This window comes from Theobroma cacao, chromosome 9 (assembly GCF_000208745.1).
Source record: "Theobroma cacao cultivar B97-61/B2 chromosome 9, Criollo_cocoa_genome_V2, whole genome shotgun sequence".
NCBI lineage: Eukaryota > Viridiplantae > Streptophyta > Magnoliopsida > Malvales > Malvaceae > Theobroma > Theobroma cacao.
In genome coordinates, this window is record NC_030858.1 from 7,292,820 (window position 1) to 7,362,250 (window position 69,431).

The 69,431-nt window shown below is 32.6% G+C and overlaps 6 protein-coding genes across 8 annotated transcripts; 4 read left to right on the top strand and 2 right to left on the bottom strand.

The window, feature by feature from the left end:
• LOC18588816 lies at positions 23,874 to 31,058 on the top strand. 2 transcript variants are annotated; one of them, XM_018126422.1, is made up of 10 exons: positions 23,874 to 24,219; positions 24,297 to 24,364; positions 24,452 to 24,513; positions 24,623 to 24,772; positions 25,137 to 25,313; positions 26,368 to 26,583; positions 27,181 to 28,892; positions 29,491 to 29,547; positions 29,644 to 29,713; positions 30,169 to 31,058. In XM_018126422.1, exons 1-10 carry the CDS (start codon positions 24,014 to 24,016, stop codon positions 30,853 to 30,855), a joined length of 3,405 nt encoding a protein of 1,134 aa, XP_017981911.1. In that variant the 5' UTR covers positions 23,874 to 24,013; the 3' UTR covers positions 30,856 to 31,058. The 2 variants fall into 2 exon arrangements, with proteins under 2 accessions (XP_017981911.1, XP_007013545.2); XM_007013483.2 differs by having other exon boundaries at positions 26,371 to 26,583.
• Positions 32,035 to 40,939, top strand: LOC18588817 (CCR4-NOT transcription complex subunit 10). Of its 2 annotated transcripts, XM_007013484.2 has the most exons (7): positions 32,035 to 32,243; positions 32,509 to 32,722; positions 34,958 to 35,044; positions 35,759 to 35,941; positions 36,037 to 36,123; positions 36,206 to 36,277; positions 38,562 to 40,939. In XM_007013484.2, exons 2-7 carry the CDS (start codon positions 32,534 to 32,536, stop codon positions 40,497 to 40,499), a joined length of 2,556 nt encoding a protein of 851 aa, XP_007013546.2. In that variant the 5' UTR covers positions 32,035 to 32,243; positions 32,509 to 32,533; the 3' UTR covers positions 40,500 to 40,939. The 2 variants fall into 2 exon arrangements, with proteins under 2 accessions (XP_007013546.2, XP_017983507.1); XM_018128018.1 differs by lacking the exon at positions 32,035 to 32,243 and having other exon boundaries at positions 32,254 to 32,722.
• Positions 43,653 to 45,159, bottom strand: LOC18588819 (36.4 kDa proline-rich protein). Its single transcript, XM_018128103.1, has 2 exons — positions 44,455 to 45,159; positions 43,653 to 43,884 (listed from the first exon to the last, which is right to left on the bottom strand). Exon 1 carries the CDS (start codon positions 45,104 to 45,106, stop codon positions 44,465 to 44,467), a length of 642 nt encoding a protein of 213 aa, XP_017983592.1. The 5' UTR covers positions 45,107 to 45,159; the 3' UTR covers positions 43,653 to 43,884; positions 44,455 to 44,464.
• On the top strand, positions 53,798 to 55,298 carry LOC18588821 (vesicle-associated membrane protein 711). The gene is made up of 4 exons (XM_018128102.1): positions 53,798 to 54,235; positions 54,431 to 54,621; positions 54,735 to 54,898; positions 55,002 to 55,298. Exons 1-4 carry the CDS (start codon positions 54,016 to 54,018, stop codon positions 55,093 to 55,095), a joined length of 669 nt encoding a protein of 222 aa, XP_017983591.1. The 5' UTR covers positions 53,798 to 54,015; the 3' UTR covers positions 55,096 to 55,298.
• On the bottom strand, positions 57,813 to 59,855 carry LOC18507160 (ankyrin repeat-containing protein At5g02620). The gene is made up of 2 exons (XM_007099539.2): positions 59,242 to 59,855; positions 57,813 to 58,829 (listed from the first exon to the last, which is right to left on the bottom strand). Exons 1-2 carry the CDS (start codon positions 59,833 to 59,835, stop codon positions 57,924 to 57,926), a joined length of 1,500 nt encoding a protein of 499 aa, XP_007099601.2. The 5' UTR covers positions 59,836 to 59,855; the 3' UTR covers positions 57,813 to 57,923.
• On the top strand, positions 64,627 to 67,161 carry LOC108663403. Its single transcript, XM_018127124.1, has 2 exons — positions 64,627 to 65,152; positions 66,982 to 67,161. Exons 1-2 carry the CDS (start codon positions 64,707 to 64,709, stop codon positions 67,034 to 67,036), a joined length of 501 nt encoding a protein of 166 aa, XP_017982613.1. The 5' UTR covers positions 64,627 to 64,706; the 3' UTR covers positions 67,037 to 67,161.

The following is a 69,431-nucleotide window of genomic DNA, read 5'->3' on the forward strand; positions in this document are numbered from 1 at the left end:
TTTCAAAAAATTAATTGTGAAATTTTTATTAAATACTTATATATCTATGTGCAATTATGCATTTCAATTGCATATAATTTTTGTTCTTTAACATTTGTGTGAATTGTAAAAGATTTTTGGTTCAATCAAGTTTAGAACACTACATTGCTTAAAATTAACAGAAGTTGTTCTTTTGTGTTGGCAATGGTCTTTCGTACTATATTTCTATTTATTCTTTTTTATTCGTTTATATGTTTTGCTTTACGTAATTTTGGCAATCACAATTTATATCATTTATTATTATTTTCATTATAGGTTTTTTTAATAAAAAATAAAATTATTGAGATTTTTTAATTTTTTTCGTCATACAATTATTTCTGCTTTTTACATTTTTTGTAAACTAAACAGGTGGTCGATTGTGCAAAGTTTAAAGATCTTCGTAACAGTGAGTTTGTAGGACCAGTTGGTGTGTATAGTCAATCTTTTCTTATCAAATCTTATCTATTTAATTTGTTTATTATATTTATCTATTTTGCTTAGCAAACCATCTGTACTGATTTTTTATGTCAATTTTTTTTTAAAATAAATAATGGTCAACAACATTAATTGTTCAATTTTTTTATTTTTACTCATTATTTTAGAATTTTTTTCCTTCTAATTATATGTGCAATTGATTCTCAAAAAATGTATGCCTTTTTTTTTCAAATATATATAGTTCGTTTTTTCATGAAATAGTTATTTATTTAATATGACTCGCTTCATTTACGTATTGCAACTATTATTGCATTATTTGTAGATTTAATTATGAAAATGATAGTGCCAACATTAATAATATATGTATACAAAAAAATTTTTAGCATCACTTAGATGTTTATCATTCTAAAAATGGAAGAAAAAATTTTGATCTAAAATTCCTATATGCTAATTTATCAATGTCTAAAATATACAACTCATATATGCTAATATATCAATGTCTAAAATATAAATATGATTTATCACAAGTTTTTTTTTATATTTGTAGAAATTCACATAAGATTGAATTTCATCTTTGCTTATCTATTACTTTTAAATGTACAAATTTTTTACATTGAATTTATGCAATCTTGAACTTTTTTCAATATTTTCTGTTTTCTTATTATAAAAATGATAATAAAATATTTTTGTATTTTTTTATTGTTAGATATTACATTACTGATATAGTGTTTTCTCACATGTTTGTCTAATATATACATGTTATTTTGTTCTACAGTGTTTTGCAGTTTTTCTCAGTGAATATCACATCAACCAGCAATTAAGCACTGTAAAGCTTTCAACCTTACTTCACCTTTTCATTTTTGCATCCTTTTTTGTTCTTGCTCCCTTTATTTGTTTTTTGACCTAGGTTGTATCGTTTTTGTTTATGTTATTAACGTTTTAAGTTTTCTGTTAAATCTTTCTTTCGTAGTAATAATTTTGTCTTTATGAATAAAAATAAGCGTAGTAAACAAAATAGATCTAACAGGATCAAATTATTGAAAGCTAAAAGATTAAGCAAGATAAGGAATTATGTCAGTTCTAATCCTGTTATATCTGAAGGTAACGGTTACTCATTCCAGATGGAAGGAGAATTTCCTCCTCGACATAACAACATGAATAATGTTCCCTTAACCCAATGTATCTATGTGCTTATAGGAGGACATGTAATTCTCCATTCTACTACAAATGCTCATGGAGAATTGCAAACAATTCGAGTTGAACCTTTTACAGCTATTGCTATGACTAGTTCAACAAATACTTCTTACAGAAAGAGAAAATTTAATTGCGCATCTTCTCTTTCATCTACCTCGAGTTATTTTTCCCAACAAAATCCTTTAGTTATAACTGACGATTTGTGTCGAACCCATCAGCCTTCTGATTTTGCATTTTCTGCTCCTGGGTCATTAAAGGTCATTGATGCCGATCTTAATGGTATATTTATCTTTCTTAGAATCCCTCTACACTATACTAGCATCATTTTTTTCCTTTTTTCCATAACATGTAAAACCATACAAACAATTTGTGATTGAATTTTTCTTTAACCAAAATTATGAAGGTCACATAGAAAACGCTGATTATCGATCCAATAACCATACATCATGTCTTCCATTATCATCTGAAAAAATCGCTTCTACACATTTACGTAAGTTAAACAATGTTAATAGAAATGTACCCACTTATTTAAAACGTTGTGTCAATATTATCATTAACTAATACTTATTATTGTTTTTAATTAATTTATTAGGGAATTGCTTCACAACTTCTTGCTTCGGAGGACCTGATTATCTTTGTCGTTTTTGCTCTGCTCATATGTGGTATGAAGAAAGAACTAACATATAAAAAAGAACTAGAAATCTGACTTTTAGTCTTTGTTGTCAAGAAGGAATCATTAAAATACCTCTGTTTAAACAAACACCTTCTTGCTTAGATCAATTGCTTAGTAACGATATAAATCAAACAATAATGAAATTTAAAAATAATATAAGAATGTATAATAGTATATTTCAATTTACATCATTAGGAGGTAAAATAGATAACTCAATCAACAATAGGTCAGGCCTTTACACTTTTAAAATTAATGGACAACTTCATCATAGAATAGGTTCTCTTCTTCCTAGAATTGGTCAAAAACCAAAATTTGCTCAGCTATAGGTCAGTTAAAATCCTCCTACGCAAGTATACGTATCGAATATATAGTATATTAGCAAGCAGGGTATCGATCCCACAGGGAATTGATCAAAAACTTTACTAATTACTAAAATTAGAACAATTCAATCTTATCCAAACAATCAAAATTTATTAATTAACTAAAATTAAAACTAACAAGAAAAATCAAAGTAAATAACTTGAGAAAATATCAAATCAAACAAGCCTAGGATCATAATATCCCTCACATTTCATTTAAATCTTACCTCTCTTACTTAAATTATTTCAATGGGTTGAATTGCTAACCTAGAGTCCTAAATTATTTATAAGGGTCTCCCGACTCAACCTATAAAAATATCTATTTTAACCAAAACACTATATCCCTATGTAATTTAAAATTAAAACAGACTCATTAAGTTCAGGCTCTAATCTGGCTACATACGGCCTATAGGTATATCCCTATCTTATACGCAAATCAATTAATTTGATCATATGTTATCCCAATTTTAGTATACTATAAACTCCCTTTCTCAAGTTTGTTTAGGTTCCTAGATCAATTTAATTGGTGGTCAGGCAATTAAAAAGCGTTAAGAACAAATTGGAATGAACAATTCAAATCCCATTAAAGATAAGTAAGAAAGAGATTAAAAATTTAGACTACATGTGGTTCAATTGCAATCTTAGAAAAAGAAATTTAGCTACTCATAATTGTAAAATAAAATAATATTGAATAAATTTCAACCATTGAAAGTATCAAGAAAGATAAAAGCTAAGGAATAAAACAAAACAATATTTGCCGTCTTGATTTACAAGTTTCAGCCTCAACTTGTAACTTCTTGAATCTCTCAAAAGTTGTCCCCACTAATGTTGTTAAAACAGATCTATTTATACTAATAAATTTAACCTAAAGTTTCTTAAGCTGACCTAGGGTTTAATTGGGCTTAAAGGTGTAATAAGAGGCCCAAAAATCAATTATCAGTATTTACAAATTTTCATCCCTACACAGTACATCTAGCCATTTTCGACGCGATTTTCTCTATGTTCGAAGCAGAACTGGGCAAAGTAATCGTCATGAAAGTTGTAGCTCTGTCTCTTAGCTTTCCAATGGTCGAAGAATCGCATCATTTAAAGTTCTGTAGCTCGAGATATGGCCAAAATACAAAAACATACGCAAGCAGATTCTAGGTCTTTCAACACCTTACTTTTCAAAATTAAGCTAATCACTTTTAATCTTACAAAAAATATAAAACCTAATAAATAATAACTAAAATAAAAGGAATAACATAAAATTAAAATAATTCACTAAAAATTAACCTAATCATAAAAATAACTAAAAATAATTAAATTATAATTGAAAATTGAAGACTTAGCTAATATTTAATAACAAAATTAGAATAAAATAATTCTATAAAATAGAATTATCACTATATGTTTACGATACTGAAAATGAAATCTCAAATAGACTAGACATTTTCTCTAATGATGAGAATAACAAATCTATTGATAGATCTATAGTAGAAGGTCTATTAAAAATGCTTGATGAAAATAATCAGATTGTTAAAATTTTTAAGATGGCTAGAGATAGACTGACAATATCATATTCAACACCTCTTCGATTAAGACTTCTAGAATCCCGTAATAATTTTAAACAAAACTATCAATTACCAACTGCCTGTGAAATTGCTGGGTTAATAGTTTGTGATTTAGGAGAATGTGATGGCCATCAAAATATAATAGTTGATTATATCAATGAAGGACTTAAACAAATAAGTGAACTACATCCTTTTTTTATGGCCATGTAATACCCTCTTCTTTTCCCTTATGGCGAAGATGGGTTTCCACTTACTATAAATTATGTTCATTCACCAATAAGAAAAAAACCAAAACTTCAAAAAGTAACTATGCAAGAATATTATGTCTATATAATTCAGCAACGATCTATTGTTAAAAATACATTGTTAAGAGGTGATAGGCTTTTTCAATAATTTATAGTTGACACATTTACAGCTGTAGAAGAGGAAAGATTATTATATATACGAAATAATAAAAAAAAATTAAGATCAGAATTGTATAATGGCTTAAAAGACACATTTGCAAGAGGTGATAACAATGCAACCACTATAAGAAACGTATAGTATTACCTGCAAGTTACAGTGGAAGCCCACGATATTTATTACAAAATTATCAAGATGCAATGGCAATGTGTAGGTATTATGGTTGTCTGAACCTGTTCATCACATTCACATGTAATACTAAATGGAAAGAAATTCAAGATGCATTAAGTTTGATTCCACATCAAAGACCGGAAGATAGACCTGATATAACTACGAGAGTCTTTAAAATCAAACTATACTATTTAATGGAAGACCTAATGAAGAATAAACACTTTGGCCGCGCTACAGCCGATATGTCAATTAAACAAAACAAATATTTATTATTTTAAATGAAACAATAAAATCATACTTTTCATGGATTAATACAAAAGTTTTCATCCTATATGATTCAGTGACTTACACCATTGAGTTCAAAAAACGAGGATAACCACATGTCCATATTCTTCTTTGGCTGCATCATGATGACATATTCTCATCCTTAAAAGAAATAGATAAAATGATATTAGCCGAACTACCAAACAAAGACGTTGATCCAATAGCATATCAAGCTATAGTAGATTTTATGGTCCATGGACCATGTGGCCCATCACAACCAAACTCTCCATGCATGACCAAAGGCCACTGTTCCAAATACTTTCCAAAAAATTTCCAAACAAGCATTATTATTAATAAAGATGGTTTCCCAATATATCGGAGAAGAAATATACCTTATAATACAATTATAAAAAATGGTATTGAATTAGATAATAAATATGTAGTACCTCATAATGTTGATCTGGTAGTCAAATATCAAGCTCACATTAATGTTGAAATTTGTGGTCAATCTAGAGCCATTAAATACTTATTCAAATACATCAATAAAGGACCATACCGAGCACGAGTTATCCTAGAAAATTCAAACTCAAACATTGATCAAAATGAACAACAAACGTCTATTCAAATAGATGAAATAAAAACATATTTAGATTGTAGATATTTATCAACATACGAAGCATGCTGGAGACTCTTTGCTTTTTCAATACACCATCGAAAACCAACAATTCAAAGATTAGCCATACATTTACCAGAACAACAAAACATTTACTTTCATGATAATGAAAATTTATCTAGAGTTTTGCATAGGTCAGATATCAATAAAACGACCTTTACTGAATGGATGGTTGCAAATCAAAATGATCAAAATGGTAGACAATTACTTTATGCTGACTATCCTACTGAATATGTTTGGCATCAACAAGCAACAAAATGGAAGAAAAGGGAAAAAGGAAGATGTATAGGTAGAAAAAACTATGTACATCCAGCAGTAGGAGAATTGTATTTCCTACGAATGTTATTGAATGTAGTAAAAGGAGCAACTAGCTATGAATATATCAGAACAATTGATGGCATTACTTATCAAACCTTCCAAGAAACATGTAATGTGCTTGGATTACTAGGAAATGATCAAGAATGGCATGATACATTAATTCAAGCTTCACAATGGGCTTCGAGTCAACAATTAAGATAATTGTTTGTAACCATTGTCATGTTCTGCCAAGTTGTAAATCCATTAGCACTTTGGAAAAGTAATTGGAGATTATTTTCAGAAGATATTGAACATAGATTAAAACACGCATTTGGATCAATACAATATACAATTCCAAATAATGATTTAAAAAATTATGTTTTAATAGCTTTTGAAGACCTATTCAACAAAAATGGTAGCTCTTTATCTGAATTTAAATTACCTATGCCTAATCAACAAAATCTTTACCATGAAGAAAATAGGTTGATACATGAAGAAATTAACTATAACTTGATAGATCTCCAACAACTACACCTAAAATTGCTTTCAAACTTAAACCTCGAACAAATGCAAATTTATCAATGTGTTAAACATTCAATAGACAATGAAGAAGGACAAATGATCTTTGTATATGGACATGGAGGAACAAGCAAGACTTATTTATGGAATGCAATTATATCTGGAATAAGATCAACTGAAAAAATTGTTTTGGCTGTTACGTCATCTGGTATTGCATCATTATTATTGCCAAGTGGCAGAACAGCTCACTCAAGGTTTAAAATACCTCTCAATATCAATGAGTACTCAATGTGTCAAATAAAAAAAAGAACACAACTTGCTAGGTTAGTTCAAGCATGTAGCTTAATACTGTGGGATGAAGCACCTATGGTACATAGATATTGCTTTTAAGCTTTAGACAAAACTTTAAGAGATTTACTTGATAGTGATTCAAGTCAAGTACTAAACAAACCTTTTGAAGGAAAAACTATTCTATTAGGAGGTGATTTTAGACAAATTCTTCCTGTTGTTGAGTCTGAAAACAAAACAGATATTATTAACACTACAATAAATCAATCACCATTATGGCACAAATGCAAGATTTTTCATCTTAAAACTAACATGAGACTATTAAAGGATAAACTTGACGAGGAATTCAAGAAAGAAATTGAAGGGTTTGCACAAGGGTTGCTAAATCTTGGTGATAGGAATTTAGAATCTTTGGCCATGGAAAATGATGGTGACTCAAATTATATAGCATTACCAATGGATTTATTAGTTCCACTTATGAATGACCCTGTTCAAGACATGATCTTCGTTGTTTATGATAAATTTGATAAATACTATGCAAACCCTGAATATCTCAGACAAAGAGCTATAGTCACTCCTTATAATGAAACAGTTGACATAATAAATGCACATGCACTTGATTTGATACCAGGAATGACAAAAACATACTTTAGTAGTGACTCAATTTCACAAGCCAACGATCAAATATCATATCATCAACTACTCTATCTAACAGAATTTGTAAACTCTCTTAAATTTCCTGGAATGCTAGATCATCTACTTCATTTAAAAGTCAGAGCTATTATCATGTTATTAAGGAATATTGACCAAAATTTTGGTTTGTGCAATGGTACTAGACTCATTATCACACAATTAGCTCAAAATGTCATAGAAGCAAAAACCATTTCCAATTTTGAAAGAAACAAAAAAAATTTTATATCGCGAATACTCCTAATCATGAAAAATCATAAATGACCATTCATTTTTACAAGAAAACAATTCCCAGTGAGGTTATGTTATGGTATGACTATTAACAAAAGTCAAGGCCAAACCCTAGAAAAAATTGGTTTGTATTTACCTAAACCTGCTTTCACTCATGGTTAACTATATATTACTCTTTCTATAGTTACATCTCGAAAAGGATTGCGAATTTTAGTCACTGATGAGAATGGTCAATCAATTGCTCAAACAAAAAATATAGTATACAAGGAAATATTTGATAATTTGCATTAAGGTTTGGATCAATATCTTCTAACTGTTACATTTATTTGTTCAATATTATTTTGTTATTTAAATTTCATCAAAATTTATTCAAAATTACATATTGTTCCATACTACCTCTCTTTTTTTTTTCGAGAGGGGGGAGGACACTTATTACACAATGCCTGTTTTGTTCCAACCATCATTTGTTATATGTATTTGAACCCATATTATTCCATAAAGATCTATTTCTCCAACTTATTCTATTTTTGACTTCTGTCTTATAATTACTTTAATTCGTGCTTTTTTACCAATTGAACATATAGTATAACATAAACATTTTACTCTTAAATATCTATTTAATTTAAACTGCATATCCTATTTGCTATAAATACAGGATAACAATGGCAGATCAATTTCTATCTGACCTACGATCTTTTCAACCAACTACATCAGTCAAAGGAAGGATTGTTCGTCTATGGGAATCAATTGATCCAAATCGTCCGAACACACTCCTCAGCCTTGATTTCCTAGCAACTGATTCGCAGGTACACACTTTTTTTAATAATTAAACAACATTTTTCTTTCAATATTAGATACCATTCTCTAAGTATTAAACTAAACCCTGTATTAAATACATACATATATATATATATATATATATATATATATATATATATATATATATANTTATATATATATATATATATAACACCATATCCTAACAGAGTTTCCTTTGAAATATTTTACAAATAGTTTGGCCATTTCTCAATAACGAAAGAGTATTTAACAATTGTATAAACAACAATCAAATTGATATTGCTTTGTAATTATTACTTTTAATTAAATCAAAAGTTAACAAAAAATATTTAATTCTTTCATTCTCTACTTTTATAAAATATCAAGGTTATTTGGTGCCAACTAAATACCTAATCCAAAATATTAATAACTATAATTTCAAGTTATCATGTGCTCCAATTTTTCCTTAAACACTTGACCCTGTCATACTACAACACTAAACTTATTATATAAAAATCTTGACGATATTCTTTTCCATTATTATTTACTATTACAATGATAGGAGAATGTAAATGATTACCATTTAAACTTTGTACTTTCTTTATATTATAAACAAGCCAGAATGTAGCCTGGTTGGTTAGTAGACAAGTTATGATGGATTCCTATTCCTTTGTATGGACTCATACAATTTTTCGATGCCATACATATTTTTAAATCTTTCAACCTATATTAATTTAAATTGATTTATATTTTCATTTGGTAGGCAGAATTTTGAAATATTAACAAAACACTAATTTTTTTGTATTTAAATATTAACAAAACATAGATTTTTGTTTCATTTCAAAATTTACATACTTAATATGTCAAGATAATAGAAGTTTGCTTCTATCTTTGTATGCTTGACTATTGAAAAATATTTTTAATATTAAAACTGCATTTTGCATTCTTGGAGTTATAAATTGGTAATAACATTTTTAATTCTTCATTCAACAGAGAAATGCATTACATTTTATGGTGAGAACCCCGGACGTGCCACAATTTCGACCTCAATTGAAAGAAAGATCTTTATATCGAATCAACAAGTTTCAAACAAGTGATAAAAAGTCCAATTTTAATGCGATTTCTTCAAATATAATTAGGATCTTTAAAAGAAACACCCAAATCCAAGAGCTTCATGAAGATTTGGCCTCATTCCCTTCATCATATTTTACTTTTGCATCATTTAATCAGCTGAATGCAAGGATCCGATATGATGCTATCTTGACAGGTACGGTTAACTCAATTATTTCCTAAATTGCTAAAGCATAATTTCTACAACATTTTTCATTATTAACATTATAATTAGTCACTAACCCCAATTAAAATGATGTTTAAAAACCTCACAGATTTTATTGAGGCTTTAAAATCGATGACCAATATTGTAAAGGTCCGCTTGCATAACAAAACATGTGACATTAAAAAAAGTGACCTTTACATTGAAGTTCTCAGGTAAAAAGAAAAAGTCATGAACGCATTTGATATTATGGGTAAATAAATTTCGACATCAAATCTTATACTTGGTATTTTTTTATACAGTGGCGACAATTTAAAAGTTGTTTTATACGTTGACAAAGCTGAAGAGATCAATGAAGACCACTTTCTTGATGAAGTGATCACTTCTGTTATTGTCTTGGTCGCAACAACCGTGAAGAAATACATGAGTAAGAATATTATTTACTGTTGGTTATATTATTTAATATTTGTGATGTTTTTTTATAACTCTTTACTACTCTTACAGACACCCTTTACCTTGCATCTTGTTCGGCCACTAAGATATATATTGATCCAAATATACCTAAAACTGCAGCATTTAAACAAAGGTAATATCAATATTATAACTATAAATGGCAATTCAAATATAAAACATTAGCTCACAAATCTTTTAACTCACAGATATCAAGAAAAACCATTTAGTGTACAAATCAGAAACATGGAAATGGACTCACATCCACAAACTAGAAACAATAGCAACATTAAGGAATCAACCATTGCAGCCAATAATGCAGTTGGCCTAACCAAAACCCAGGTAAAAGCAAACTTGAACAAACATTTTTCAAAAAAAATTCTTAAACTCAAATATACTAACAATAAATGTATATTGTAGAACATCAAATACAAGATACGTGAAACAATTACTGATATTGATTGCAGCAATGGATGGTTTTACAATTCATGTAACGAATGTGGGTTAGTCTTACGATTTTGTGCTGGAAAGTACTAGTGCACTCAACATGATAAAAAGACACTGCTGCCAATGTAAGTAAATAATGAACCTCATACATTCTTATTTATCTTTATTTCATAAATTCAATGCTTTCTTAAATTCTTTTTATAATATCATATTGAGGAAAAAAAATTTTTGTGGATATGTGGTAATCTAGCTCAAATGGAGCAAACATTCACATACTCTTAGCATTCAAAATCTTAACATTTTCATCATTTCTTTTGTTCTAGAATATGGATGTTTATGATCAAATATTTTTTTTCTGACATTTTAAAAATCACTGCTAAATCTACTTCAGTTTTCTTCATGCAGTCAAAATCTTCATTTTTGTCTTCTTAATAATTAATTAAAACAAATAAATATACATGAACACAAGTTTATGTGTTTTTATATTAATTTTATAAACATGTTTATAATTTATTATGTTAGTATTTTAAACATTTTAAAATTATTATTATACAATATATGTCTTTCAAGTATTAATACCTTTCGACTTTATTACCAACTCCTTATTTTCATTTGTAAAAGACTAAAATTCAATTTTGCAGATATTCCATACAACTGATTATGCAAGATAGCACTGGACAAATGGGATTGGTAGCGTTTGGTAAAGTGACAGAGAAGTTAGTTGGAGCGAGTATCACAAAACTTGTAACACTCAATACTATCCATCGCATGACATTACTTGGACCTGTCAAGGCCTTGATCAACCAAACAAGGATATTCTTAATAGGTCTGACGTTAAAAACAGTTAAAACAGGAATTTTAAATTACAAACTGTTCAATTGTGATGTGATAGCAAACCCAGAACCTCCCACTTTAACTTCTACAAGCATTGTTGCATCCTCAACACCTCCATTAACAATTGAACAACCAGAGAAGCAGCTCTTCCCATCACCAATCAGCACACAAGTGGTCAGAGAACTTTTCCCGAAAAACACTCCTTAGGAAGGTGCTGCCACCAGCCAAGGAAAAGAATCACCTCAGAAAAAAATACAAAACCAGGTTAGAATTACAATACAATAAACTTAATTTTATTTATTTGTTCTTCATCTTATTGTTATTACGTTATTTTCTTCTTTTTTCATATAGTTCGAACTACAAGCATGAGATAAAAATAATGCATTTTCAAATATATCTATATTCATTTCAATGTTCAACATTTTTAAAATTCACACACATTTCTAGCACTTTTGATAAACGATTAATAGCTAAGGTATCAACATTGAAGTTTTAAATAAATTAGATTGTTTCGCACATTTTGAAAGTTACAAAAAAACAAAAAGTCTTTTTTATGGATGATAAAATTCTATATTAATGGATGTTAAAATTTGCCTCTTTTAATTGTTCGTACATACACTTTATCAATGCTTGATGTAAGCTGTGTATTACTCATAGAATTTTAACGTTTTTTGCTTTAGTTCATGAATTGTTGAGATAAAATTTCAAACAATAGATGATATTCCTTAATTGTTCTGACATTGTTTGCAAACAGGGCACACATCGAACCAAAACCTTGATGAAAACGCAGCATTACTGAAACTTTTTGTTTGTCTATAGTTACTATTGAATCTTAACATCTAATTGCTAGCTACGTATGAAGATGTCTCATTCTTTTGTTCGAGGTAGCATGTAATATTACACACTATAACTATATCTTTTTCGTATATGCTTCGAATGCTGGCTGAATATCAAAACACTACTTTACCCAACTACATATATTTTGTAACAATAATAATGACATATTTTGTTAAACTTTGCAGAAGCCTTATCCTAATATCTACTTACAGCCACTATTTTTTGTACCTAACCTAACGATGATGGTGTAAAATTATAATTTGTTGTAATATTACTCTATGTTTTGTGCTCATATCTATATATCTATGCATTGTATTATGACCCTAGATTATAATATTCCAAAACTTTCTATTACTGACTATAACATTTTGTATACGTAATTTTTAATACATAAACTTGCTTTTGTCCTCACCTACAAAAATTTAATAAAATTAAAAATATCATAAACACAATTATTACAATATGTATTATTATATTCGTATGCAACATACGGATACATTTCTATATTTAGTCACGTTTTCATTCTCATAAGCTATAATGTAGAAAGTTGTGACTTTTATAACATACTTAAAAGGAAGCTTGAGGCTTCTAGACTTAACCACGTGGAGGGCAGAGATAGTGAAAAAGAAAAGATGTTGAAGCAAAGAGAGAGAAAGAAATGAGTACAAATGAGTCAAACTGAACCACGTGAAGGGCAAATAGAGAGAAAGAGAAAAGATGTTGAAGCAAAAGAGAGGGGATGCAAAAAGGACCGTATGTTGCATATGGGTAATATTCTAGTTTTATAAATAATTATATAAGAATTTCAATGAAAAATTAAAATTAGTGATATTTTTGTAGATTATTTAAAGAAATTAAAATGAAGTTATTTATTTATAAGAAAGTTTTATTTAATCTACAAAAATGAAGTTATTTGAAATAATTTAGAAATAATAGTATCTACCTTATTTTTAATATTGTCATTTTTGTAGATTTAATAATAAATCTGTGTTTGTCTATAATGCAGGGAAAATAGAAAATGAAACAATGAAAGATATCTTGAAAAGTAATGTTTATAATAAAATATATCAAAATTTGAATGAGAGGAAACATAAAAAATAATACTAGCATCAAGGCATCATATATAACCATATATCTGATTTTGCGCTACATATATAATCTTGCACAATAATTAAGAACGGTACACTATAAACCACAAGTTTATCCAAAAATGAACAAATCCAACCAATTATGTTAATTAACTTCATTAAATTGATAATGTTAAGATATTTTTGACTTGAAAATTATGGCTTATTTTTTCTTCATCGATCAACTTTTCCTCCTATTCTACATTATGAGAATTATTTGTTTCAATATAGAATTTTTCTTTTTCAATATTGAAATTTTCTTTTTCGAACCACTTTTCCACACCATCTACCCTTCGAGTATTATAACATTCAAACCATGTTTTCATTTTTTCCCTTTGGGCATCATTAACATCTTCTAACCACTTTTCATCATAACAATAAGTTTTATAGTGAATTCTGTATAAATATTAATATAAATTCGATCTTATAATCTTGTAATAAAGAAGAAAGGATAAGTCAGTGATCTGCGTAATAAAAATAGAAAATGAATGGTCACTGTAGGTGAAGCACCAAAGAATAAGCAAGGGAAAATGAAACAAAAGGGAAAGAAAATATGATTACAAAAAATTTCAAACTTATAACAAAGAAAAAAAAGAAGATAATTGTAAAAACTACTACAAAATGATTTGTAATAGAATTTAGGGATTGAACTATCCCAAAAATAATATAAAATGGAATAGTGAACCAAATTATAAAAACAGTACTTACCAAGAATTTATAAATAGAAGTAAATAACACTGATCATCAACTTTTTGAATATAATACCTTTAGCATTGATGATAAACATTTGGTGATAAGTCTGTAAAAATTAAAAGACCATAACATAGATAACATAGAATTTAAGCTCAAAATAAAAAAGTGTTCTTCTAATAACAAACACTCAAGCTTTGAAAATTTTATTCGAAAATACAAAACAAAAAGAGCTTACCTTCACAATGGATATTGTGATCAAAATGCAAAAGTAGATCATGGAACAAACTTTAATTTGGGGTTTAGAAGCTAAAAAATTAAAAGGGATTTATCTCAAAAAGAGAGAATCATAATATAAAGCTTTAAAAAGGCATAAAAATGAGTTTTTTTTCTTTTTTTTCTCCTTTGGCTTCATCAATTCAAAATACGAAGGACCAAAGCCCTTTAGTTTTAAAACTGAGAAGCTTGGAAAAAACCCCAATAGTGCACCATAATATAACAAATGGCAATATAAAAAGAAAAAAAGCCTTTTTCTCTTTCTCTTCCTTTCTTTCTCTTTCTACACCCATCCATGTCAATGTATATGTCATGCACGCTCATCGCTTTAACTTAGCACAACCATTTTCAGAATTCTAAAGTTAAAAAATTGGGTAAGGTTAGTCATGCATGCAAAATTAGAACTAATAAAAGAAAATTTAAAGAAGTCAAAAAAGAAGACCTTAAGTCCATCAATAAAAATAAACCATTGAGGATGCATTCCTTAAAAGTAGATCTCAGCACTATGTCATCATACTTTTCATCTATGGCTTTTGACTGCTTTTATTTTTGTTTCAAAATGATCAAAAAAGATAATAAGTGGTTTGTGTTTCTTGGGTACTCACCTTCTAAAACCCAAGTAATATGTCAAAGGACAAAATTGTCGAGTACATCAATGAGAGGGGAGGGAAGATCAAGAAAAGTGAAGAAAAAAGGAGCGGATTAGGTATTCCTGTCAGTGGTCAAGAAAGCGAGAGCAAAGGCCCTAAGTAGATGGTACGCTTCGCCTCGCTTCTTACGCCGAAAAGCTCCATTCCGATAGACGCTCAACCGATTGACTGAGGTAAGATTTCAGTAAAAAACTGACTTCCGTGATTACCCCACTAGTCACCTCAAACCGGACGAAAGATAGGCAGTGTCTAATCGGGCGGAAAGGGATTGATCTCGTTCTACCCCCACCTCTATCGCTTTCACTCCCAGCCCTGCTCGGCTTCGCTTACAGGTGCTGATCCTTAGCCAGTGCTGCTCTTAGGTATAGATATGTTATCGGATTGATCTGCTGCTGTTTTGTCCTTTGGTTCTAATCAAAAAACCAGGGCTTACGTGCGGGAGTAGGATTCGCTTTCCAAGAGGGGTGACCCTGATCCCCCTATTCAACAACAGAGATGGGATTTGTTTGATTCGAATGAGGTTTTCCCATCCCTTCGGTCAGTGACTCTTGCCTTTAGTAGGAATAGCCATGCTATGGTCAGTTTTGAACGAGAGGAACTTCTTGTATGGGTAGAGACAACTCTTGCACAAGATTTTTACCATAATTCGAAACGGGAGGTAATTTCTTGCCAGATCGTAACTCCATCTGGTTGACTTGGGCTATTTTTGAAGAAATCTGAACCATTTGGCATGATAAGACTAGACTCTACGGCTTCGGGCTTTGCTTGCCTTTTCTAATAAAAAATTTCGGCTCGGCCCGAGAAAGCGCTGGCAACAACAAAAAGGAAGGGGTCCATGTAACTGCTGCACCTGCCCCTTTTCTTAATCAATGGGGCAGCAGGTTCGGCATCTATTAGAAAAGAGAGAATCCACTTCAGATAACCATGCCTCTGCTAGGCAGCGTGTGGAATGGCCAAGAGCAGACATTTTTGGATATATAATCCAAGTCGAGAGTGGAGTTACGGGAACAGCCGTCTGATGGAAAACAACTTTCATGTTTGGTTTAGAGAGCACTTTTTTCGTTGAGAATTCCTCGTTCCCTTTCGTGTGAATTGTAAAATAATGTTCAAGAAGTTTCTAGAGAACAACAGAAGAGAAAGAGGAAAATAAAAAGAAAAATGATCAGGTAAAAAAGAGAAAAAAGAGAACGAAAGCTCCTAGAGAAATGAGTAGAGCAAAACCCCAAAAACACCCCTGAATTTTAAAAAAAATTTGAAAACGCCCATACCTTTTATCCAAATTATCAAACTATATCGGGTTCATGTCTAAAAGCTCAAAATACCCTCCAAACATGTTAAAATACCAAGGACAAATGTCATGTATAGAGGGAATATATAGGTAAGATTCATTATACTTAGATAAGAAAAATTAATGAATTTCCATTTTTTTTAAAGTTAAGGTCTAGTTAAGGGTGTTTATAAACATTGATCAAGGTTAATTATTATGTAACTTTAAGAAACATTTTTCCATTTAACACATTGTTTTGATTCAATTTAAATAGACATTATATATTAAGTATAAGGATAAGTATTTGATACATTGACAACATATGATTTCATTATACTGTTCAATCACTGTAAAATGTTGAAAGTGCAAATATATGCCGTATAAACCAATAGATTGGTTGTAAATATACATTCTGTTATTTTAACATTTGATTTTAATATAAGGTTTTCTTTATCTTTATGTTTGTAATTATTATTATTATTATTATTATTATTATTATTAACTAATAAGATAAAATCCATGGAATAAGATATGTTTTACAAAGGGAATTATAAAGTGTTACAATTGTGAGATTCTTATAGGATCAAAACATTATTTCCAAAATGTCCATAGTCAATACTTTATCAATATTGGACATTAAGCACACGGTCATATTCTTCATTGTTGAAGTGAGGGAACGATCTCATTGAATACAGTATAAGGATACTTGAACTATCATGTGAATACTTGTTAATAAAAAGGATAAAGTACAGAGGGCCAAATAAAATAGAGAACAAACAAGAAATTGAAAGAAAACATAACAAAATATATAATGACTGAATAACCTTTGTATTAAATAGTACAAAATCGAAGACTGGATGAAGATCACTAATTGTGTTAATTAAAAACAAAAAGCTTAACTTTATTTATAGAAGAGAATCAAGTCTGCTTCCTAATTTTGTGCTAAAATTGTGGCTTCATAAATTATAGGAATATGTTACTTTGACTCCCACTTTATTAGGATTCTATTAACAGAAAATTTTGACTTAATCTTCAACAATTCTCCCACTTGAAGACACGATTCCATCACTTGAAATTGAACAACGAACTACTTCAAGACCCAAAGAATTCTTGAACCGATTAAACTTTTTTCTTGTCACAAACCTGGTAACATGTTTGCAAGGTTCAAGTCTATGTGAATTTTCTTCAAGATAATCTTGCCATCTTCAACCACATTTTGAACAAAGTGATAATAAACATCAATGTGCTTCATACATGAGTGGAAAGTTAGGTTTTTAGCCAAATGAATAGCACTTTGACTATCACTATTAACACAAATAACATCTTATTATCTCATCATCAATTCCTTAAGAAGCCTTTGTACCCATATAACTTCCTTGCAAGCATGTGTTATTGCCATGAATTCTACCTCCGTTGTTAAAAATGCTACACTTGATTGTAGTTTTAATTTCTAGCTGATTGCACCTTCTGACATGGTAAAAATATAGTTATAGTAGGCCTCCTTCTATCTTTATCACCAACAAAATTTGCATTAACAAAACTAATGCATTGCTGCTTCATGTGTTTGAAACATAATGACACATTCTGAGTGCCTCCTAGATATCTAAGGATTCACTTGACAACCATCCAATGATCACGATAAAGATTTGTTTTATACTTACTAACTACTCCCATTGCTTGTGAAACGTCTAATCTTGTACATACCATGGAAAACATAAAGCAAACTACTGTTGACGAATATGTTACTCGAGACATTGTTGCCCCACTTCAATGTTGGGAAATAATTTTGAAGACAATTTATTATGAATAAGAAATGAGGTACTGATTGGTTTTACATTTTGCATATTGAAGCACGACAAAATTCTTTCTATATAACCCTTTAGACATAACTAGATCTTTTTGACCTTTCTTTCTCAAGTATCTTCATCCCAAGATTCTAATTCATAGCTCCCAAATCTTTCATTTCGAATTTCCCAACCAATTGAGCTTTTAGTGTAGGCATTTGTTCCAAACTATTTCCTACAATAATCATATCATCCACATATAATAACAAGGTACAAAAGCATCCATTACCTCAATTACAAATGTAAGCACAATGGTCAGCCTCACATCTTCTAAAACACAAGCTCATAATGAAGGAATCAGATTGCTTATATCAACACCTAGGCGTCTGCTTGAGATTGTAAAGCGATTTGTTTAGCTGACAAACAAGATTTCTCTTACTTTCTTCAATAAAGCCTTCCGGTTGTGTCATATAGATTTCTTCATTAAAGTCACCATGTAATAAAGCTATTTTTACATCTAATTGTTCTCACTCAAAGTCATAAGTAGCAACAAGAGCTAAAACAACTCTAATTGTAGTTAAACAACAACTAGAGAAAATACCTCATCAAAATCAATATCGGGTTTTTAAGTATACCTTTTTACCATAAGCCTAGCCTTATGTCTTTCCACATTCCCATTTGAATCTTTTTTCAGCTTGTAAATCCATCAATAGCTAATAGCCTTTCGACCTCAAGTAATTAAATAAGGTCCCAATACTCGTTCTTATGCAAGGACCTTTTCTCCTCCTCCAGGGCAAATCTTTATTTGTCTGAACAAATGGAGTCACAAGCCTTTTTATAGGATGTAGGCTCGTGTTCTTCTACTAATGCAACATTAGTATTGACACAATTAATTTGAGGCTTTGAAGGTGTGATATAGTCATCGTACCTAGTTGGAGGCTTAATTGTCTTTCGAAAATGTGTTGGCATTTCATGAAGATCTACAAGAAAAGGCTCTTCAATGGACAATTCTGACTCAAGTTCACTTTAAGACATTTTCTCTTAAACAGTGTCATCAACATTTGCTTCCTGCTCAATTATAATTTTCCTTGCTTCTTGCTTTTCAATTGTGCCTTGAAAAGTATTTTCATTAAAAGTAGCATCTCTACTAAAAATGATCTTGCGAGTAGTACGATCCTACAAGCTGTACCCCACCTTATTGGTCTCATAGCCAAGAAAAATGCATCTTTTCGAATTTTTATCAATTTTAGTTCTCTGTTCCTTTGGAACCCAAACATAAGCATCACATCCAAACATATGTAAGAAAGAATAATTTGCAAGTTTTCATGTCCAAACTTCTTCTAGAGTTTTCGAATTAAGAGACACTATAGGAGAACAAGTAATTAAGTAAAAAGTAATACTTATAGTTTCTACTTAGAATTCTTTCCCTAACTTTACAGTGCTCATCATACATCTAGCACGTTCTAAGAGAGTGTGATTCATCCTTTTTACAACATTGTTTTGCTGTGGTGTTCCTGGCACTTAATTTTCTTTTAATACCATGTTTATTGCAAAAAACATCAAACTCGTTTGAGCAAAATTCTCTTCCATTATCAATTTAGAGATATTTAATTTTCAAAACTTTTGATTCTTTACTAGTGCTTTGAACATCTTAAATTTCTCAAAAACATTTGAATTTTTTTTTGAGCATAAAGATCCATACCTTGTAGGAAAAATTGTAAATAAAAGTCCCAAAGTAGGAATATCCACCAATAAAAATAGCAAGTACTTCACAGGTGTTAGCATGGATTAAACTAAGAAAATTTTGACTTTTTTTGTAGATAAAGAGAAAACCAATCTATGTTGCTTTCCATATATATAATCTTTACAAAACTTGTAGAAGGAGATTTGAAACCAAGAAGAAGCTTTCAGTTTGTAAGTACCTGAAGTCCATAATCACTCATGTGCCTCAATTGCTTATGTCAAATCATGAAGAGGTCTGACTTGTCCTCAACAATAGCAGCTTTTCCAACTAAGGTTTTACCAATCAATTTGTATAGATTGCCCTTCAATTCTTTTTTGGCTATCACCATGATGCCTTGCATCACCTTCAAATGACAATTTTCCCTAACGAATTTCATACTAAGCTTGTTAAACATCCATAGGGATAGAAAGCTTTTTTCAAGGTAGGTACATGTTGAACATCATAAATGGTACAAATACATCCATCAAATATCTTGATTCTCATCTCTCCAACTCCCACTACTTGATTGTCCCCGTTGTCACCCATGCAAACAATGCCACCCTCATATGGTTTATAAGAGTGAAACCATTCGTTGTGTGGAGTCATGAAAAGATTGTCCAGAATAAAAAATCCATTGATTTAGGGCTTTTGTTTTTTTTTTATGTTCTTACTAATGCATATCCATATTCTGTTATTGAAATTTCTTCTACTATGTTACTATGAGAATTACCTGTCCCAAGATTCTCACTTCTCCAATGTTTGTAATCTTTTTTTACATGCCTTGACTTTCTCAAATTCTAACACTTTGTCAATTTCTTTTTGCTCTTAGACTTAGATCTTGATTTTTCTTTGTCACCAAAATTTCTTTTAGTGGATTTATAGCTCATTTCCTTTGTTAGTAGTGATGCTATAATAGAATCCACATCAAGAACCTTTACATGGCTTAGATTCATAATCAATAAGAATCAAGCATAAAACAAAGTAGGATACTTGCCTTCTCTTCATCATCAATTTTAACATCAAGGGCCTGAAGCTTCTGGCCAGTGAATTGAACTAGTTAAGTTGTTCTTATAAAAAATCTCCATCTCTCATCTTCAAATTATATAATTGACGCCCTAGGAAGATTTTGTTCATAAAAAACTTACCTTCATAAATGCTTTTGAGCTTGTCCAACAGTCTCTTTATGGATGTCTTTGTCTTTATATTGAACAAAACATTATCCTCCACAGCAATTGCAAATTTGCCAAGGCCATTTTGTCATTTTCATCAAATTGCTTGTCGATCATGCCTTTAGGTTTGTCTTCCTTTGTCAAGAGAGCAGCATCATAACCATCTTTCAGAAGTACTGCATGTATCTTTAATTTCCATGGTGCAAAATTTGTTCCATCAAAACATGAAATCCCAAATTTTGTTCTAGACTTCCTTGCCATCTTGATCAGCATGAACAAGAAAACCTCCTGAAACCTTGCTCTGATACCAAATTTATAAAAAGGATCAAGTACAGAGGGTCAAATAAAATAGAGAATAAACATGAAATTGAAAGAAAACAAAAAAATATATAAGGAATGAATGATCTCTGTATTAAATAATTAAGAAATAGAACAAAATTGAATGGTGGATGAAGATAAGTAATTATGATAATCAAAAACAAAAAACTCGACTTTATTTATAGAGGAGAGTTAAGTCTATTTCCTAATTTATGCTAAAATCGTGGCTTTATAAATTATAAAAATTTGTAACTTTGACTCTCACTTTATTAAGACTCTACTAACAGGAAATTTTGACTCAATCTTCAACACTTTTTACATTGATAAGTTCATTGAACATGTCCCATAGTCAATCTCCTGTACTTTTCTTCTTTCAAGTTGATCATGCTTTGCTTAACCAGAGATTACTTAAAAATTGTTCATTTTCCAAATAAGCCCTTAAGGTCTGGCTTTAATTACCTTATAAATGGTTGCATGCTTATAACTTGCCTCTATAGAATTCGATACAACAATGGGGCTAAGATTTTGCGTTTGGTGGGATGATACTAGAAATTCAATGTTTGACAAAAAATCAAATTGTGTGTTAAGTACAAAATAAAGGCATTTTTAATTAACTATTGTATACTAAGATTAGGTATCTTTAGTTGAACTCGATGGTCTTTCATAGAGTTGAAAGAATCTATCACTGAATCAAAATCAAAACCACAAATGATTTTTTTCAATGAGAATGATCAATGAATTTTTTAGAAAATCATCTAACATTCTATTACGTGTCTCGTTTTTAACGAGTTTAATAGCAAAAAATACACGCTTTAATATTACAGTGGAAATTAATAGAGTTAAGACAAGCGGAATCAATTTGTCAACAAGTAAACTTTTGATATTTTCATCTTCTTGAATACTTGACATAGTTCATAAAGTGTAGATATATTTTTCAAGAGATTATAAAAGAATGTCAAGCTTGAATAGATCTAATTGGTAGTTTAAATGCATTTTATTGTACTTTATAATGTCATCAAGGTAATATTTATTTGCAAGGTTACAAATAATTTCAATATCAAAAGATTCGAAATTACTCTAAAGGTCTAATGATATGCCAAGAGTGAACAACTCCACTTCAATCTGGTTAAATATGAAATAAGAGTGAGACAATTGCAGCTAGAAACAAGTTAACTCCACAATGTTGCTCAAATGTGGCATGTGATAAAATTATTGTAAAGGCCAAATTATAAACTTCTAAAAAATTAAAAGTAAGTTATAAAAATTTTAAAATTTTTGTAGAGGAAAAATTATAAAATTCTAAAAAAATAAAAATATGTTATAAAAATTTTAAATTTTTGTAAAGGTAAAATTATAAAATTCTAAAAAAAATAAATGTATGTTATAAAAATTTTAAAATTTTTGTAAAGAGAAATTATTAAATTTTAAAAAATANTAATGTATGTTATAAAATTTAAATTTTTGTAAAAGTAAAATTATAAAATTTTAAAAAAGTAAAGGTATGTTTTAAAATTTTGGAGGGTGGAGGCCCTTACTAGCCCCCTTTCCCCTCCACCTCTAATTTGGTACCTATAATACCCAATGTTTCAAGGTGCCATGATTTTGTCTTTGATTTTATTTTTTTACCAAGGTTTCAACGTTATTTATTTCTTCTTTGTGGGCAACAAATTCAATTTGTAATTTGAAGTTATTGCTTGATTGAAGTATTTGTTTATTTTCTTTTTTGCTTGAATTTCAATTTGAAACCCTTTTACTCGCTAATTATAACATAATAATCATCTATAGATATTTTATCCAGATAATATACCATATACAGAAAAATCATTAATCTTTCATAACATCACCCCGTTAGAATTTTTTTTTTGTAAATATTATAAGTCATCATCATTTTACAAAATATTCAACTCATCTATCAAATTACTCAAGAAAATATCTATGTATTGATTCGGAGTAATCATTCGTAAAATGACTATATTAAGAAAAAATGAATAGCTGCTTCATACACATTTACTAGCCAAACATAATAAAGTTTTACAACTGGTCTAAGAGGACTGAAGCCATCTGCTTATAAATCGAGTCTCATATTTCGGTATTCCATTGTAAAAGATTGATGAGTCTGAAGTGCTACCATACTCAAATAGTTGTAGTCCTTATAGATTTTTCCTTTGTTGTTTCTATTGCTTCAATTTATTTTTATTTTCGACTTACATTAGAAATTATTAATTAATTATTGTTGGTTGTTTTTCTTTGACAATGTTCTATTTTCTGGTAAGAGAAATCGAGAAGGATGAGTTTTTAGAACAAAGACTGTGATATGGAACATGCTCTATTGCATCAAATTGTCTCATGCTACTGGATTATAATAGCAAGGTCAATTGCATTGCTTAATATAAAACATTTGCAAAACTTTTTATTTGCAACTAATTTTATTAAGATTGTTTTTTTTTTTTAAAGAACAGTGTAATTTATTTTGGGAATTCAAATTCACATCCGAGCCAAACAGTCCCTTAGGCAGCCGCGCGAACTGATTGGCGCGAAAAGTAAAGCGAACGCAAGAGCCCCAACTTGGTAACATTTAGGGTTTTTCATCTCCTTCGATTTCAGAATCGAAAATAGTTTCGACAATGTCGAATGTCACCGACCAGACGGAAGAAATCAAAACTTTAATATCATCAAATTCCAAAACAAACAAATCGTTCGGTTACTCAACTCTCTTACACTTCCAAGAACAGTCCAGTGACAGTCCTCCTTCAATCCAAGCCCTAGCTCAATGTTCTCGCTGCCTTATCCCTTTAATCGTCGCTGATATCCACGATGAAGATGAAGAAATGTAAATTTTCATCGCAAGTTTTTGTTTAATTTGAAAAAAAAAATTGATTTTGTATTTTTTTGTTTGGTTGATTGCAGAGCTGCTCAAGCTTTGAAGTGTTTGGGATTTATGATCTATCATTCTTCCCTTGTTGCTACAATTCCAGGTGATTTTTTTATTTATTTTTCAAGCAAGATTTGCAAAATGTTACCGTAATTTATTGTTGATTTATTTTGTTGCCTTGGTTTTGTAGCTGAAGATGCTAAGCTGGTTTTAGAGTCGGTGGCTAAACTCATTTCTGTCACAAAAATGAAGGTAAATATTTTACTATCATAGTACAATAGTAGGGTTCCTTTTTTTTTTCTATAATTCTTTTCACTTTCTTTTTTTCATAAATTTTAAGTTGTTCATCTCTTAATTGCAGTCCCTTTGCAATTTAGGCGTGTGGTGTATATCAATTCAACAATTTGATGTCGCAGTTTTAGCTGCCTGCTTCAATACATTGTTGAGGGCAGTTGTTCATGCCCTTGATAATCCTATTGGCTCATTGTCAACAACATTTGAGGCCATGCAGGTATAGTTATTTGTTTGGACGTTTCATTGTCATGTTTGGGTGTCCAATTGTCCATCAAGGAATCACTGCAGCGGTCTTTGTATTTACATTGATTCATTAGCAAAGTTGATTAAAAGATTCATTTACGTATTTATTCTTCCAACAACATCCTGGATTTGTTGGTAACCTCTCCTTCATAGAATGTGTTAAAAAGGTCTACATGGGAAAAGGTGAGGGGCCATGCATGCTGTTTGAGTTCTAATTTTGAATTCAATTTATTATGGCAAATTTGTGGTCTCTTGAGCTTTAAAATTTGAGTTGTATTACAGTAGGACTTTGACTGCCTTGTCATATGTACTAAACTCTTCAATGCTAACTGTGTTAGGCTGTGACAAAGTTAACTGCCCAATTGAGTGAAATGATGAGAGAATCATCACACCTATGGGCACCTTTAATTTATAGAAGATTCCTCTGCTGTGATAAGAGAGAGCGGGATATGTCTGAGAGGTGTTTTTTGAAGATTAGGTCCACAATATTTCCTCCTCCAATAAATCTTTCCAAGGTACTTCTAACTGGCATTTGTTCTCGCCATTTTTTTATTGCACTCTTTCCTTTCATGTTCCCTGTTTATTAAAAGAGGTGCATGTGACATGCTATACATATTGACATGACAGAGGTTAGACTAATTGCATGCTTTAGTTGTTTATTATTTTAAAGAGACATATCACTAGCTTGCGATAATACATTAAAGCTCAAGATGTTATTCCAAATTAAATTCCTTTAAAGTTATTACCAGCAGTATTTGTTAGAGTGGGAATGCAGTTTGTGTTTTGGAAGGCCTTCTGACCAATTATTGACAGTCTTCTTTACCACCATCCATTCTCTATTTACCACAGTAAATATGTGGAGTGTGCTTTTGTGATAAAAAGTAAAAACTGCACTTTAACAATTAACATGCACTTGAACTCTAATAATTTCTTAGCAGCACACACAAATACTAACACATTCATTTATTCTTCTATGAACATGCGTTTATGTTATGCTTCAAGAAGATTTAATTGCAGAAAACTTACTAGAACAACATGTTTAAGTCCAATATCATCAATTCCCTTTTTTCCAAACAGAACAAGTGCAACTAGGAAATTTGGTACGCAGGAGAGGCCAATTATGAAAAATTGAAATTCAGAATTTTACAGTATAATTTGAAATCCAAACCATTTCTTGGAGAGAGATTGGTTGAAAGTTTATCTGGTCCAACCAGTTGGAATCTAAAGCTTGCAACCGGTCCAGTCTATCATTCCGACTACTCATCTCAGCCCTTCATAATCAACAAGATGAGCTTTCATTATCAAACAGCAAGACATCTACTTTAATGGTAAAAATAAAGCTTCAAATGGCTATGAAATTTTGTATAGGTTAGAGATATGTATGAGCTGAATAACATGAAAATCTGTTTGTTAAGTTCCTATATTCAACTCATCTAAGTGCAGAAACCTAACCATTTTCCTTGATGCTGTTTCAAGATATAAATTATAAAACTTGGTTCAAGGTGTTTTGCAACATTGCATGATTACTATTCTATAATCTTAGATCAGTTGCACTCCATATTTCTTAAGCAGGCTATCATTCAAGACATGAAGCAAAAATTGCTGACAGGGATGAAGGACCAGTTAGACAAGGGCATGAAGGTTCAAACTGTCCAGGCGTGGGGATGGTTTATCTGCTTCCTAGGATCTGATGCCTTCAAGAACAGACATCTAGTAAATGAGATGTTGAAAGTCCCTGAGCAGACATTTCAAGATCACAATCCACAAGTCCAGATTGCTTCACTGGTATTACTGATAAAATTTTACTTTAAAACTTTTTTTGAAAGGCTAAAAGTATTTATTCTGTTAAACAGCGGAGTAGAAGGCAGAACAACAAATACAGTTCAGCTGAAAATATTGAAACTTAGTTATATATCCTTTCTCTTTGACAATCTCTTGCACAAGCACAGATGTTTTGATTATACTCAAATAAGAACGTGTCCTGTTTCTTGGTTTGTTGTTCCACAGTTAGCTGTGCTTTCATATAATATAGAAGGATATTTCTTCCTTCGAGAATACTTATGAGAAATTTTGTACAGAATTCATCTAGAGATCTGGAAGGTCTAAGGTCCAACAACTAAACAATATATGCACAGACAATTATTTAGTTCAATCCAAATATGCTGGCTCTTGTGCTGGGCCTATCCCAAGTTCCCAGATGTAAATGGTGCTAATTGTATAATTTAAGTTTGGACTGTACCCTTAAGCATACTGACTTGGGATAGTTCAGGATCAAACAACTTGGTTTATTATCTTTACTGTTGGCTTTAAATGAATTTATTTTGGAAGTATTTATGGCTTGTTGAACATCTTCCTGCCAATGGTCGTGTCTTCATTTTGCAGGTTGCCTGGGAAGGTCTTATTGATGCCCTTGTTCATCCTCCAATACTGGCTTGCAAGAAAAATGTAACCGTACAGAATGGAATTCAATGCTTACAAACATCCCCAGGGAAAAGCAGTGAAATGCAGTTAAATGGATTTTCAAAATGCTTAAAGCTCATTATGACACCTCTAATAGTTATCATTTTGAGCAAATGTGATGTATCTGTTCACGTCTCCTGCTTGAACACATGGTGTTATCTTCTACATAAACTTGATAGCTCCATCAACTCTCCTTTGGTAAATAAACTGGTATTGGATCCTATATTTGAAGCAATTTTTAAAATAGGACCAGGTAGTAAAAGTATCTGGCTGTGGAATTTGTGCCTGGATTTGCTTGATGATTGCATATCAGTGAACTGTGCAGATTTGAACTCTAATCTAAAGGACCAGGTAAACCTTTCTTTATCAGCTAGAACCTTCATTCCTGTTCCTTGTACATCTGGCAGATATTCATGGAAGCAATATCCTATTAAATGGTTGCCATGGGAGCTCAGTCAGTTGGATTTCTACTTAAAGCTGATTGCTATTATTATTACTCATGTGGCTATGGTAACAGCTGCCCCTGAAAGCAGAAAATCAGCTTGTGATGCTTCTGTGAGGATATTTAGATCTGTTTTAAAGGGAGTCCATATGGAGTTTAGAAATCCGTCAAATAATTATTATAATATTATGTTCTGTTTGAGCACTATATTAAAGTTCATTAAGAAAATAGGCGAAGATGCTAGTTCAGAAGGTGGTGGATTTAGTGACTTGTTTAATACTTCCGTTCATTTTATAGAGGTAGTTGCTGAGGAGTTAGAACCTTCTATTGTTGGATCCCCTCTTTATAAAGTGGCTTTAGACATCAAGTACATTGGCAGTCTGGATTCAGTTGATATTAAACATGCAAAAATACTGGATCAGCATTCTATTGCTTATATGGATATGGTTTCACCTATGGTTTATCTAACTGTACTGTACTTCAGTTTGGTGGTTCAGTTAACTATAAATACACTTGAAATGGAATTGATTCTACAAAGGTTTCAAAGTTTTTCTAAATGTGGACTGTCTTCATATGATCCCCTGGAAAGTTTTGTAGCTTCTGTTGGTTTACTGTACAGGCACATGGGCTTAAACTACATAGAGATATGGATGGCAATAGCGAAAGGTCTGAATGACTATATTGATGGTATGAAGGATCTCTCCGTATTCAAAACAGATTCTGACAATTCTTTTTATGAGGCCATATGCCATCTCTTATCATATCCATTCATTTTGTTCTCTTGTTGTCAGAAAGATTTAAACCCGTTGAAATCTAGTGACTCCTTGAAAGAATGTTTTGTTTTATCAGAGAGAAAACTTGAACAGGCCATTGAGGTTTGGAAGTCATTATATGGTTCTGTTATCGTTGCAGACTTTAAGTCTTCTGCTACCAACACTTTTAGTGGTGATCTGTGTGCAATGTTAAATAGGTGTTTTGATGAATATGGTAGCCTGTTTGAGCATAAGAGTGAGCTTGGTTTATATTACAAGGATCTGGAGCTTGCTTGCCTTTCTTTCTCTGGAAAGGTTGTGGTATGTATTCTGAAACAGAAGCTGACTTCAGATACAAGTTCATATGGAAGTGGAAAAGAATGTGTTGGTGACTGCAATATATCCAGTGACATTAACAATATTTTAAAATTTGCTTCCAGGTAAATGGAAACATTTATAACTACTCATGTTCCTAAAGCCTTCTTTACCTGCATTTGTGTAAAATTGTATCCTCTTTTGCAGTTGAATTGCTGGGCACTAGTGCTTGATCTTCAGAAATCCCTTTGGGGAATTACTGTGTTTAATCTGGGTCTGGTTCATTTCCTGGCTTGCTTCCCAATTCACAACCCACTTTGCCTTTTCAAATTAAAAAATGGATTAGTTTTATGGATGAAATGTTCAACATTTAGTACAGCTACTTACAAAGCTGTCCTAAACATAGAAGTAAATCTGTTGGGTAATGCAAAGCTAAAGCTATAATAATCCAGCTGAACCATGATCTATATGAGAACTTAGCCAAGTAGTCTATCTGATTCTTGTGGCAACAAAAATCAGAATAGTGCATGTTGCTTATTGTTTATCAAGAAGGCACATGTTCTCATAACTTGTTACCAACAAACAGGCTTTAATTTGAGTTCAAATAATTAGATAGAGAAAATCTTCCCTGGTTTTTTTGTATGTTTGGTGTGTGTTTGTTAGGGTGCTTAAATATCCCCCAATCCCAAAGCTGTTGTTCATTTGTTGCTTAATATGCTGCAGAGTCATGAAGTACATAAATATAGGAACAGAACCACTGGCAGGTCTTGTGAGTTCAAGGTAAATCATTCTTCTTTCCTATTTATGCTTCATGTTGAGGTTTTTCTTTCATAAATCTTTACATGTTTATGTTTCTCTTATGTGTGTGGGTTTCAGGGTATGTTCTGCGTTGGCATGCTTCATTCGTTGCCTTCACTTGAAGCGAGATATTCTTTCAGTTTTTGAGGTTTGTATTTTTTGCTGTGTTTATCATGTTACCACTAGCATGCTGAGTAAAAACTTCTCTTAAGCTCTTGCATCTCATTTATGCCATCAATATATGGCTGATCAATTACAAAGCCCCAACATACACACAAACACATTAGTCAAATCAATATAAGCCTTTTAAATTTGTGAACTTGAATCAGGTTTTCTTTTCTTTTTTCTTTTGACAAATTGAGATGGACGAAATGAGAGATGAAAGTTCATTTCACCATGAAAAAGGATGGTTTTCAAGTTCTATATTTACTTCGAAACTCTTTTCAGTAGGACAAGAAATTAACTTGTCTTATTGGAGGGAAGTTTTACTTTTTCTCACTCTCTCTCCTTCCCTTCCTTTGCAGGACTTTGAATTCTGCAAGTTCTTTATCCAAGGGAATTGGCATTTAGTTGTTTTAACATTGGCTGATGCTTTTACTGCAGATAATATCCGGTCAACTGCTTCAATGGCTGTCACATCAAGAGATACAGGATGAACATGCCGAAGATCAACTTGGAATTCTGTGGGCTGAGATCCTTAATTGTTTACGGAGGAGCCAGCCACCGCTAACTTTTGATTCTTGTTTCCTCAAACTTCAAGCATGCCTCCTTGAGAAAACACTTGGTCATCCAAATGTCTTGATTTCAGACCCTACCATCATCTTTTGGAACTCCACATATGGCAAGCAAATCAACTTGGAGTATCCTCAAAATCTGCTTCATGTTTTAGACAAGCTGTCAAGAAATGGAAGAATAAACCTCCACAATAAAAGCAAATCAGTTCTGGAAAGATGGTCTATGTCAGAAAACAATACTGCTCCACGGAGTTGCAAGGTCACTGCAAAACAGAACAGGAGCTCAAAGAGAGTAGAGTTGGAGCATACGATTGCTCAATCTAACCAAAAGCATAAACCACCCTCGTGTTCAAAACGGAAAAGGCTAGAACTAACCGAGCATCAAAAGGAAGTGAGACAAGCACAGCAGGGAAGGGAGAGGGACTGCAGTGGACATGGTCCTGGGATCAGAACTTATACTGGTCTTGATTTTTCACAAGGAAACGAGGACTCGCAGGAGAGTCAGGACATTCGGAATTCAGAAGCCTTCTTGGAGATATTGAGAAAAGTTGCATGACTGCCTATCTCTGAAGTCTGGTTTCACATGGTATAAGATGTAATTATCCCCTCTAATTATTTGATGTTGTATATATGATAGTTGCACACATTAATTTGCTCCTTTAGACATATTATAGTACCACTGGATGAACAATCATGTTAATTTTCTTAATTACAGTAAAACAGACATGGATAAAAGGCCAAATGGTGTTTTTGGAATCATCTTATAACCTTGTTTTATAACTTTGGTAACCTTGTATGTTGTAAGAGTGTAAACTTGCAAAGTTTTAAACTCCATGAGTGGATGAAATAGTAATCCTTTTTCCTGTGGGCATAATTTCATCAAGATATAATTGGATGAACAATTAATGTTTCGGTTATATATAATTGAAATTTAGTTTCTAAACTGTAATGTTAATTGGTATATAAATAAAAAGTAATTATATATAAAAGAATACATAATTGAAATTTAGCAATATCAATCTATAAATTATTCGATACTATTATAATTAAAAAATATTTGTTTAACAAGAAATATTTAATGTAATTAAAATTTTTATTTATAAATTATACAAAATTTATTAATATTTATAATAAAAAATATTTTTAATGAAATTAATCGTTACAGTTAAAACTCTTTTGTGTTTATAAATCTAGTAAATCTTATTAATATTAATAATAAAAAAATTAAAAATATAAAACACAAATATAGCTATTTTCATCAATAATTTTTTATAATATTTATATATATTATAAATTATTATCATAATATATAAGTCTCCAGACAAATAACTCATTAGCGATGATGGGACAAGCAACCTTGCTTAAGACGAATAGATATGTAATGAAACTCTTTTGCTCTTTAAGCGTAAATTCTCAAATCTAACAATTGAATTATATAAAAAAAAAAGGTTAAAAATGATCCCTATGAGTCAATGAGTCATCCTCCAACATAAAAAATGAAAAATCATTGGGAAAAAAATGAAGAAAAACCCTTAAAAACCATTATCAATCATCATGTTCTTCTTGCAGTCCCTTGTTCCGCCACCTCCCAAAATTAAAACAAACTGTTTGATTTGAAATTTGAACCTTCACTTTCCAAAGGGCAGTCAGTCCCAACTCCAAAACCGAAGAAAAAGAAAATATCCACTCCCAGGCAACAAACACCGCCCCCCTTTAAAAAAAAAAAAAACCATTAAATTAATTAAAAATCTAATTAGAAAATCGAATGGAATCAGATCAAAGCAAACAACTTCATCATCTTTGATACTCCACCAAACCACGCTATCGCTGCCCACTCCGCAGTTCAACACATTTCATTTTGGGCTTTAAAAAAAAAAGAGAAAAAAGGAAACCCCTTTCGCTCTCTCTATCCGTATCTCTCCGACTCTCCCCCAAATCGGTCGCGTAGGTTTTTATTTATTTATTTTTCTTTCTCATTTCTTTTTCATTTCTCTCTCTGCAAATCAGACACACCAGCGGCGAAAGAACGCCGGCCGACTGTACTCTTTTGCAATTTCTCTTAACTTTTTGAGGACTCCCAACGATATATCCCCCAAATGGAAATTTAAAGACTATATACGACATTTTCTTATTAACAAAGAAGCTAGGGTTTTTCCTTTTTTCTTTATTCTCTCCGCCTGAGATTTTTTTTTTCTTCGATTTTCCTTAGCCCTTCCGATTGGTCTGATCTGGTCATGGATTCGAGGGATTCATCATCGTCGTCGGCTCCGAATCGAGATGGTGCCGCCGGCGACGACGACGGCGTTCTGTCCGTCACTGCTGCTCTTGCTAAAGACGCCGCCCTTTACTTCCAGTCTAGAAAGTTTGCCGAGTGCGTCGATGTCTTGAATCAGCTCAAGCCGAAGAAAGAAGACGATCCGAAGGTAAATTATTTCAAATAATTATGCATATGCATGCATTGGTTTCGATAATGGATGCGATTGACTCGATTCATTTTTGAGCTCCTTTCTGTTTTATTTTTTTTAGTTCGAATTTGAGGTTTATTTTTTTAGCGTTTTCTTGTGTATTTTTCTGGCTCACTGGTACTTTATTATCAGCTGATTTCGATCGCACAAGTTTCTCAGAACATTAACTTAGTAATCCAATGTTGACTCCTTATTTATAGATAATGGTTATTAATCTATACATTTTCCGTGGATTATAGAAACCCCATAATTAGGTTTAATTATGGCCATATGGCGATTTCACTATTTATGTTAACTTAATAATTCCATTATTAATTTCTTTATTTATACTTATGTGGACACCTGGTAATCTATTAACCGGCTTGTGGAATTTTTGAACTCCATCTTTAGTGTATAGGGTAACAATCTTTTAGTTAATCAACATGTGACTAACGTATAAAGTCGATTGTGGAGTTTTTCCTTCACCAGTGGTATATCAGGTGATAGTCATGTTCTTGGTGATGATATATTTTTTTATGTTACTGTGTTACCAAAAATTCTATTTTATTGTAATGGCCTCCTACTGTATTATCGACACGTGAAAAACGCATAAAGTTGATTGTGGAGTTTTTTGCTTCACAAGTGGTGTATGGGGTGATAGTCATTTTGTTGATGATGATAGATTCTTTTATGTTAATGTATTACCAAAAAGACTATTCTTTGCAATGGCCTCCTACGCTCCTGTTAATGAATGTAGGGTGGCTGAATTTTGGGTTTAGTTTAATGAAAGTACAATATCAATGTATCTACTGTGCTTAATTGAATAAAAGCTAATTACTATATGATAGAGTTAGACTGGAGTATACTCATCAAAGATGGAATTTCTAGTTGGTTGAAAGTGCTGTCATTGGTTTGTTACTATGAGGATATGCTGGAGAACTGTACACGTTACATTTGTGTCCTGTGCAATGATATGTTGATATGGGCTATCTCTTTCAGAATGGAATTGGTTATCTGAGGGTTTTAGTCAATATTAGCACGAGATATGGATATTTGTTGGAATGCATAATAAAAACCAATGTTAAGGTGGAGTGATATCTAGACTAGAGAAACTGCATTCCTTTTGCTTTCAAGTAATTGTGGAGGACAACGCTGACTTTGTAAAGTGTTGGAAATTATAAATTTCAATGTTTGGTTATTCATATTGAGGATTACTTAAAATAAAGTTTTTAAATAAAAAAGTGCTGAAAATGTTAGTTAGGAACTAGTTTTTGCTAAATTTAGATTCTGTTAAATCAAGACGGTTTTAAAAACTTTATAGGCTACATTGCCTACCTCTATTAATTTAATTTTTTTTCTATACTATTTTTAAGTTACAAATGCATTATTTGCTAACTAAGAAAAAGCATTATTTGCAAAATGGATCATTTATTTTAAATTATCGTTAAACTATTTTTTTCATTTTAGTCTGTTTCAGAGGTGCATCTAAAATTTAATTGAAAAGTTGAATCAACTAAAAAGAATGGATAATAATACGATACAGAAAACATGTGCAAGTCGTTGTATACTGTAAGATGTGATGGCTGTAAGGCCAAAATGATAGTCATACAACTTTCAAACTTTAGTCTATATAGTAATCAGACATATTTAAATATAGTCTGCATGAAAATTTTGGATAGCAGACTGAAATACTTCTTATAGTGCAAATTAGTACTTATAACATGCAGTAGTAAAATTCAGCATTTAATTTATCAGCATGAATTGTGTCACCGTGAAGAAGTTCAGCTGCTGGATGAATTTTAACTCAAACTCCTCACTAACATCAATCTGTGTTTTTTTTTGTTTTTTGAAAACCTTTATTTTTGGTTGTAAGTTTTTTAGGCCTTAAAATCACTGATAGCTGTGTTTATGAGTTAGTTATCTCTGGAGACATTCAAACCGATTTTAATATCTAATGATTGTGATGGTATCATCTCAATCAAATGCTGTTTATAAAAAGTTCTGGTTATGGTCTTAATGTGGATTACATAGTTGATCTTCTTAGAATCCCGTTTGTTGATGTTCTATTTTATTGTTAGAGTTCAATTACTGCTTTCACATTGAAATTGTGCGAACTACCAATAGCTTCAGTTTAGTGGCTGTTGGCATCTATTATAAGTTTTCCCTTTCTGTTGGCTCAGTCTAAGTTATTTGAATAAATGGATTATTCAACAGGTTCTTCATAATATTGCAATTGCGGAGTTTTTTCGGGATGGTTGCTCAGATCCCAAGAAATTGCTTGAAGTCCTTAACAATGTCAAGGTACTATTTTTTTTTTCCTTTTTCACTCTGGTTTATGTGGCTGTGCACTCCCAGCAATATTTCTCAGTATTAATCTAGTCATATACCTTCTGGAAAGAATTGCCAATGGCAAAGAATAATAGTCCTGGCCAGTTCATCAATTTCATAACTTTAAAGTCTTATTTTCTCCAATTGAGAATGGATGGTGAGTGGAGGGTGATATTATGGAAGAAACTTTAACAAATAAAGAAAACCAAAAATATGTACTATTTTCTTTTACTCAAGTGAAATCTTTTTGGAGAAGCAACGCTGCTCAGCTTAAATCAAGGTTGTTTGTGTGTTTTTTCTTTTTCTTTAATTGCTCTCTAGATGATGTCAATTGTGTTAGGCATTTGACAGTTTGAACTATGATTAGCTTTGCATGAAACCACTGCTAGTTATGGTATTTACTCTGGGAAATGCTTAGTGGTGGAAAGGATTATGTATCTGACCCCATTTAATTTGGACCTGTGACTTTTTGAGCCTCAATTTGTGTCATGTATATGTATTTCATCTCTAATAGCAGGGTGCCTCTGATGAATTCATTTTTCTTCTCCCAGTTGCTCTAACTAGGAAATAGTAATTTTTGAGTAAGACATTGGTTGCATTCTGGGGAAAGTTTTGTTGTATTGCTATGTTCAGGACTTATTTGGACTTACATTGGAATTATGTATTTTTTTGGTTTTTGTTGTTCAGAAGAGAAGCGAGGAGCTTGCTCATGCTTCTGGAGAACAGGTGGAGTCTGGTAACAATGTTGGAAATAAAGGTAGTTCAGGTTCAAAAGGAAGTGGTACAATAACACAACAGTTTTCTGGTTCAAATAGTGCCAGTATTATTTACACAGATGAGTTTGATACCTCTGTGGCTGCTTTAAACATAGTATGTCTCCTTCTATAATTTCAAGAGTTGAAGAGCAGTAATCTTTTCACCGGTGACTTGGAGTAACATGTTTGTTCTGAATTGATCTAATATAGGCGGTCATTTGGTTCCATCTTCATGAATATGCAAAGGCATTATCAGTTCTTGAACCTCTGTATCAAAGCATTGAACCCATAGATGAGGTATTTTATCTTATTTAGGTGTCATTTTTGTTTTTACACGTGTTGTTTTGTATTAACTGGTCTCCTTTTTATTTATATGCAGACAACAGCTCTTCATATCTGCCTTTTGTTGCTGGATGTTGTGCTAGCCTGCCATGATGCTTCAAAATCTGCTGTAAGTTCTAAATAATTTGTAGCTTGACTATTTGGAATTCCCGAATTGGAAAATTCCTCGCTAATTGCCGAGTTCAATCACTTTAGGGATCGCAGTAAGATGGATATTACTAACTGTTAGCCTTGTACTTGGATGGGGCTGTGTGTAGAGATTAGAGCGTGTTTGCCTTACAATTCTGATAAGCATGTTGTTAGAGGACATTGAAGCTGCTTGCCAGTTAAGAATGTTTAAATAAAGGAACTAATTTCTTTAAAGGTGCTTCAGTTCCTTTGGATTAGGGAGTGACACACCCATCAAAGGGTAACCATCTTTGTTATGTGCAGTCTGGATTGGATGATTTGAAATGTTTTATTGAGAATGTCCAACCATTCAAATATATTAGTCCCAGTGATATTTTTAAAATGATTTTTGTGTGGAGTGCCAGTCTATTAAAGGTAATGTGTACTCCAATCAAATTAAAACTTTGAAACATACAGAAGACACTATAGCAAGAGTGTAGGACACCATTTTTTTCCTCGGTTTTTGGTATTCCCATTTCTCTTTGCTGTAATACAGTAATGGTTAAATCATAAAGACTGGTTTTGGTCCAACATAATTAATTATTTACAAGTCCTATATTCTAAATGCACTTTGTTTTGTTCATCATATGTAGGTAAATTTACTAGATGTAAACTGTGTTTGCCTCCTATATGTAAACTATCTTAGTAATTTATGTAAGCTTTATGAAATTACTGATGTTTGTTGTTTGTACAAGTACTGTATGTATTACAAGGTACTTTCTCTCTTTATATTTAAAAGAGGATTGCATTTATATTTCCTGGTATTTCCACCCACTGAAGAAGAATGAACCACATCTGTTTTCCTTTTTGTTAAAGAATTTTTATAGTTTGCTTGGTGGTTGGTCCATTGTCTGCTGTTCTTGCAATCGTCTAAATTATGTCCCTTTACTTCTGTAATTGTTTGTAAAGATGGTAAATGAAGATTCTATATTTACCATATGCTGCAATCCAGATTCAAATTCACCTCTAATTGCAGCATTAGAAGGAGCATATTCATTCAAACTTCTGTCCTTGCCATGCTGTGCTCCCTGTTCCCATATCATCTTGCATTTTATGTATAGGAAACCACGTCAGCGTTTTCTTGTTAAACACCCTGGAACTGTCTGCTAATGCCTCTTTAGTTATTATATTTCGAAGTGCTTGGTGATGAGGCAAGCATACAAAATGTCACAATACATAGGAAAAAAAATAACTGGTAACCTCTATTTTTCTGCATTATGTATTTACGTTCGTACTAGCATGTCTTAAATGTAATTCGGAAGGCTCTTGTTTTTTTATGATTTACATTTTATACTACTTTTAGCCCTCACTTTTCCAAATCATCACATTCATATCTTAACTTAGTGAATACTGTTTATGCTTACTTTGTCTTTCTTTTTCCTGTTGTCGTACTTAAAATGTCCATGGAAATTGATGGAATGAATCAGTTTGGATCGAAACTTCTGCACCCTATGGAAAATGCTGAAAGCCTTTCCTGGTCCAGAGTTTCCAATTTTGGAGCAGTGCTGCTTTTCATGTGTTGTTTAATTTGATATTTAGTAGCTAAAATAAACTTTATTATATAATATTGGTTTTTGTTTTTCTTTCACAACCTTTTTTGGATAATTCACATTTTAGGTTTTCATTTTTCTGAAGGTTAGATAATTGTTCTATGACTTTCAAATTGAAACCAAAGGGACTAGTTGCTTCCATATTTGTGGTCTGTTTGCTACTTCAATTTGTAGCATTGCCAATTAGAACTTTTCTCTTTGCTGTATCAAATTTTTGCTTATGAGATTGGTGACTTCATTTTGCACTGATAAGCATGGTTGGTGTGATGATTCTTTTAGACGGTTAGACCTGGATAACTGGATTTTAGTCTTGGGCAGTGAGGCCTGCCTGTTGGATTCTGGTTGGATTCATGCCCTCAGTATGGGCAGTTATACTCTGTTCAGAATTCAGACATTTTAAACCCAGTTCGTACTCTGATCAAACTCCAATGCTTTTGTAATACACCTTATACTGCTTATTGTAATGAACTGGTGAGAAGCTGTTTTAACATCTTGTGGGTCCCACTTGGTTTGAAATGTATATAGGAAGATAATTCCTAGCATCTTCTTTTTTTTGCATTATCATTGTGGGTGTTCATGTTTTGTTAATGGCAGGCTTTAAGATGTTATGTTTTATTAAAAATTTGGGTTTGTATCTTATAGCTTTGATACTAAAACAGCTTTAATTATGTTCAGGATGTATTGAATTATTTGGAAAAGGCATTTGGCGTTGGCAATGTCAGTCAGGGGGACAATGGTAACATGGTTGCCCAACAATCCACGAGTCTAGTAGGAAAATCATCCTCTGTACCAAGCAGCTCATTGGTCTCAGATACTTCTAGTTCAGACTTAGCTGCTAGTGTAAATGCCTCTGAGAATCCTCTATCAAGAACTTTATCAGAGGACCCACTGGATGAAATGTTTTCGACACTGGATATTGGTGGACAAAACTTAGCAAGGTCTGCTGGTCTTACATCTGCAGATGATCTTCCCAGGACCACAGTTGATAGATCTATCTCTGGTGTTGATCTGAAGCTCAAGTTGCAACTTTACAAGGTTCAGTTTTTGCTTCTCACTAGAAATGTAAAGATAGCAAAGCGTGAAGTCAAGCTTGCTATGAACATTGCTCGAGGGAGAGATTCATCTATGGCTCTCCTCTTGAAGGCCCAGCTTGAGTATGCTCGTGGAAACCATCGAAAAGCCATCAAGTTGTTGATGGCATCAAGTAATCGGGCAGATGCAGCAATTTCAAGCATGTTTAACAACAATCTAGGCTGCATATACTATCAACTTGGGAAGTATCATACATCTGCAGTGTTCTTTTCCAAGGCACTGAGTAGTTGTTCATCTCTGCAGAAGGAGAAGCCTCTAAAGCTATTAACATTCTCGCAGGATAAATCTCTTGTCATAACATATAACTGTGGGTTGCAGTACTTGGCCTGTGGGAAACCAATACTGGCTGCTCGTTGTTTCCAGAAAGCAAGTTTAATTTTCTACAAAAGACCCCTCTTGTGGCTTCGGCTTGCCGAATGTTGTCTAATGGCTGCAGAGAAAGGACTTGTAAAAGGAAGTTGTGCTTCATCAGACAGATCAGAAATTAGAGTCAATGTTATTGGAAAGGGTAGGTGGAGGCAACTTCTAATTGAAGACGGAATTTCAAGGAATGGACTCGTAGATTCTTCTGAAAAGGATGACTGGGCTTTAGGTATTGATGGGCAGCCTAAGCTTTCATTGTCACTTGCTAGGCAGTGTCTCTATGATGCACTGCACTTGTTGAACTGTTCTGAGTGGAGTAATTCAAAGTCTGCTTTACCCTCCAATGCCTCCTTAGAGGAAAATGAAGATGGAGCATCTTCCAAGAACTCAAACCATAAGAACTTATCTGGAATTGATTCCAAGGCTTCAACTATGTCAGTAGGTCTAGTTAACTCAAATGGGGATGTGAAAGAGCCAAAGGGGGGAACTAATCAGGAGATTATTCAGAACTCCATCTCCTATTATGAAGGTATTTGCAGAAGAGAAAATCAGATGATTAAGCAGGCTCTTCTTGCTAATTTGGCATATGTAGAGTTAGAACTGGAAAATCCTTTGAAGGCCCTTTCTGCAGCACGATCTCTGTTAGAACTACCAGGTTGTTCAAGAATTTACATCTTTCTAGGTCATGTCTATGTGGCAGAGGCTCTCTGCTTGCTGAACAAGCCTAAGGAAGCTGCAGAGCATTTATCCTTTTATTTGTCTGAGGGAAATAATGTTGAATTGCCGTTTGGTCAAGAGGACTGTGAACAGTGGCGAGTGGAAAAACCTGTTGATTGTGAAGAATCAACTGGAGCAGCATCAGCCAAGAATCCTTCCCCTGAGGGCTTGGTGGATTTCATGTTTCTTAATCCAGAGGAGGCACGTGGAACCCTTTATGCAAATCTTGCTGCTGTGTCTGCAATACAAGGTGAACTCGAGCGGGCCCACCATTTTCTGAGGCAAGCATTGTCCCTGGTACCCAACAGTAGCGAAGCCACTATGACTGCAATATATGTTGATCTCATGCTTGGTAAGTCGCAAGACGCTCTGTCCAAGTTAAAACGTTGTAGTCATGTCAGGTTCCTTCCCAGCAGCCTACAGCTGAATAAATCCTCGTAATGGTTGTGTGGGTGGTTCCAATTCAATCCTTTTGTGGCCCACCATTCAGATGCTAGTTAGCAGGTAGATCAGCAATCCTTTTAGAGGATTTGTATCATATATATAGTTCAATTCAGATAATAAGTTTTCTGTTTTGTTTTTTTTTTTCTTTCTTCTTCCTCTCATTTTTCCCATATCTAGGGTTCATTTTTCAGTGGTGTGGCTGATTGTTTTGGTAAGAGCTGATGCCCACCTGTGAATTTGAGATGTAGTTCTAATTCAGGTTATTGTGTTTTAGTGGCTAATCCATCTGGTATTGAAGAATAGAGAGATAACGCGCTCCTCTCGAGGTTGAAATGGAATAGATTTTATTCATTTTGGATTTAAATCCCAGAGTCATTCATTCCAATGGGTTGTAGCCTTGCCGTACAATTTACTCAATCTGTTCAATTTTTCTTTTATTCCAATGCTTTTCCCCGGTCTCTTTGGCAATTCGTAGTTTACCTCAATGGTGGATGCATTCGTTGTTGACCCAAGTTGTTCTTTCACTCTCAAAGTTCTGTATCGGCAAGAAGCACTTGGACAGTAACCCTGATTCATTAGCAGCCGTCAATTCAAGCAAGGAGCTGGTATTTGGACTTTTTGAGATTTGGATGGTTGGAGACTGAATGGTAGCCTCTGAACGTTCAAGCCTTGGAACGGCCAGCCACCGCCAAAGCTAAGCTTTTTCTGATAGTTGAATGACCCATTTTTTTAAAATGTTAAAAGTCATTATGGAAAAGGGCATTGGATACATGATTATTCAAGATATTTCACTCACAATCAAAACTCAGAGGTTTGATCTAACTTCTGTATTTAGGTCTTAATAATTCTATCTTGGTTTAACTCTTTAAGGGGCCGTAAATGGTTGTTGACACAGAACGTCACCGCACTGATACTAACAGAAACAACTTAAAGTTGTAATGTTGCTCAAACTCTTTTCTTCTTTTTATACTTACTCACTCAACAACTATCATGGCTACATTTGGCAGGATTCTTTTGCTATTATATAAATGACTACACTATTGAGCATTACAAAGTCTGAATTCTGAAGTAGGAAAAGCAATTTTGTCATGGAATTACATCACAAATCTAGATCGTTAATTTATAACTGACTTATTTTCTTCTTGTGTTTTGATAAACACCCGAAGCATAGTCACTAGAATATTTGCATACCATCTTATGTTTAATTATTTCATGAAGTGGTGATAAAATAAATTTGAATAAATTAAAATTCAATGTTTCTTAATACTTGACTTGCTTTATTTTATTTAAAAGTCTTTTACACTTATTATCAATAAATTTTACGTTAAATATTTTCTTATGAGCAAGAGATATAATAAGCTATTTTTTAATTAAGTAAAAATTAGAGGAAGGGAGCTTTAAACCAAATGCTCACCTCTTACTTGTTGTACATATATTAATTGGTATATTTTCTTGAGTGACCAAAAAAATTGGCGAAGAATACTAGACTGAAAAACAAAGTATTTCTTGATTGATTGTTCATTATTAAAGAGCCCCTTTATAGAGTCAATCTCCTTATGGGTTAAGACTGGAAGAATGAACCAGAGAATCTCCTGAATTCTAACAGAAACCTCATCAACAGACACCCCATGTTATTATGGAAGGTAGAGACAAACAATGTTCATGTGCTATAGCTTAAAATCGGTCCCCTCTTCCTTTAATCTTAGCCAGGGTCATGCTGGCCACTTCTATTGAAACTGTATGTGATGGATTCCTAGCTAATTCCTTGAGATCATCTTCTCTGGAAGAAAGAGGAAAGCCAAATAAAGATAAAGGACAAAGGATAAAGTTATCTAGACTTCTTGGACTGTCCTTTCCCGGTTCTCCTCCCATAGTTTAACATTACAACACAACCCTACCTTGGGGAGCTGAATTGCAATACATATATTGTGGTTGAAAGTGAAGAGAGAAAAAGTTAAAAAGAAACATGGTTCATCAAAATGTATGTCGTAAGATTGTGCAGTCACTTCCTGATTGCTACATTTGAAAAACGCCAAAAGCAAAAAACAGGTTGCATACAGAACGTCCATGATTGACGACGAAGCTGTAAAGCAATCAGACACACTTCCTCACTATCAAAATGTGCCATAATTAGCTACATTGACTAGCTCCTTGGTATTTGCCTTTTCCTTTTTCTTTTTCTTTTTTGGGAATAATTTTCATCCAAATTAAAGGAACTATTATGAACGAGTCCTCAATATACCTTGCAATCAAGCTTGTGGTGCACATTAACTCTAGTATTAACTTGTGTTAAAATTATTGTAATGCACGTTGATAATAATTGTTTCGATAGTAATATTAGGAGATTGGAACCGAATTAATTATCCTTATAATCTCGTCAGGAGTAATTTGATCCACGAGAAACTGGAAACCATACATAGAAACACAGGAAAAAAGGGATTCAGAGCAATGAAGAATGGGTTTGGAACTATGTATGTATAAAGGCTGCTCTAAATAAGTGTGCTGGTTTCAAGACTACTTGTATGCTGAAAGCCTTCTTCAGTCTTGATGCGTGGAATAAAAAGAAAAGCATACTTATTTCACATGTCTCTGTCGTCTTTCTAAAGTAATCAACTCTCCCAGAAGGCACTTCCACTCTCTCTAGTTTCTGAAAGTAACCTCTTACGTACCATGCACAGCACAGGGCCAAAAAAAAATATCCAAGAGGCTCCAACGACTCAAAAAAACACCAGAATATTTCATGATGACACTGAGTTCGGAATTGAAAGGTGGACTTCTCAAAGCCATTGGATCTCCAAAAACTAACATTCTCTCTCTCTTACGGTATCAGTATTTGTATATACATGATTATGACCTAAAGTAGAAGCTCAGATTGAATGGTGGATTTTCACATCAAGTACTTATCATCTTATTTCAAAGTGGGATCCAGAGTCATTGAGGCATGCCCTTAAACTGGGACCCCAACAGGCTTCCTGAATTACTATCATATGACATGACACTGGAGGTCAAAATTTGTAGTTTCTTAAGGAGGCTTTAAACGTTTTCAAGTCCTTCACATGCAATGTACTGTAGCAAGTGATTAAAGATTGAATAGGAAGAACTAATTGTAGAAAAGGTTATTGTATACGGAACAAAATGAAAATCCCGGAAAATCATAAACAGGAAGAAGGTCATTCTTGATTGCTTCTTTTGTTCCAAGACAAAAACACACTTGCAACAATCTTTACGAAAGAAAAAAACAAATGGTGTACAATAAGAGTCCAATCCAATTGAGAGAGAGAAAGGGGAGGTAGGGTAGGGGAGAAAGAAGAAGAGAAAGAGAAAGAGAAAGGTCGACATCCTCTCATGTCGATATCATAAGAGCGTCCATGAAATTAGCAACCTGCAAATCGGTATACCATGGAATCAAGTGAGGAAAAAATATTCCTGGAATATATAGCGCAGAAAAGAAAAGGAAAAAAACTTTTATTGAACAAGCAAGAAGTCATTTACTCACTAGCCTTTTTAATTAGAGTGCAAACTGCCATACTTCATTTATTCTTTTTGATGAATCACTTCTGAAGTTTATTTCGTTTCAATTGTTCCTTATGATTTGAATTAGGTTAAAATAATACTCGAGCTTTGTATTTTTGTGTTAGGCATCTTGAAAATACATTCATTATTATTGTGAAAAAAATTGACTAAATTTTTTGCTCTAAAATGTAATACCCTATACTATCTTATCATTGAGGTCAGCTACAGTTATCATGTGTACAAAAAGGTTAGCATTGCTACAATTTCTCCCAAAAGGTATTGGAAATGAAATCAAAGAAGAGCAAGCATTTTCTTTCAACAAATACTATATAATCCTTTTTACCCTAAACAGTTAAGAAAATTGTAATCAGAGACAAACAGTTGAAGCTTCGGACCTAAAGAAAGCGTTGGAATGAAAGGGAAATAATAAAATACTTAACTTGGATGATCTAGAGAGAGCAAGTGTAACCAGGAGGGGGTGTCTTCCCACAAGTGATAAGGAGCTGAAGAGCAAGTGGCACATAAATGTTAAGGTTGAGAAGCTTGAGCTTGAGAGTGGTGCACAGGCAGACTGCAGCTTCAAGCTCAACAAGCCCTGAAAGAACCGGACAGCATTCATTCACAACCGGGTCACCAATAACAATGTGCACCAACCCTCCAAGAAGATCCACACAAGCACCCAGTTTCAGTGTGTCAATAGGGCAAGTGGCAGTGGCCGGTGGTGGCGGGCAGGATTTTCCACTTGGTGGAGTAGTAATTGGAGGCACCGTCACCGGAGGGAGGTTAATGGGTGGCTTCACAATTGGAGGGATCAATGGGGGGAGGTTGATTGGCGGCTTCACAACGGGAGGGAGTGTCACCGGAGGGACTGTGACTGGTGGCTTCACAATTGGAGGAACAGTAACCGGTGGCAAGTTGATTGGAGGTTTAACAATGGGAGGGATGGTAATGGGACCCTTAGGGGACTTTCCCTTGGGCTTTCTGTGCTTCGGGGGTGGCTTGCCGCAGGTTCCACAGCCAAGAATTGGAGTGGCTGCGGAAATGAAAAGCATGCAAATGAGGAGTAGAGCTGAGATTTTGGTGTTGTCCATTTTGATAGTGGAGTGGAGTGGAGTGGAGTGGAATGGAATGGGTAAACTTTTCGTAGAGAAGAAGGTGTTATATAGGAATAGTGCCGAGAGCAAGAAAACAAAAAATTGCCATGGAAGAAGCAGATCACGTGAACTTGGGCTAAGTTCTAAAGGCAGCTGCCAAACTTTGCTAGTTGGCAATCTATTACCATGCCTTTACAATTACATGAATCTATCAAAATTTAACCGCTGCTATTTTCATCTTTTATGAACACTGTTTTGGTCATTAGTTCGTACTTTGATTTAGAAAGACACAGTATATTTTGGTAATGGGAGAGGGAGAGAGAGAGAGAGAGAGGTAGTCAGAGTTGGGAAGTTAGCAAATTTGCCTTCTACCCAATTTCCTAATCAATCTTAATTCCACTAATGTTGCTTCTTTTTTTTCAAATTTGAGAAGAAAATTTAAACTCTACTCTTTAAATAAAAAGATTATACACCAATTAATAAATCAGATACTTCGATATTTTTCCTTCTTTTTAATTCTTGTCGTTTCTTTGTTTTTCTTTTTGGGTTTTAAGAGTAGGCAAGCTCATTGACACATACAAACCCAAATTATATTGTTAATCCCATTTAGAAGCTCCTTAATTGCATAAAAATCCAAATTCAATCAGTTAGTGCAAAAATAAACTTTTTTGTGAACACCATAAATTTAACAATGTTAGTTTTCTACTCATAAAATCCTTTATGAGCTTAAATAAGGAAACATGCGGTCTTTTAAAAGAATTTTATGAAATTTAACCTAAGCTTCTTATGTGCTCTAACTACTTGATTGTTGCATCGTTCGATAATCCAAAAATATCACTCAATTATTGATTTATCCCATGTGTTACTCTTCAATGCATGTGATATATAATAATAAAACCCTAATTAAGAGCTATCATGTATATGATATTTCTCTTCTAGCTAGCTAGCTAGCTAGTATTAATCCATATTCAGTTCACACTTGACACAGCTTCACCTTATACCATCAAATCCTATGTTGGGCAGTTCATTGAAGACAAAGATAGGCTGTTGGGCTGAGGCGAGTACATGGTACGGCTTTTGTTGTTTGCTCGATGTTTGTTCTAAACCAATCACTTCCGACCTTCCATTTATTAAATTGGACTGTTTTAATCCGCGTTACATATATTTAATTAAGCCTATATATTAAAAAGTAATGCGTTAATTTTTGGAATACTACAATACTTCCAATTAATTAAAAAAATAGAGCGATTAACTGATTATTAACATCGAGCCCATCCTTAAGGTGAATTGCATAATTGATCTTAAACTTTTGATAGATTTCATTTTTTGGTCTTGAGTTACGTCTCAATTAATGAAAATTATTACAATCATTCCATTAAAAAAAATCGTTAACGTAAGTCAAATTGAGACTTCAATAAAAAAAAAGTTAAAAACTAAACTAACAATGCGATGTGCATTGATATATCTCTACCCTTAGATAATTAATTCATTAATTAGAATAATTAATGAAAAAGTAAATATTGAAAAAAAAAAAAGGGTATGAGATTGGATGCTATAAGAATCTGACCCCACCATAGCATGCGCCGTGGAAGTCCTAGTTACTTGGTTGACGTACGTACCATTGTTAACAGAAATCTATGAGACAAAGGTTCAGAACTAAGACATGGCGGATTCATTTCCCCATAAAATAATTTGACGTCCGGGAAAGCTTTGGGAAAAAAGTAATTGTTTCTGTATCCAATTTTTGTTTATTGCTATAAAAAGAAAGTGAAATAACAATTGAAATAAATTAATTAATGAAGCTATTATAAATGTGATTTACTTGTAAAATCATATTACATGGTCTGCTTTATAAGCAGGGTGTTAGCATGACATCTGCCAAAAAAAAAAATAGTACTACTAGTATTATTGAAATAGAGGAAAAGCTAGGAATCAGTTTTATCATTAAACTCAATTGTTTTCCCATATGGGACATCTTGAATAAAGAAGATATTGATCTTTTATTGTGCTGCAAATGACATCTACTATATTAAATAATTGTATTATGGAATAGAAATATGTGGTTATTAATTATATCTACTTAAAGGCTGTTTTGGAATTAGGGGCCACAAAGGCATTTTAGATTGTGGAATCTATGGGCCTTTTTGTGCAAGTCACAGCCAGGATTCACAGCTATACTCTGCTATATTGCCAACTTGCCTCGTTCTGGATAAGACTTTGAAGGAGGGATCGTTTGCTTAATGACTTTCTTTAGCAATATACAGGGGCCACATGGAAGGAGACCGATCGAGATGAACAGATCCTCCTGCCTGTATAATCACGTGTTGATGCAAGGTTTCAGCAAAGAATCTTGATGCCCCAATATATATGCCGTTGGTTTAAATTAGGAGACCTTAATATATCTATATTTCTTGTATATTCATCCATAATATATGATTAAGTATGACTAAATGCATTTTTCGTAGGATGAGAAAAAAAATTAAAAATTGATTCCAATCATAATAATATGCAGTTCAGTTCAGATTTTTATTACATTATATTTGAATTTTTTTTTTCAAAATCGAGTCGAACCAAGTTGTGTTCTGTTCTAATTGTTTGAGCTTTATCAACAACAAAAAAATTTAATGTCTCGAAGAAGTCAATTGATGGCTAAAACTTGAAATTTTGTATTAGAAATTTCAAATTCCAATATTGAAACGAAAGAGATGATATTTATGAGTGAAAAAAGATGGATTTGATTAATTGGTGTATATTTTATGAAATAATTTTCCATTTAATGTATTTTTTTACCAAAATCAGAAGAAATAATGCATTAATTACACTTTTTTTTTAATAATATATCATCTTAATAAGTGTTCATATATATATATATATATATATATATATATTTTAACTTTTTTTAAAAAAAAGTTTATGCACTTAAAACCACATATTAACTCAAAGATAACGAAGAAGCTCTAAAACTTTAAAATTTTTATGATTCGAACTCCATCTATGCGGGATTGATCTAATTTTATATTAAAATTTTCATTTATATGTGGCATATGCTATAGAGAAATGCTGTTTGATCCTACCATACGAATTTGTCCAAATTCTCACATGATAATTTTGTTAGGCAAAAATTACTTCCCTTGTCATTTGTATTTATCTCAATTTGGGTCCCCAAATTTTCAGATTTTATAGCACAAAAGCATATATGCTTTCTCTCTGCGTTTTAACCCCAATTTTCATTTTTCTGAAATGTCCACATTGGTTCCTCATAAATCATGCAAGTTAATTGGTCACTCTACCTTTAGGCTCCAACAATAGCATATGATGAATATAGATATTTACAAGTTATCATGATCTGAAATTTTCTTAAAACAAACACACACACACACACTCCATTAAGCTATATTACAATGTCATTGCCAAAGGAATGTCACTTTCTTGCTAGAATAGCATGCATGTAGAGAAATTGAACTTTTAACTTAAAGCAGAGTGGAAGGTTTTTTGTCCATAATAATAAGAGGAAACTTCCCATTCATTTGATCTTTATTTATCGAAACCAAATTAAGGTGAACACATTACTTGCATATATCCCCCCCTTTTGAGGAACTATCCTTTTTCTGCTTACAAGCCAGCTCAACCAGAACCACTAATGAAATTTTGTCTCGTGATAATATTATGCAATTCAGACCGAAACTTCACTGCTGACTCACTCCTTTTCCCAATTTCTGGTCACAGTATTGGATTCTGCAAATACTCTTTAATTTGTTGAGAGAGAGAGACAGAGAGAGAGAGAGAGCTGTAGGAAATTGCATGAGAAAAGAGTACAGCGAGGCAACCATGTGAAATGGTGGTTGGTGGTGAAAGAGAAGAGCATGGTGGTGGGGGAAGAGGCATGGTCTCATCAAAAGAAAAAAATGTTTGTGTTTGAGAGAGAGTCCGTGAATGCATGGTTATAGATATCTTTGAGAGGCTGGCCTCTTTTGTATTCTTCTCCATCCGTGATTCTGCTTTCCTCACTCTGATGTGATCGGTCGGCCTTTTCTCTCTCCCTGTCTCTCTGTCTCTCCTGCCATTCTCTCTCTCTCGCTCATGAATAGTACTTTTCTCCTTGACCACATTTTTAGGTTTTGTGCTGACAACTTGATACTTATGCTATTGCTGCCACTGCAGCTAGCATTAGAATGTGTTAATCGTTAGGAATGCCTAGATGAAGGTTTGGGGTTTGTCATAGAGGACGTACATAATGTATGATAGTATCAAACTCTATATACCAACATTGCTAATTAATAAACAAATGAATTTAACTTAGCAATTAGCAGGAATTTGTTCGAAATGCTGATCATCGGTGATACATCACATGTTCATGCCTTCCTCTGTAAGAAACTTTAAGATGTTGGTTCAAGTTATAAGGATCATGAGATGATTTAATGGGATAAGAAATGTTAATTTCCTATTGTATAACTCACTCATTAGTGCTTTTCCTTTTCTTTCCAATGGGCAATAATTGATGTGGTACGTCAATGATTTCACATTCATTTATGTACATATGATTGCCTGATCTTATCATGGAATTTAATATATTAGCTGATCCAGGAACATGACTCAATGTCTCATGCTCAACAGTACTTGTTTTTATGTAAACAAAATCTTTTAGTTCACTCTTATTGGTGTCGATCTAGAGGGAAAAGCATTTAATATATATATATAATGAGCAAACAAGTTGAAAAAATTATCCTACCAGTAATTACTCTAAAGTGCATATTTTTAACTGTATTCAAAGTTAATGCCTTCTGTCTCTGTGCGAATCCAGCCACAGGTAACTGATACAAGTTGATGTCTATGTTTCATTGTTCTGAAGCAGAGAATGTGATGAGCTTTTAACTTCAATCTTGTTGCGTAAACGAAACTTAGCATCTCGAGAAAGAGATGAAACTAATTACTAAAAGGAACAAAATCTATGAGAAACACCCCAATATCCATGCAGCACCTAGTTTCCAATATTCCACTGTAACCCTGGTAAATCTTCAAAATGCAATATGACATGCAGGCTTATTACCTGGATTTTGTCGTGTGTAATGTCTGCACTGTACGTTATTAGAATTTGTTGGAAGTAAAAATCCAACGGCTGAGATTTGCACTGCGAAATGAACGGCCCTGAATGCAAACTTTTTTCTTCTTGGATTTATCTGGGTTATTATCAGGTGGCTCTGGTTTGTGATGAGGATCTGCATATATTATATTTGCAGAGCTCGATACAGTATTCTTTCATTTATCATTTTTTGGTACATTTTCGTGTCTTTTGTTTATTTGAGATATATAGAGTCATAAGAACAAAAACTTAAAATTATTTTGTCATAGAATCAGCAAATGCACATGGATGGCACGTGGATGTGTAAGAATTATAAGCTCAATTTTTTTTATTTAAAAGAGATATCTGATATACAAGAGCTATTGTTCTTTTTTATGCAATTTTTTTTATAAATTCAATCCTTAATTTTTTTAATTTTTATGATTTTAAATTATATAATAAAAAATTATTTTGATATATTCCGTAAATCTTAGCTTTCATTTTAACATTCAACATCTAAAATTTTAAGTTAAGAGTTCGTTTGAAACGCAAATATTCCTTGAATGATAAGTTGGCTTAAAATGATAAGCATTAAAATGTTGTGATAGTTTATTGACCATTGATTTTAATGTTGAACACGTGGCGAAATCTAAGACTGCAGTAGCCTTTCCAGAATCCACTAATACCACAAACTTTGTTACGTTAAGATTTTGGATAATCCTAGGCATATTAATATCCAAACACTTAGCAAATTTTAACTAAAAATATTATTAATTTACTACAACCACATTTTCTATTACATCAATAAAACATTCTAAAAAAATGCCTTTGGGGCCAAGATATCAGTTTTAGGAGCTGAACTTCCCGGCCCAAAATTTAATGAAAACTGGAAAAAGTTAATAATCGAGGGCCCAATAGTTGAAGGATGGGCCAACGTGTCGAATGTGGTAAATGCCACTGAACATTTTAATTTCTTCTTCTTTAATTTTATAAAGCGATTTATCGTTTTTTATGAAAAATTAGAACTTTTTTAAAAAAGATTTTCTTCTTATTCTTTTTATTTTAAATAATGTGTGAAATTAAATTTAATTATTCAACTTTGAAAAAAAATGTATTATTTTGTCCCTTTCCAATTGTACATACAAATTTTTTATTTTTACGTCAACTCATTTCAACTAAGTTAAACCTCAATCTTAGTTAGATGGTAGATGTATTAGTTACATCAATACGGTTTCTTTAATTTTACTTTCTCAGAAGGACTTAACATAAGCTAAATCATATTTCAAGAGATTTAAGTAAGTTCATTTTGGATCTACCCTCAATCATCTTAGATCCCCTTGGGTTGAATTACTCTTGCATCTTAGAGCTGGTTGGATATATAATGCAAATTAGTATACATATCCAGTGAAAATTTATTTATTTATTTATTTATTTTAAAACAAGTTCAGCAATTGTTCTTTAATGCAAGTATATCCTAACTCCTTGATAGAAAATTTTATACCTTAACATTTTTTATATCTAAATTAAGTGGCAATGCAATAAGGATGCCGAAATCTTCTCCGCACGAAACGTAGGTTGTAGCAAATCTAAAATTGTCCAAGTGTCTAGCTTTAATGGCGGTCTACATAGACTTCACCTAAAATAACACAAACAGTGGTAAGGAATTTGGTTTTACTGTTAACCTAGTGCTAGATAGAGGAGGACTAACTAGGTTTCTCATCTCTCAGTAAAAGTCGAAAACCACAAGAGGAGGATGAAAAAGAGAAACCACCCATTCCTACGGATACACCACCAAAATTGTTCCCTAGGATTTCACATTAAGAGTTGCCAATAACCAAGGATTAGAGATCGCTTACAGAGACAGAGCTAATCAATTTTTATCAGAGGTTAAAAAGCAAAAGAAAAATAAAGATTAAAATTTTTTAAAAAAACCATTAAAAGAAAATATATATAATATATATAAGATTTTAAAAATTTTGAGAAGCTATCCACAAGGTTCTACCCTGACTACTTGGCTGCTATAATCTCATCTCTCAATTCTCAATAGGATATCTCCCTTAGGGTGATGTATCATTTTTCTATTTTTTTAATAATTAGGGAGGGAGAATTTAAACTTTACTTTTTAAACAGAAAAATAATGCACCAACTAATAAGCCAAATGTTCGAGTGCAGGTGATGTATCATTTATTTATCATCCATTTATCATCATGTAACTTATATTATACCCAATGTATATCCCATTGCACATAATTAGGTAAGATTACTTAAAGTAATTTCAAAATATAACAATTCTCACATAAGATAACCAGATGATATCAAGTTTAAGAATTATTTACATGATTAACATATGAAAATGTTTTTATAAACACTTAAATGATATACTAAATGAAATTCTTATGGTAAGTCATTTTTAATTAACTTGTTTTTGTAACAAACATTCATATAATAGTTTTAAATATCATAATATCTCAATTTATGAAATTGATTGTTTATTTCATAAGTAAAAAACATAACATATGTTAGTCTTGATTTATATCAATGGTCAGACTTAATAAAATATCAACTAGAAAATGTTTAAGATGATTTGATGTAGCGGAGATTTTATAACTATATCACATTATAATTTTTATGCAAAATATATTTACTCTAATAACGTTATATTATAAATAATAAACATACGAAAATATGTAAATTCATAAATAAAAAGAAAAAACCTTTCATTATTACAATATACTAAATCAAGATCAATGTATTTTACAATGTTAGTTTACAAAATACATTGATTGGCATGCATGACAAACATGGATTCTATCAAAAGCATGAAAACTTGGGTCCTCCTATTTATTTATGGATTTTGTGTTAATAAGTGTTTTAAAAGCATATTTTAAGATTAATTAAAATATGATTTATAATAATATTTTTATATTTAATTTAAATGTGGTATGTAATTGTTAATTTCTTGAGTTTCAATGCAAGGAAGAAAATAATATTTAATATAATAATCTTAAAAAGTATTTTTGAATACTCGTTCTTAAAATTATTTATTATCATATCCAATTTCTTGATGATGTCAAATTAACAAGCCAAAAGGGAAAAGTTAGAAAACGGAGGTTATGAAACCCAGCTGTCATGCATACAAAAGATAGCCACTGTGGCTCCTGTTGCCTGTTTCTTTGATTGTTTTTGCTGTTGCTGCTTGGGCCCACTTATCTATTATTGGACGGTGAGATTTTCTTCCTCATAATTCACCTTCTTGATTTTTTTTCCTCTGTCCATCTGATTCTGCATCATTGCATGACAATAATATTATCTTACCAAAATAAAAATCAATTAAAAAGAAATAAAAAAAGTTATCCAATAATTTTTGGTTCATAAAAGTAACTGTTTTTAAAAGAAAACGGAGTGATTACTTGGAGTCCATTAATGATTAGAAGCAGTGTTACAGTTGGTGTTGTACCAACGCCAGACTGTTCCCTTTTCTTTTCTTCATTGACCTTTACTCCCTCGCATTCACGTCTGACGTCCCCACCACCAAACTCATTTGATTGGTCCACGTGTCTTTTTCCCGCCAAACTCGGACGAAAACTATTAACAAATTCAAAATTCAGCGTCCTCCTTTCTCCACTCTGTCTTCGAAATCCGAACTCCACCTGGACTGCTTCTCTTCCACTTTCACCTCCTCCTTGGTTCCTTTTTTGTTATGTTTTTCCCTTAAATTTCCCCAATCTCTGCCAAAATAAGCCAGCCTCCCAGCTCCAATCCCAGATCCCCCATCTTCAATTGTGATAAAAGGAAAAAGAACGATCGGCGTTCGGCGTAAACAGGGGAAACAGACTGTCGCAGAGAAATGGGGATATTTTATGGGATGGTGGCGAGGGGGCAGGTGGTGTTGGCGGAGTTTAGTGCGACGCAGACGAATGCGAGCACGATCGCGAGGCAGATATTGGAGAAGATGAAAGAAGGAAAGAACGATAGCAATTCTTCGTTTTCGCATGATCGGTATATTTTTCATGTCAAGAGAACCGATTGCCTCACCGTTCTTTGCATGGCCGATGATGCCTCCGGAAGTAAGTACTTCCTAAATATACATAGAAATTTCACTGCTTAATCTCTTATTGGCATTCAAATTACGATTCATCTTCAATTCCTAATAGGTTTAGAGGAGATTATCTATAATGTTAGTAAATATTGTCTCAACTAAATGTATGATAAATTTTAAAAGGTGAATGTAACAAATTAATCTCGTTGATGATTTTATGTAGGGAGAATCCCTTTTGCTTTCCTTGAAGATATCCATCAAAAATTTGTTAAGACCTATGGTCGTGCCATTCATTCAGCCTCAGCTTATGCAATGAATGATGAATTCTCGAGGGTCCTGAGTCAGCAGATGGACCATTTCTCAAATGATCAGAATGCCGACAGATTAAACCGTTTGAAAGGGGAAATGAGCCAGGTACAATTTCCAATTGTAAATTGTGTTCATTCATGATTGTTTCTTTCAAATTTTGTTGATCCTTGAAGTTTCAGTGTCAAGATTCCTTAATCTTCATAATTATGTACATATAGGTACGGAGCGTAATGATTGACAACATTGAGAAAGTTTTGGAGAGAGGCGACCGCTTGGCGTTGCTCGTTGAAAAGACGAGTGCAATGCAGGGGAATACACTTCGTTTCAAGAGGCAAGCTCGTCGTTACAAAAATGCTTTGTGGTGGAGAGATTGTAAATTCACGTAAGTAAGCCGAATACATTCCAGTATTAACAGTACGTATAGGGGCGGATTAATTCCGTTTCCGTTCCACTAAATTCAAGTAGGAATTGCTGTTGTCTTGCAGTGCGACATTGATACTACTGGTTCTGTTGGTCATCCTTTATGTTCTGCTCACATTTTTTTGTGATGGACTCTTTTTGTCGTCGTGCTTGAAGTAACACGGCAGCGGCTTCCATGGTTTGTCACATTTTATGGTATATTGGAAATGCTGTTCATGGAAAATCTGGCCATAACATTTTCACATGTTTAGCAGAGCGTCAGCCATGTTTCTGTAAATGCCTGTAATGATTTTGGTTGTACAAGTTTAGAAATGTTGGCATAAGATAATACATACTCAAGCCCTACTGCCAAAGTTTGCCAATTTTGAAGTCTAAACATTGGGTTGACGAAACCATCATGCATACTCCGAGCTTCAACCAACATAGAAAGAGGGGGAAAGAGTGTGATTTACGCTTACCAGGTCTCTATAACGAGTGTGATTAGTATCTTTTAAGGTTTGAATGTCACCGCTAGGCAAAAGCACAGCATCCTCCCCAGATCACTAAAATCTTGAGTTAACCTCTAAGAATTGACTATTCTAAACATTTCTGCTAAACCATTGCCAATCTTGAGCTGAACTCCTTTTTCACCCCTTGCTAGCACACTCCCTCGAAGCATGATGGGGGCATAACAGGATCAAAAACTAGGGTTAATTGGCAACAGATGGAATCAGAAATGAAGTTTGTGATCACAATAGTTTCCCTGATCGCCATGCTGCAAGCATTGCCTGTCGGTTGTCACTATGAGTTAATTTTCAATTGGGCGGGTGCTTGAATGAGAAAGTTTCATAAAATATTTAATTATTTTTTCTTTAGCAAGATAATCTGCCCCTCTTGGATCCAAATAATACCGGACTGTAATTGCTTGATAATCGCAATCACTCTCTTGGGTTCCTATTTAAAACACCCTTTTTGTCCTTCTGATTAAACAAGTTTTATGCAAATTAAAAAACAAAAAAGTTTTGATATGGAAAGGATATATGATTTGTTTCTTTCTGTCCAAGCTATTAATCAATAAGTTGCCAAAGAAAATGCATTATTGACAAAAGAAAAATGAGGGCTTTTCATAAATGGGTCTGAAGTATAAGGCGTTTTTAAGAATATTTTTTCTTATAATTTTATCTATTTTTAGCCATAAGAAAAAAAATTGGATAAAATTGTCTTTAATGAAACGGACTCATTTGCTAGGCTCCGCGCCTCAACCCGAAACCTATTAACGGGTCAAGTATGTTTAGGTTTGTACCTCAAACTGACTCATATTTTTTAAACTTTCCTCACCAGACTATTCATCTTTGGAGTATTCCTTATCAGAAAGAAAAATGTTTAAGCATTTTGAGCATTTTGGAGTAGTTTTTGATACACAAAAAAAATCTGTGAGCATTTTGAGTATTTTTAAACATTTTAGAGTGATTTTTGATATATGAAGAAAAACTTTCGAATATTTTGAGCATTCATATTTGTTAATTATGTTGTTAAATGAAATATTGTGTATTGTTTGAAGTTGTTGATCTTGTTAAATGGAATTTAGTAGTTTTGGTGATTTTTGAAAATTATGTGACTAGTTTTTAAGTATTGTGTGACTGACTTTGGGCATTACGTGACTGATTTTTAATAAGGCATTGCGTGACTAATTTCTGATAAGGCATTGCATGACTAGTTAATAGGCATTGTGACTAGTTTTTTATAAGGTATTGCGTGAATAGTTTTTTATAAGGTATTATGTGACTAGTTTCTAATAAGGCATTGTGTGACTAACTTTGGGTATTGCGTGACTAACTTTGGGTATTGCGTGACTAACTTTGGACATTGCGTGACTAGTTTTTGATAAGACATTGTGTGACTAGTTTCTGATAAGGCATTGCATGACTAGTTGATAAACATTGCATGACTTGTTAGTTAGGCATTGCGTGATTAGTTCGTAAGGCATTGTGTGACTAGTTCGTAAGGAATTGTGTGACTTAGGCATTGCTTAAAAATCAGTCATGCAATGTATAAAAACTAGTCACGTAATACCTAAAATCAATCTCGTAATGACTAAAAACTAGTCATACGGTGATTAAGTGACGCAATACCTAAAAACCAGTAAACTTAATTTTAGAGTTCTATGAATAAACCAACAAACTTAGAAAACTAAACCACATATATATTTTTTGCTAAGCCATGAAATTGTGCATTTCATGAAAGATAGGTTATAAAACTCCATAACCCTCCAAAACAAGAGAAAATATATCTCTATCGGGAGGTCTTGCTCACTCCCCTTATACAAAAACAAAATATATCATATTTATAAAATATTTCATGAACAATTTTAACTCAAAATCTCATACAAAAAATAAAAATCCCTAACAAACATGCTTAACAATCATCGCAATCCCAGACACAACAAAACCGTGAATCACCATAAAACCCATCAAACATGCTTTAGCTGTTCTTTCTCCCTGAGCAAAATCGCTGCCTGCAAAGAGCAAAATCGCTGTTCATCGCCCTTAAGAACCCCAAAATCCACCATCCAAAAAAATAAAATAAAATAAGAAATAGCTTGATGTATCCACCATCCAAAAAAATAAAATAAAATAAGAAATAGCTTGATGTCATATCTGCGAATTGGATGGCGAAATAGACATATTTGAGTAGAGAGAGAAATCGAGATTTAATTTTAAATTTTTATCTGGATGGCGTGAGAGAGAAAGCTGAAACCATTTTAATTTGTCTGAAATTGTTTAAAGGGTATTATTGTCAAGTCATACCAAAAATTGACTAAAAACAGTTAAAATTATAGAGACGGTTATTTTTGAAGTCACCTTTCTATGAAGGCCATTTCTCATAATTTCCTCAAGAAAAATTATTTTGTCACCCTTCATATGAAAGCATAAAAGGACTTAAGAATTTTCCTTAGTACGTAGAATTGCAATATTCTAAAACACAAGATTGGCACACATTAAGCTCCGTTACAGTGTGGAGATGAGGTTTATCAGTTTGACTACTAATTGTAGAAGATACTTTATCAATGTGATTATTAGTCGAATTGTTTGTGCAAGAAGAAGCGCCAGCATCATGAGAATCCAAACGCTCACTGCATGTCGAAATTTGATTAGTGCAGAGCCCGGGTGATCGGCCAGATTGGGTGTGACAGCTAAGACAGACATCGTATATGTGACTGCCATTGCAGTGATGGCAACCCACATAACGTTCATTAAAATCCACATGAAGAACCTATGCCTCAATGTTAATCCACTTATGAGCAACAGGATGATGCTAAGAGATGCCATGAAACCAGTTGTGTTAGCAATGAGGAATAAGGTATATCTTCCTGGATAAGTATCCGCCATTATGGAAAACCCTGCCGTGTGATCTGATTTGTTTGATGCCATTGATGAAGAATCACTTGGGGAAGTGGCCATTGATGAAGAATCACTTGGGGATTTGGCCATTGATGAAGAATCACTTGGGGAAGTGTCTTGCCAAACGCCACTAGGAGGATTGACGCCCACTTGGAAAGCCAAGGTAGCTAACAGGGAAGCCACCAGCATTAAGGTACCGCGTTTTCTTTCCAGCCAATCAGCATTGCTGTAAATCTTAAACCTCTTGCGAACTTTACTTTTCTTAGGTTTCGATGCATTTGTTTGATTAGATATAGATGATGAGGATAAGATCTTGATCCTTACGGCTTTAAGTTGACGATCTGACAAAGGCTTATCTTTTACATGCACAGCTCCAATTCGTCGAAGGGACTCAACAATCTCCTTCTCTTTCAGATTTCTTTCATTTTGAGATAAAAGATCAAGTGGAGTGAAGCCATCTGCATTCTCACAGTTCACTTCTATTGTAGTGCTAGAAATCAAGTAGTGTATGGTCTGCGCATATACATATTTGATCCTTCAATTCAGTATATAAATATGAGGAAGAAATTGTTATGTGTGTGCATCAATTCCACAAGATATAGCTTTGGAAATTTAAGGAAGAAAACAGGCCCAAAGCCAATGACCAGAGAGACGCCTCTTACCAAACTCAGCTAGCACAAACAGAAAAAAAAGATCCACCTGGATTTGAGTTAACTGGGTGTTCCATGGGTTGGGTTTAGGGTTTAGGTCATTAACTTGTTTCCTTATTATGGAGTTTGAATTAAGATTTAAGATTAGGTCGTTAACTACGTAAATCAAGATAGCGAATGATATAAATTTTACAAACTCTAGTCTAGCTAGAATCAATAGATTGCTTTGTTTGAAAGGGGGAATGAACTACAAAGGGAGTTGTTATAGAACGTACCTCTGTTTGCTTGTCAGCTATTGCTAGATGCAAGATGGTGTTGCCATCATAGTTCTTACAATTCACAAACTCATGATCGGCAATTTCCATCAATAACTTCATTGCTTCCAACTGATTGTACCTCACGCACGCATGTAAAATGGTCTCCCCTTCGTCCATCAGCGACCGAGCTGCCCAGGGTCTGGCACGAATCATCTCTCTCAACACATTGATATGACCCTTGATGGCTGCAATATGCAGAGGGTTCCTCCCATCAAAGTCACAAACATGGCACATATCAGGGTTGACATGAAGTAATCTTTTTGCAATATCCAGGTACCCTTTTGCTGCTGCTAAGTGAAGCGGTGATGACTTTCGGGAATCAACTTCTTTGGAAAGCTCAGGCTTACGATAAAGAATTTCGTCAACGAATTCTAGGTGTCCAAGCATGGAAGCTACGTGCAAAGGTGTTTCAGGGTAACGACCAGTGATAAATCGGTCAAGAAGCAGTGCATCCTCTTGAAGCAAACTAAGCAAGGAAATCACACTGCCTTCTACAGCGGCTTCATAGAGCGTCCTCTCCATTTTCTTTGCATCAGTATTCTCTTTCTCCATTTTCGGAAATCACAGTGCAAAGATAGATGGCTTATTATTATATTAGATATAATTTGTAAATGGAACTTTCTAGGAAACAACTATCTTCCGTGTTGACCTCAAGGAATGAAAGGAACATATCTCTTGTATCTCCTATTAAAAAAATTTTAAAAAATAAATTAAGGCTGAGAAAATATAATGGACAGGGGTCATGGAAATGAATTTATTTAAATTATTTATTTATTTAACAAAATTATTAATTAAATAGAATTTAATTATACATAATGCAATATATTTAAACAAATCTTACGTGTATGTTGAGTTGAGTAAGTGGTTAGTGTGTCATAATCAAAAATCTCATTAATCAAAATTTTTAAAAAAATGATCGAAGTGACCGAATTTGAAAATAAAATCAAAATAACATATGGGTGATGCACCAAACTTTTTCATTAAATGTTTTGCAAGTTTGACAAATATAATTAATCAAATGAAAACAAAGACCTCTCTCCGATTGGTTCTTACATTGACTTTGTAATTTTGTCGCGTTGAACACGCAAGGTGACAAAGAAATGATCCAGTCTACCCTGACCTAGCTAAACGTGGTTTGCATGTCCAGGAAGACATTTATCTTGGCTAGGGGAATGTCCTGATCTACTTTTGTTCACTATCTAAATCATAAGTAAAAGGATGCCCCATGACTTCTTCATTTACCCGCGTGTCAACTCAGGTAATGTTCACCTTTTCAGTCTCTAAAGCCATTAGTAAGTTTAAGTTTAGAAAAATAGCAGTCAACTCATACTTCCCCATCAATCTGTAAACTTATTAGCAAGTCCAACTTTTCAAAAGAATCAGTCAACACATGTTTTTTCATCAGTCAAATTCATATCTCTTTTCTCCATAGTCAGAAGAACTATGTTTTGTAGGAAGGGAGCTTTGAACGTGTTAAACTTGAAGGAAGGGGTTTGAAATCTCTACCATGGGTTCTGAAACAAAACCCGAATTGTCCACATTAGTAAGTTATGTGAGTCTTGGTATTTTTCTGTTCATTCCTAGCCCCTATTTTTTGACTCATCGACTTAGATCTAGTTGATCGTTTTTATCTTTTCAACTTTCCTCATTGTCGGCTCCTCCTCGGGTCTACGCTATACTTCAGGCTTACTCTTGGGTCAACTTGGGGAATGACAGGAGATAATGAATTTTTAATATTTTGTCCTAAATTTCGATCAGAGAGTTTTGGTTTTTGAGATTTAGTGTTGTGTTTGCTTTTTGGGATTTCATTTTGGCCTTTGGATTTTCTATGCCTTATCGACGTGTGTGGTCTGAAATGCTTGCCGTGTTGCATTCCTGCCATATCTCTATTTTGTTTTTTATTCTATCTTGATTTTTATTATTCACTTCAGTGATTAATAATTTTATCATTTTTCATTTTCGCTTTTGTCATTACTCTGTAGAAATTATTGATTATTAATTGCTTATTTTGATTTCCTTTGTGTTTTTTGTACCTTCCTGCTTTTATTTTTTTTCAATTGAGTTTTTATCAATTCTTAGATTTAAACAAGTTTTGAGTTTTTAGTTATTTTTAAGACCTGTGCTTTAATTTTAAACTGTTCTTCATGTTCTCTTTTGTCATTGTGTGTTTTTCCTTTTATTTATTTTAGTTTGAGTTTTATATTTAAAATTCCTGTTACGATCTGATTATTCAATTTATTTTATTTTTTATTTTATATGTATGTAATCATAATTGATGTTAAACAACATAAGAATCATCTTATAAGTTTTGATTCAATTCTCATACTGACTTAAAATTAATGTTTTTTTTTTCTCTTTTGGGTTTGGGCTTGCAGTGTGTTTGTCAATATCAAATTTTCTGCTGCTACAAGCTGTTCTTGAAAAGTGTAATGTTTTCTGATTACATCAATTTTTAGTTACAGTATTTTATTTTTTGCTTTGTCATTTCAATTTATTAATCTGTTTTCTTCCTTAAGTGTTCGCATTATTGTCTTTCCAAGCTACTATAAATTTCATGCCATATTTTGCTTTTATCTAACACAAGCTATCAGTATTTTTCTTAAAAGATTTGTTGAATTGTTAAGAGAGAGTATGAATCAAATATGATAACTCAGCATAAATAAAATGATATTTCTTCTTTTACTAATTTGACAATTTAAGGGGAATGATTATTCTGCATTTAAATTTGGTTTTTTTCCTTGAAAAAAATAATTGAGATTATTGAGAAAATCATCTTAAATTTATATAAAAAAAATTAGAATTTGAAGCTTAAAACCAATTCAAACTTTGATTTATCTTGAACTATTATCAATAAATCCATGTAGCCAACTTATGGTCACTTAGTGTTTACCTTTGGGTATGATCGCATAGGTTCTTTCAAATTCAAGTATTCTTCTAACAGTTCTACCGCCAGAAGAAATTTGTTGCAGTAGAGTTCAAGTGCTAACTGTTAAAACTATAAACAAGTAAGAAAAACAAGCTCACAAATTAATATATTTAATTTACCAATCTACCAATCTACCATTGATTGAAGAGCCCACTGATACAAGTGTCGAAGGAACAACAACAACATTTATGTAAACTTGGTAGTCAACTCTCATCATAGACATTACCAAATTATCGTCAGATAGAGAAAAGTAATTAAACTGAGTAGGACCAACAGGAACTATAAAGCACATATTAACTTACTAGAAAGTAGCATTGATGAAAACCTGCCTATTCCACTACAACATTATTGATTGTATTTTATGTGAATGTCATTATAACTTATTTTTAGTTTACAATTTCTCCATAAGTGGCAAATTTTTTTCCTTTAACAATTTTCTAATTTTAAAATTTAATAGAATTTTTTTTACCATTTTTCTACATTGCTAATTAATTCTTCTTTCAGGTTAAAAATGTTGGATGAATATCTACACAATTTACGACCATTCCAACAAGGTATATCTGTAAAAGTAAGGATCGTTCGTATCTGGGAATCGATTGATCCTTCTCGACCTCACACTTTGCTCAATCTCGATTTCTTAGCTACTGATGCCCAGGTATACAAACTTTTCTTATACTTTTAAAATAAACCAATATATATTAAATAAGTTGATATTAAATTCATTGTCCATTATTGGCTTATCATTGATTTTCTCTATGATTACACAAATTATGACCAGAGAGGTGCAATGCATTTCACGATCAGGAGTTCTGATGCACCACAATTTCGACCTCTACTTAAAGAAGGGTTTCTCTATTCAATCAAGAAATTTCAAATTAATGACAAAAAGACTTCTTTCAATCTTATTCCATCGAATATTATGGGCATCTATACCAAGAACACTGTTAATCCAAACAATTCAAGATGACCTAGATGCATACCCTGCAAGTTTTTTTTCTTTTGCATCTATTGACCAACTTAATTCACGAATTCGTAATGATATAGTTTTGACAGGTCAAATTGTTTTCAACAAGTTTTACTTTAATTTTTTTTTTGAATTAGTTTTTCAATGATCATGTTTAATTTTCTTCTTTTGCTTATTGTTTCTTGACAGATTTTATTGAGGCTTTCAAATCAATACCACCATTGAGAAAATTCGTTTACAAAACCGGACAAGTGATGTGAAGAAACGCGACCTTTATATAGAAGATTTGAGGTATGAAAAAACTAACGATTCTTTATATTTTTACTTATAGATTATTTGATAAATTGTTCTTTTAAATTGCAGCGGGAATACGTTAAAAGTTGTTTTTTATGGTGATAAAGCTGAAGCCATTGAAGAAAATGAGTTACTTGACAATTTCATTAGCCTGATTGTAATTGTTGCTGCAACAATTGTCAAAAAATACATGAGTTAGTTTTCCATGCATATGAACACCTAAATAATATATGATAATTAACATTTCCCTTACTTTTTTCTTTTAATTTCAGACACAACATACCTTACTTCCTGCTCAGCTACAAAGTTTTATGTGGACCTTAATATTTCCGAAACCATGCTACACAAATAAAGGTTATGTTTATACCTAAGATGATCATCATTAAATTATCTATTCAATATTATGTAATAATACATTAATATGCAGGTATGAACAAGAGCCATTAGTGTGCAAATCATCAACATGCACATGTCCCCTCAACAATTGTCAACAAAAGCATATGAAATCAAAGATTCAACCCTTGCAGACATCAACAATGTTGATCCAACAAAAGTCTAGGTAAAAAGATGATTCTTTACATCATTTTAACCAAGACTAGAATAGAGCATAAATACTAACAATTCATCAACATTCCAGGGAACCAAGTTTAGAGTCAAAGGTACAATTGTTGACATTGATTTCAAATGGCTGGTTTTACAATTCGTGCAACGAATGTGGGATGGCTCTTCGATTTTGTGCAGGTAAATATTGGTGCATAAAGCATGAGGAGAAACACATTTGCCAACGTAAGTAAATCAAAGAACTTTATTCCATCTCTTATATCTTATTATTATTATTAATTGCATATATTCATATATAAATTTATTGCTAGCAAATTGTCATCAATATTTCATATTAGAGAGTATCGGTTTACACATTGTATCATATCCTTATACAGAACCTATCATATAATTCAAATTGCTTAAAATTTTCAATTATGCACATCGACAACAATATCCTTTAAATCTTGCTATTATAATTTCTTACATATAGTCATGTAAAGATTTTTTCCTCACAAAATATACAATATATCATATGTTGTTGAGATTTTTGTTTGTTTTTTATATGATAACTCTATACATAACCTAATTTGTTTACAACTCATTATTCTTATTATCAACACTCATGAAAATTATCAATTATGCACAACTTATTTCAGATACTGCATACAACTTATCATCGAAGATAATACTGCACAAATGAGTTTGGTTGCATTTGGTCGGCCTGCAGAAAAATTGGTTTTTGCATCGATCATAAAGTTAGCAACACTTCAATCCATCGACCGAATGACACTACCTGGACCCTTTAAAGCCCTGATCAATCTGCAGAAATTTTTCACTATTGGTTTAACAAATAGGGGGATCAAAACTAGATTTGGCAATTATAAGATATTTGATTCTACTGACTTGAAGGACCAAGAATGGCACACCGTAATTGTTGCACCTACCTCAAAATCATCTACATTTCCACCTTTGACCTTAGGATCATTAGCATCCAGAGCCACAATTGAAGAACCAGAGAAACAACTTTTGCCAACACCAATCAAAACAGAAATTAGTAGAGAGGTTTTTTTAGTGCCTACATTTGAGAAACAACCTGTCCTGACCAAGGGGGAAGAATCGCCAAGCAAAAAATACAAAACCAGGTATGTTTCATAGATAGCTTTATTTTTTGTGTGAACAATTCCTCACATAAAGTTACTGTAATTGTTAGCAATACTATTAGTATGTACTTCAAACTACTTACATCAAACTATTATAAGAATAACATATCTGAAGACTACAACTGTTGACAAATCTGATAAAACTTCTCGCTTTTTATTCTTAAAAGAAAAATCCTGCTTGCCTTAACCGAATTAGGTAGCATTTTTGGTTTTCCATTTTTAACTTAGATCTTAATTGTCTAGCTATACGCATAACCATTCTATCTGTTTGAATAGTTCCAACCTTATCAATGGAAATAATTTTAGAACATCCATAAAAGGCAAACTTTAAAGAATTTTATATACAAAAAGGAAGCTTAAAATTTTTATAGCAAGCTTATATGAATTTAACTCAATGGGAACAAGAACATTGTCAACTCAAATTGATTATCCTGTTATTTAGCAAGTTACTTAACAAATTAATTTGACAAAATCTACTTAAGACTAATATTAAAAAGAAACGATACTTTCAACCATGTGATTGGATAGCGAAAGAAATGATGAATAACCAAAAGAATTGTCTTGATCCATTTACAAATACCAAAAATCGCATGCAACTATAGGATGTTGCAAGGAATTTCCCCATAACTCGACAGCAACAAAAAACTAAAACAAAATAAAAGGATTGAAACATTGACTTTTGGGATTAATTCATAATCTCTTTTTTGAACAATGACTTCATTTTGAAAGTTGGTGAGTGCACAAGATAATATAATATATATAGAGCTTATTAATTAATAGTCCATATTTCTGTTATTCATCATGATTGATATTCTTTCATTTAAATACATTTATGCCATCTTTTTTAGAAAACCTTTTTTAAGGATTTGGCTTTTCCAAATTGCTCTTCAAAAGAAGAATTTTGTTTTTTTAACTTAAGAATTGGCACTTAAGTAGCTTAACTGGGCCATTATTTATCGTATAAAAAGCTATGCTTAAATGCTAGATTTGTTTGGAAATTATTTAATGCGAAATTTTTTACCCAATCAAATGAATAGCCAGCAGCATGATTGTACAGAATGTAGCAATCTGCCCATACTACTCTTCCCTATAATTTGTAGATAATGTTTTCAATATTTCATATTATGCTTTTGTGCTTTTTATCTTTTCATTATCAATTGCACTATAATGCTGATTGTGACAAAAATTCTGTAATGCATGTCTAATATGAGAGATAAAAAGGATTTTTTTCTAAATCCATTTTCAAATAAATTCGATTACATCTAAACAAAAGAAAGTCTCTCTTCCTACACATACTTGGAATGAATTGTTGCGTCAAATCTTTAATAATGTAAACTACGAATGATTGGAAAGACATGCATAAATATTATTCTGTGTCATATCGACACTTTAACATAATGTTGTCATTTTTGCATAGCCATCATGACTGCACTACATCATAGAAAATTGCAGATGTTGCACAGAACAACTTTTATGTAATAGATATAAAAAACAGTTTGTTGGATTAGAGTTAAATCATTTCATTTATTTGATGGGATGAAGTTTGCACTTAATAGGTTGTACATGTTTATAGAATATCTACTTACTCACCCTTTGTTATCAAGAATAGAAAATTTTGTTAAGAATTGTTTTGATTTTGGTCTTTATTATTAAATTAATTATCTTATTACAATATTTAATAGGTTTATTTATTCTCTTTTTATTCTTGCAGATGAATTAAACCATTACATGTTGATGCCATATAAATTCAATTTGCATATATAAAAACCTATTGCCATGGTTACCTTATTGTGTGTTCATAATTACAACAGGGCATTGCCCAAGGCTACACAACAATCAAAGAAGACAACCGCTCAAGACTGTTGAACGCCACCTAAGTCACAAAAAAAACTCTAGGATTTTGTTTTCAGTCATGCCCGAGCCTGCATGATATTTTTTGTTGTTACGCAATGATGCATATGATGCTATCTAATGTTCAGTTTTTGTGTAAATATAGTTGGAGGGCATTGACTTTCTTTTTTTTTAAGTTTATAACAATGGATGTTCACAAGTTGTAAATATTGGCTGATATCTTTTGTACGGAGACAATATGATCTATCTAACAAGTAAATATTTATTTCTGCGACATACTTAATACTGAAACTTTGACTTATAAAAACAAAATATGTACTGACATAGTTACATTGTCTCTTTTAATTGTTAATGAGTTAGTTGTTTTCAACCTATTTAATATGCATCATGGCCTATATTGAAATTGTTATTTAGAAAACATTCCATTAATAGCGATTGCATTAATATAGTTAATTTCATTCATACAATGAATTAATACTAATTGTCCATAATTGATTGAACTATTTAACAGAAAATAACAAGACAAATTTTTAATATATAAAATATAGATATCAATTATTTATATATGATCATACATTAATGAAAATATTTTTGCTTGATTAAATGGATTATTAATTCTATTTTATGTTTTCATTTTTTATTCTTATCCTTTTTTTAAATAATTTAATACATTCAATTCATGCATAAAAATTTAAAAAAAAACATTATTATATTAAATTAACTAAGCCTAAACGTTAACCCATTTGGGCTTGGGTCAATTCAACCCAACTTTTCTTTTTCTTCATTCTGTTTCTCTTTCTTGACTTTTGCTCTCTCCTTTTTTTTTCTTTGACTGACCCTACCGATCAACCCATTTTTCTAAATCCTTTCTCCCTTATCTTCATCCCAACAACGTGAAGTTCAAGAGCCTAGACATTTCCACCAATAATTCCCTCTTTCATTCTTTTCCTTCTTTTCTTCTCTTCCTTTTTCTTCCATTGCCAATTTACTTTCTCTATGAACAAACATACCCACCGTTCTTTTCCAGCTGCAACGTCTCTTTCACTTTAAAAATTATATAAATACAACAAAATTCATCCTATCCATCACACCTGTCTCTTTAAAAAAAAAAACACACATTTTCCTTTATTTCTCTCTCATTATCTATTCAATCAGGTAATTTTAATTCCATAAATCTTATTTAATTTTACTTCTGCTTATATTATTTATCCATTCATGTTTTTTTATTCTATAATAAATCATCTGAAAAATAAAGAATCTTTATGAAATTTAATCTAGCATTTATTTATTTTCTATTTAATGTGTTATTTTTTATGTGGGTATTTCTATTCTCCTAAAAGATCTTAGATTAAGTTTTAATGAATTGTGATTTTGAAGGGATTAGATGCATGCTAGCATAACATTATCCACACCACATGTTGGCTTTTGTTAGCATAAAAAGAATTTGTCACGACCCGAAACTCTCATCGAGCCCGTGACAACCGCCGCGACGTCCCGATAAGCAGTCATTACCCCGAATGCCGATCGAAACCCCGCAAGGCTTAGCATCAACTTCCGCATCTCCCCGGTGAGCGACAGTTATTAAATCTCGCATTTCAAGAAAACATAAGTTGTTTCCAACTCAAAATAATAAAATATTATTTTTTAGCTCACTAGGGCATTTTCGTCATTTTTCTTCAAAAATATCGAAACTCTCCAAAAACATGGTCTAAAAACTAAATATATTCCTACGTACTTTAAATCAAATAACTGAAGAATAAAATTACTTTTTCAGTGACACGTGGGCCCCCAACTGACTAAGAAGATGTAGGGCTACGAACCCTTACTTCCTATGATGCAACTCCGAGATTAATTCTCGTCTTAATCAACTATCAACAAACTGTCCTGAGCCTGAAAAATGGATAGGAAGAGGGGTGAGATTAAATAATCCCAGTGAGTAAACAATTACCATCAAAAGCATCTAAAGCCGAGTAGATGGAGACAATATAAAAACGTTATATCTCAATAATGTTCATAACACAAAATTCGTTTCAATCTATACCAAATAATTTCTTTTCATCAAAATTTCCCCGACTTATGAATTTTTTTAAACTTGGCCCCTGCCAATATCATTCTCGCGGGTACCTTCGTCAAGGTATCCCACTGAGACCGCCAAGGCTGTTCAATGACCCATACCCATAAACATGTTTTCACATCTGACACACAGCCGTTCCTTGGCGTTGGCTGAGTCTCACTCTCACGTGGTGGCCCGAACGTGAGGTGCACTCAAATCATACCTCAGGAGATACTTCACCCAACATCTCCCCCCGGAGGTAAGTATATAATTGAGTTACCGTGCCCCTCTCATAGGCAGTCCACGGAAACCCCCACCACTGCAGTGACCGTTTAATATACCACCAGACCCATAAAA

Excerpts from the sequence above, each read along its gene's own strand:
- LOC18588816 (XM_018126422.1), top strand. The coding sequence starts at position 24,014 with ATGTCGAATGTCACCGACCAGACGGAAGAAATCAAAACTTTAATATCA. Across the intron at positions 24,773-25,136 it reads CAACATTTGAGGCCATGCAG|GCTGTGACAAAGTTAACTGC; the intron begins GTATAGTTATTT and ends TAACTGTGTTAG. Across the intron at positions 25,314-26,367 it reads CTCCAATAAATCTTTCCAAG|CAGGCTATCATTCAAGACAT; the intron begins GTACTTCTAACT and ends ATATTTCTTAAG.
- LOC18588817 (XM_007013484.2), top strand. The coding sequence starts at position 32,534 with ATGGATTCGAGGGATTCATCATCGTCGTCGGCTCCGAATCGAGATGGT. Across the intron at positions 35,045-35,758 it reads AAGTCCTTAACAATGTCAAG|AAGAGAAGCGAGGAGCTTGC; the intron begins GTACTATTTTTT and ends TTTGTTGTTCAG. Across the intron at positions 36,124-36,205 it reads GCATTGAACCCATAGATGAG|ACAACAGCTCTTCATATCTG; the intron begins GTATTTTATCTT and ends ATTTATATGCAG.
- LOC18588819 (XM_018128103.1), bottom strand. The coding sequence starts at position 45,106 with ATGGACAACACCAAAATCTCAGCTCTACTCCTCATTTGCATGCTTTTC.
- LOC18588821 (XM_018128102.1), top strand. The coding sequence starts at position 54,016 with ATGGGGATATTTTATGGGATGGTGGCGAGGGGGCAGGTGGTGTTGGCG. Across the intron at positions 54,622-54,734 it reads TGAAAGGGGAAATGAGCCAG|GTACGGAGCGTAATGATTGA; the intron begins GTACAATTTCCA and ends ATGTACATATAG. Across the intron at positions 54,899-55,001 it reads TGGAGAGATTGTAAATTCAC|TGCGACATTGATACTACTGG; the intron begins GTAAGTAAGCCG and ends GTTGTCTTGCAG.
- LOC18507160 (XM_007099539.2), bottom strand. The coding sequence starts at position 59,835 with ATGGAGAAAGAGAATACTGATGCAAAGAAAATGGAGAGGACGCTCTAT. Across the intron at positions 58,830-59,241 it reads TAGCTGACAAGCAAACAGAG|ACCATACACTACTTGATTTC; the intron begins GTACGTTCTATA and ends GTATATGCGCAG.
- LOC108663403 (XM_018127124.1), top strand. The coding sequence starts at position 64,707 with ATGAGTTTGGTTGCATTTGGTCGGCCTGCAGAAAAATTGGTTTTTGCA. Across the intron at positions 65,153-66,981 it reads AGCAAAAAATACAAAACCAG|GGCATTGCCCAAGGCTACAC; the intron begins GTATGTTTCATA and ends TAATTACAACAG.